General features: G+C 31.9%; 6 protein-coding genes across 7 annotated transcripts in view; 5 read left to right on the forward strand and 1 right to left on the reverse strand.

The window, feature by feature from the left end:
- Positions 1-1,057, forward strand: part of LOC139523698 (uncharacterized) — a 20,007-nt gene extending 18,950 nt beyond the window's left edge. The window contains exon 12 of the mRNA XM_071317910.1: positions 479-1,057. Coding sequence (XP_071174011.1) covers positions 479-564 — 86 coding nt within the window. The 3' untranslated portion in view covers positions 565-1,057. The remainder of the gene's footprint in view (positions 1-478) is intronic.
- A 6,715-nt stretch (positions 1,058-7,772) lies between these two features.
- LOC139523699 (uncharacterized) lies at positions 7,773-26,734 on the forward strand. Its single transcript, XM_071317911.1, has 13 exons — positions 7,773-7,949; positions 8,604-8,936; positions 9,784-10,065; positions 10,846-11,118; positions 11,616-11,906; positions 12,242-12,532; positions 13,444-13,719; positions 16,135-16,422; positions 19,134-19,454; positions 20,990-21,085; positions 22,331-22,364; positions 25,052-25,128; positions 25,759-26,734. Exons 1-13 carry the CDS (start codon positions 7,913-7,915, stop codon positions 25,842-25,844), a joined length of 2,685 nt encoding a protein of 894 aa, XP_071174012.1. The 5' UTR covers positions 7,773-7,912; the 3' UTR covers positions 25,845-26,734.
- Positions 26,735-26,780: 46 nt separating this feature from the next.
- LOC139523700 (uncharacterized) lies at positions 26,781-36,999 on the forward strand. The gene is made up of 4 exons (XM_071317912.1): positions 26,781-27,070; positions 30,485-30,588; positions 34,998-35,052; positions 36,644-36,999. The coding sequence occupies exons 1-4, from the start codon at positions 26,860-26,862 to the stop codon at positions 36,865-36,867; spliced, it is 594 nt and encodes a 197-aa protein (XP_071174013.1). The 5' UTR covers positions 26,781-26,859; the 3' UTR covers positions 36,868-36,999.
- Positions 37,000-41,265: 4,266 nt separating this feature from the next.
- On the forward strand, positions 41,266-51,583 carry LOC139523702 (zinc finger protein 184-like). Its single transcript, XM_071317914.1, has 2 exons — positions 41,266-41,370; positions 46,604-51,583. The coding sequence occupies exon 2, from the start codon at positions 46,657-46,659 to the stop codon at positions 49,528-49,530; it is 2,874 nt and encodes a 957-aa protein (XP_071174015.1). The 5' UTR covers positions 41,266-41,370; positions 46,604-46,656; the 3' UTR covers positions 49,531-51,583.
- Positions 51,584-61,714: 10,131 nt separating this feature from the next.
- LOC139523704 (prefoldin subunit 2-like) lies at positions 61,715-68,313 on the reverse strand. Its single transcript, XM_071317917.1, has 3 exons — positions 68,155-68,313; positions 65,292-65,415; positions 61,715-62,946 (listed from the first exon to the last, which is right to left on the reverse strand). Exons 1-3 carry the CDS (start codon positions 68,277-68,279, stop codon positions 62,782-62,784), a joined length of 414 nt encoding a protein of 137 aa, XP_071174018.1. The 5' UTR covers positions 68,280-68,313; the 3' UTR covers positions 61,715-62,781.
- The window catches only part of LOC139523703 (RNA polymerase-associated protein LEO1-like), a 19,126-nt gene continuing 15,313 nt past the window's right edge, over positions 68,277-72,089 (forward strand). The window contains exons 1-2 of one of the 2 annotated variants that reach the window (XM_071317916.1): positions 68,277-68,344; positions 70,401-70,482. Coding sequence is in view for 1 of the 2 variants with exons in the window: in XM_071317915.1 (XP_071174016.1) it covers positions 68,545-68,576; positions 70,401-70,482 (114 nt within the window). In the remaining variant the exon portion in view is untranslated. Of the gene's footprint in view, positions 68,345-68,452; positions 68,577-70,400; positions 70,483-72,089 lie in introns of those variants that run through there. The other variant, XM_071317915.1, reaches the window with a different exon arrangement.

The raw sequence follows: 72,089 nt of genomic DNA on the forward strand, positions 1-72,089 counted from the left end.
GAAGCATTCAACTTTCCAATAAATAGCTTGAAGTTTACAATTTAACAATTTTGTAAATCTGCTATATTTTGGGGTCAAGAAGGGGTCTTACTGGAACAACTCTTTTGACTTTAATTGGTTAAGCAGAAGAATTAATTACACATATCGCACATACATGTTGTGTCTTATTCTGTATAGGGAAAGTAGCAAGTCCATAAAATTATATTTTTGTTGCTACGGCGGAAACTTTTTTTCAATTTTTGCTATTTAGGTATTGCACAGTTTGATAGTAATAACATGAAGGTATATACAAAAATCATGATAATGTCAACGAATGCGAAGTGAACACACTTCTAAACTCTTCACGAAGTTCAATTCAATATTTTGCTGGACAATTTAGCTTTTTAAATTTGTTTACTTAATAGAATCTTTTTGAGTGCGTTCAATTCTTTATTTGTCTTATAAACTTTTTCTATTTGTTTATGTGTTCCCGTTTCAGGACAGGCAGATGAGGAAACCACAGGGCATAATAGATATACAATGTCAGAAAATGAATATGAGCAGATACCATTTGATAGAGAATGAAAATTAAACGATGTGAATAATTGCTACTGTATACAATCGTTAAACTTAAAGTTATTCTTATTGCATATCTAAGCCATTTATAGTAAACTTACATAAGTTTTTTCATCATCTTGTTATTATTATAAGATAAAGCTTAGCCTAAAACTGCATTTTAGTGCTGAGTATTGAGATTGTAGTTATTATAAAGTATAACGAAATTACCAAACTTTGGTTCAAATTCATGCGATCCATGAACACTGACATATAAAGCATTATCAATAACTAAACAAGTGAAAAACCATTGCGATATTCCTGACTTGTTACAGACATTTCCCCAAAGGAATAATGGTTAATCCTGGATTATACCTAGCTTAACCTCCTACTTGTATGACAGTTCCGTTAAATTTACAAAATTGGGAGAGCAACCTATAATAACCAAATTTAGTTAAAATGACATTAATTGGGATCCAGAAGCCAAAACTGTGTTAATGTACGTCGCAACTGATTAAAAAAATTAAAACATACTTTCATATCAATTTAAAAAAGACGCCAACAAAAATGTTGTAGATAGTACTTACTGATCATCAAAGATGATCGGATTGAAAGTGTGTACGCCAGACGAGCTTTTCGTCTAAAACATACCTTTTACTGACATAATTTTGACAATGACGTTTTCAACTTCATATTCAACTTTGAAAAGACCCTATCTTAAAATATAATAATATAGGAATTTTTCCTTTCAAAGTGTTTAAGCAAAGAGAGATAACACTAACTTATTTTCTTAATATCTAATCAAATAGACATCATAAATTCAATATACCTCCATCCTACCCATCTACCTCTCTCTTAACAAAATAAATAGCACATACTCTCATACTTCCATCCGACTCCCAATCCCTCAAGAAAACTATTGTACCAATTGACCTCAGCAAATGACCTCAGACTATGATATCAAGGAAGATAACTACTGATATGTTTTTGAAAGGATCCTTTTTGGAGAAAATTAGGCATAAGATACCATTTTCCTTTCATATGAAATGCTGTAAATGTCTTTGACGAACGTCGATACTTAAATAAACAACTTGCCTATATTATTTAATAACTTCATCATTGTTTCATTTCGAAATAAATTTAAAATAACACTTTAATAGTTTGTTAAAAACAACCCTATTTAGATCGTTAATATTTTGCTTAAAATCTGTTATCAATGAATAATTTTGATGAATTATTACTTGTTTACCTCGATTTTTTCTGGAATAAAATAACCCGTTGCAGTAAAAGATGTGTTTGATACGTTTATTATTTGGCTTTAAAAACAAACTATCACAAGTATATCTGAATTAGGATATTATAGAAATACGTGATGCGTGAAAGGAAATCATATATTTGTTTCATGTAGCCAACATCTGATGTCAAATGTTTATAATGTACTCTCACAACAGTATGATCGTTTAAAGCATCCTATCACATATACAACTTCCATTTCCCTTGGACACAATTTGATATTATTGCTTCAATTTTTTGGCTGTTTATAGATTAATAAAAATATAATATATTAGATGTTTAATGTACATCCCATCGTTATTATTACGCGACAACAATCACAATCATAATATCTCATAAAAACGTTACGCACATAATTACACATGTTCTGCTAAAAAGCTGAATTTAAAAACAGCAATGTCCACAAAAACTGCCAAAATCTATGATCAATAGAAAACAACTATCATATTTCGATGATAATGCTGGTTTATACCTGGTTGATATATAGCTAAACCTTCCACTTGTATGACATTTGTTTAGAATCACGTCATGTAGATAGAACTAGGTGAGAAACTCAACCAGATATTCATATCAGATATATTCTGTGTTATATGTTTTTCGTTAAGCCGTTACATTTCTCAATTGAATTGTTTCATATTTTTCATTCTTGGTTTTTTATGCCCCATTTTTTGGCATTATGTTTTCTGGTTCGTCCGTCCGTTCGTTCGTTCGTTCGTTCGTTCGTTCGTTCGTTCGTTCGTTCGTTTGTTTGTTTGTTCGTTCGTTCGTTTCTTCGTTCGTTCGTTCGTCCATCCGTACGTCCGTCTGTCCCGCTTCAGATTAAAGTTTTTGGTCGAAGTAGTTTTTGATGAATTTGAATTCCAATCAACTAGAAACTTAGTACACATGTTCCCTATGATATGATCTTTTTAATTTTGATGCCAAATTTTGCCAAATAGAGATTATATCCCATTTTCACGGTCAACTGAATATACAAAAAATAATAGTTCGGACGGGACATTCGAGTACTATGGACACATTCTTGTTTTTTAGCCGACAATACTGTAAATAAAGGCAACAGTAGTATACCGCTGTTCAAAATTCATAAATCGATGGAGAAAAAACAAATCTGGGTTACCAACTAAAACTGAGGGAAACGTATCAAATATAAGAGAACTACGACACAACAGGGACACAACATCGAAACGTAACACACACAGAAACGAACTTTAATGTAAAAATGGCCATTTTCCCGACTTGGTACAGGGCATTTTATGAAAAAATTGTGGTTTAAAACTGGTTTTGTGGCATGCCAAACCTCCCTCTTTAATGGCAGTGTTAATTACACATTAAAATGACAACATTACACGACATGGTAACAATAAATAAACAGATAAATGGAAGAAAATATAGGACAGAGAAACAAACGAATAATAGCCATCAAAAGGTAACAGGTTAAAAAATATTTTTATACGCCAGACGCGCGCTACGTCCACACAAAACTATGCTCAGATGTAAAAAGTTGAAGGTCGCCGAGGACCAAAAGTTCCAAAAAGTTGTGAGGCCAGGGTTTTCTGCCTGGGACAAAAACATTATTATTATCAAGAATAATACATAGTTTTGCAAACAGTAAATTTTATAAAATGACTATATAATAGAAATACATGATTCAACTGAAGTGGTGACTAGCTATAGAATAAAAACAAATACATTACAAAATCACAGCCCTGTTAGCCATAGTCAATGCAACGCCTAATGTGACGTCACATTTAAATTTCTAAAACGTGTTCCGAAAATTAAGAAAGAATTTGGATGAAATTCAAGATTAGATTTGTATGACTTATTCAACTTATATTAATAACAGTGAAAATTATAATACTTATTAATATTTAATTGTAGTAGTAATTAGATAATTAATTGTATTATCTAGCTTTTTGTTTCTTCTGATCAAACTGCAAACCAAATATATAGTTTAAACTTCGTTGATCCAAAATTAAATCTACCAAATGAACTGGATGAGTAGTTATCCCTAACACAACACAATAATACAACAGAACAATATACGATTCACAACTACAAAGGTTAAAACATTTGACAAAATCCAATGACAACAACAAACACAACATCAAATCCCAACAAATTAATTTGGTATGGAAAAGTACCGTGCCACGTCTTAAAGCAATACGAATTCACAATCAGCAAAACATTCACATTCGGGAATAAGTCACGTTCGGTAATACAAAGATCAGACGACGTAATGACAAATCATAATCTAACACGTGGTAAAAATGTCCACAGTTAGTTTGGACAAAGATACATCATATGGATCATCCAATTCGTGATGGTGTTCGTAAAATTCACGGAGTGTCATTTTTAATCTGTCCTCCTCATAACTTTGTTAGAGTTATTTAAAAAATGACAAGTCATTAGTTACATGCATACAACACATCCGACTTGAAATGCCAATCAACATATTAATAAATCTAATAAAGACGTCAATTAAAGGTTTGCAGTTCGTAGCGCATACACTTTATAGTATACACTTTCTTGTAAAAGGGTAATTATTGTTTCTTTGTGTAACTGTGAATGGTTGTGAAAGCGTTCTTTTATCTTGCGCATATTTTAGCATTCCCGCTTCATAATTCATTGCAAATACTTTGGCTTTGATAATCACCAAAGTGACGTTAACTGTACAAGACGCGCAAATGGTGCACAATACTAAGATTTTGTAATTCCAATCTCCAATCTTTAAAATGCTGTTACTTTCTTACGACTGCAAATAAATAAATGAAAGAAGTATATATAGATAGATAAAAGATTAATCTTTTTAAATGAATGCAATATTTTTGTTATGCAATCATTATGTAATCAATTATTATGCAATTAATGGCAATATCTTGGTCAGTTCACTTAAATGAATTTAGCTCCGACATCTCTATAACCATGATAACTACACAATAACGTTATCTTAAACAACACAGCAAAGCTACAAAAGGGTGTCTCAAATTATCGCAATCGTATTCCATTCTCTCATAAATCTGTAATAAGTGTAATATCCTTACCACATAAAAGAAGATAATGTTTGATTAGGTGTAAATTTTTATCTCTAGGGATAATCCATGAAGAATCTTAATTTAATTGAAAGTTAGAATTTCTTGTAAAATTTTGTAGACACAGTTAGAATTATATTTGATACATAATTGTTGTATAATACTAACATTGCATTAATATGAAAGAGTAATCCGTTAGCTATCCATAAATACCACTTTTATAAATTTTCCAGCATTATAAAAAAGTTACAGCATTTTTAAACTGGGGAATTGCAGGTATAACATTTTTGTATTGTGCTGTCTTAAAATGATACCATTAAAAAGTCATTTATATGCTTTTCTCAACGCTTTTGTTTCCATATAAAACTTCAAAAAGAAGCATTAAATTCTTAAATATATGTATCAAATTTGAGCTGATTTAAATATACTACTTTTATGTTCATTATTTCTTATTTTCTTGATTCCGATTATTCTCTAGCTTCAGTTAAATTAATTGGTGTACGACAGCATTTGATTAAGTATTTAAAACTTTGAAAATAGTTCATGAAAATTGAAGATTTAGGTTTAGGGAAATGAGACGTTATCACAACAACTTAACAGCACAGAAAAACATCAAATGGTCAATATTTTAATATATTATAGGATTAAACGCCTTCTTAAAGGAATTGATTGGTGTATAAAGACACTCACAAACTAATAAATTTTATGATATATTTGTGAGTGGCTTTGTCCGGTTTGTACACTAATAAATTTATTTAAAAAGGCGTTTAATCCTTATAATGCTTTGAAATTGGAAATGTGGAATTTATTACTAGTAAAAATCAACATCTATCAAACCAAAGTTATATGTGTGTCATTGAATTGAACAGGCGCATGCATATATTTGTTGGCAAAAATATTACTCCATGAAATTTGCTATCCAATAAAAAATATACAACAAAAACTTCTTAGTATTCAAATGAATGTTTTGTGTTAATTATTTAATCTACCTATAAACGAGAATTGAAACTACTTAACACATGACATGGGTAAAATCTCTTTGTTCTTGCTGTGCTATAATTTGGATAATGCACAGCAAATGTGTGCATTAACTACCTCAGAAATACTGCACAGTTCAAATATATTTTTACCTTTAGGGGCGGTACCTGGATTTTGAAAGGGGCGTTATTCTACAAAATTGATAAATAATATCACCGAGGGAGACTATAAACAATATTGACGAGTGTATGCTAAAACTCGATACTTGGTCCAATCCAAGAGTAAACGACCTATTTGCCCCACCCCCGAATCCGCTGTCTGCCTTAAAATTACGACAAAGTTGAACTTTGTACAAACATTGTAAAAGAGAAATTTGTGGGTTTGGGGAGTAAAAGATTGGAAAGAGAAACGTATTTTCTGTTTATTAAACATTTTAAATTTAGGTAATATACATCTTTCTCTACGCATATCATTGAGGGAAAGATATTCAAACGCAATTAATCCAAACTCAATAACCCTTTCAATTTTGATTTTTTTTTCATACACCGATTTGAAAGTATATACAATTTGCAAAGGCGGATTCGGGTGGGGGTCGGAGGGTTGGAACCTCCCCCTCTTTTTTGGACGATCGATGCATTTGAATTGAAGCATATAGTTGAAACCCCCCTTTACTCTTGGTTGGGACCCCATTTTAAAATGGCTGGATCCGCCACTGTAATAAATTTTGTCAAAGTCTTAATCGTCACTAATTAAATAACATTTGGAATAAATTTAACAGAAACGATAAGAAAATCTACCATTTAATCGCAATTTCAAATTAAGTCTAAATAAAAAAAAAATATTATTTCAAAACTTACCAAAGTCGTATTTTCCGCTTTCTTTACCCTACAAGAAACTTTCCTAGGATCCGTGGATTGCGGAATATCGTCCCCCTTTCTAAAACGTTGAACGTAAATTGATTGTGTCATGTGTTAAAACAGTTATTGGCCAATCAAGTCGGTATATTGGATTTAATGTACACTGCTCGTGTGACCCTTTCACGAGAACTCGTACGTCGTTCTGGTTAATTAGGGTCACACGAGCCGTGCAGATTAAATCCCATATACCGACTTGCTTGGTCAATACTATAACATATTTGCAACGTTGAGACGGATATGCGTTACTGTCGTCGCCATCTTGTTTAAATTGTTTTAAAAAAAAGTAGTTCGTACAACGTTGTCTAGCGAAAACTAAACAACGTCAAGAGTCATTTCCGGAAGTTCTTTTGACGAATCATATAAACTTATTCCATAATATACAAATGACATAAGAATTATTATACAAGATGCTAAGGTCCCAAAAAAAGGTTATTTTTCGAAGTTACTCCCTTTACTTTAAATTGCCCTTAATGACAAAACACATTCAACCAAAGATATAAACCGACGATATATTTCTGTCTTGGTACATTTGACTGGGTTAAACAAGCTCTTCAAGGCAAGTTTCAAAATCAATAGAAAAAGTAACGTAAGGTACAAGTCAGAGCGTAATATACTTGGATGCACTAATAAATATAAGAGACTATAGGACCCAATACGAAAAGAGACTTGTCAATAGATCATTCAAGTTTCTTATGACAAACTCGATCAATTTCATTCGCATACATACTTAAAGCCTTCGCTTAAATAATGCAAATGACAAAATAATATCCAAAGGTTTCAAATAAATAATATTGAGGTGTTTGATGGGATGTTAAATGTTCCATTAAAATGTAACATATAGAATAAACATTTTATTTTCTTCATAAAAAAAAATTAAAATACATTTTAGTATAAATCTGTTTAAATAAAAATAAAAATAAAAACATGAAGTACAAAATTGAATTAAGGAAATAAAAGCAAATATCATATTGGTGCTTGTTGAGTTCCGTTTGACCCCGTATCCTTACGTATTTTGGTCGGACATAGTTTCCTCATTTGGTAATAGAAACATGCTATAATTTCCGGGATGTTAACATTCACATGGAAATGTACATGTAAAACCAAAACCGCTGACTATAACTGATCCGACAAAGTTTTTCTTTACACAAAAAAAAACCGATTATGAAGCTAATTATACTAACAGCTATCCTTATCATTGGTAAGTTTGTAATTACTTGTGGTTGGTGCATTTATATATTTTCAGAGTGAATAGGGTCAACAGGGTCAGCAGTTGTTATTTTGATAAATCTAGGTGTTTTTAAATGAGTATTTGAAGATATTCTATATGTAACAGCGATAGCATATAGTTCCTATAATTGTAAATCTGATTTCATATATTCATAGCTATGTGTGGTGAGGAAAATTAACAAAGATACAACTAGTACAGATATTTCAATGGTTTTTTTCTGTGGCTGTTAAATTTTGCGTTTTCGAAGATTAAATCTCTCCACTATGTCTTATTTTCACATTTTTTCCTTTAAGTATTATCATTCTAAAATAGTATTTAGGAATTTTATCGATATCGTGAAATTAGCAAAGGTAATCTCAATGAGAACATTTCCTATAATTCAGTATTAGGAATACAGCTCTTTTAGAATTATCAAATCTCATGTTGATAAATAGTACTATCATCGTTCTTTTAGTTAAGGGTTTTCAGTTAAAAGTTTTAAAAAGCGTTGATTATTGTCTTGTTTAAGTCTCACATACGCCACTTATAATATTGTTAAGTCAATAATACCAGAAATGTATTTGCGTGGGAACAAATACAACTTATTGTTTAATACTTTCTTATAACCTTATTGTACTGTTTTAGGCATGGAACAGCATGAACTACATTTATCACCAACAAATGGCACCTTAGTTCATACTGGAAGTAACCTTACATTTATCTGTTCTGTTAGACCATGCAATGAGACTGGCAGTGTTCTGCTATCTTTTGGGAATTCTGGAAAATTATTTAGTGGAATATGCAATGAAACATTTGTACACGGAATAACAGGATATGTGTTTTCATGTAATTCGAATCAGTGCTTGTATACCCTGAATGTGTATAATGTTCATGTTACTGATCAGCAACAAATGATCTGTACATATCGGTCGTCTTCAGAAAATGTCATCAATAAAACCACCACGATCAGAGTCTCAGGTAAGAAAATGTATAACGTCGTCAAATAATGGTCAATATATGAACTTCTTAAATATTGGTCATTACCAGGAACGCTTTAACTAAAACAACTTAGAAACCAATTTTTTTTTAGTTGTTTTCCTTTATGGTAAATAAGCTTTTAGTGTCATCAATAAGATTTGGTTTTAAAATATTTTGGCTTCGTCACATTTTTTCAATAACTGATAATATGATACAATATACTTAAGGTGAAAACATGCATAAGAGGTAAAATTATAAAAAAAATACCGTACTAAAAATTTATTCAAATGGGAAAGTCTCTTTTCATATGGCAAAGTCAAAAGCTCAAACACATCAAACGAATTAAAAATAACTGTTTTATTGCTGACTTTTTACGTGCATTTCCGTATGTATGAAATGGTGGATAATAACTGGTTTCATAGCTAGCTAAACCTCTCATTTATATGACAGTCGCATAAAACTCTATTATATTGACAAAATTATGTGAACAGACATATTTGTTAAAGATGTCAAAAATGTGGATACAGCATGCAACATTGCAATAAATATGTCAACAAAGAAATCGAAATGGCGTATATTTAGTCTGTGTTTCAAATAAAAATCGAAGATCAATTGAATCAGATCAATGAACAGACGTTGAAGTAGGCAAGTCCCTAAATGATCAATATCATATTTCAATGGTTCGCAATAATTGCTTTGCTGTTACGTTTAAGATCGGACTTCTGATCAAATATACAATATTTTGAAAGTATGACTTCAAGATAATGCATCTATACTCGCTAAGACTTAATTCTGTACAACGAAGTGTATGAATGTTAAATTCATTTTATAGCTTATTAATTTACAGATTTACCTACTAAACCCACAATTAAACCAGAAGGTCCATTCTACCTTACACAGGAGGTTAACCTTACATGTATATCGATTGGGGGAAATCCAGTTCCAAAAATGATATTTTCTTGCAATGATAACAACGGAACAGAGGAAATGGAGGTAGACAGAGTTGTGAAATCTACCCTTTCCTTGAGAATGGACTCACACATGGTGAATTCACTTTGTACATGTGTAGTTATTCAATCACAAAACAACTATGAACAGGAAACAACATACTATCCCGTTATATACTCAGGTTTGCGCTATTCATTGAATAAATAAAGTGTTTTGCATTAGATATACATGTTTGCATTACGTAAACTTGCGTCTTTTAAACAAACTATCAATTGAAAACTATCATCGTAACAATGACGTATCGTGGTTGGACGCTCATAAACTTGTAAAAAATACCAATGGAAATTGATAACCATAAGCCGAACAAACACTATTGACGAGTAGTAATTGTTCGGAAGAAACACTTTTTAATTGGCTTCAAGTTGAGATAATAAAAAAAGAAACGATTATAAAGTGAAGAAAAGTTGAACGACTCGATATTATTTTTCAAGAGTTTAGATATTTCGTTTTAAAATATTCTAGTGAATCGTCTAAATATCTAATAACTTTGACTGCCATCGCAAGTAGGAACCTTCTTTGAACTGTGGTAATAGGAGAATTTAAGATTCTATAAAAGGGTGATCTGTATTTCAGGAAGAACTATTTGAGTGTTCTTTTTAGAGATGGCTATTGTGTCTGTACTATTATGATGAACTTTCAATGGTTATTTTAAATGTGTTGTAAATGGGATATGAAACATACCCTTTTTATGAATTTCTTGAAATTTGCTATTTGGAATATAAATGTTTCGTTAAACAGTAAATTCCCAATTCAAGTTAAGTAAAAAGCCAATTTTATGAAAGAGAGTCTGAGCGAAGATAACAAAAATATGACGTTAAATATTGAATTAAAATTGAATAAATTGAACCGATTAAAACAAGAATTAACATTATTATTTGTGGCTTTATTTCTTTTTATACAGACAATTTCACCACCATATCACCACCTGGGCCATATGTTGATGGTGAAAATATTGAATTTAAGTGTTGTATTGGAAAAGTAGACAGTCCTAGAACTAATCTATCCTTTCAGTGCCATGAAGAAAACGTATCACAACACATTGACAATGTTACTTGTCTTAATCTAATTGTTACAATTGACATAGACAAACATGGAACAAAATGCACGTGTACAGCTCAATCGACGGATATGAGCATCGATGTGAGCTCTAAGCTTCAACTGCTTATTGGCCGATGTGAGTATAACCAATACACACTATATTCATTTCGTGATACAATAAAAATGTATAGATATTGAATAAATTGTCTGGGAAGAAAATCTCTACAGTACGATTTTTTTTATATTCAACTACGTTTAAACTTATAAAGGAGCACAATGAAATTATCTTTAATATGCAAACTTGTTATGGTGAAGAATAAAACGTGAAGATAGTATCTTTAAAAAAAAACTACATTGAAACTTTAAGAAACTAAAGACAGATAACACTTTTTTACGTCACACAAACCTCACCGATAAAAACATTATTATATTCATCTATTTTCGATACATGCAAGCTATATTCAATTGTGCACGTGATAAACTTCTCGAAAAATCAAGCACCGTTCAAAATTGTTTGCATGTTGCAATCCGTAAGTAATGGAAAAAAATATCTGAAAAGATAGTTACTGCAGAAATATTGTGAATGAGTTACATTGAATGTCTGATTCACAACATGCCTTATGTTTTCCTTAGATGACCCAGCATTTGAGTTATTACCTATTTACAATGTTACGTTTGGCAACACAACAACACTGACATGCAATGCACCTGGTTTACAATATCCCTTTGCCTTTGGAAACTGGCAATTTATGAATGGAAAAGAAGAGAAAAAGCTTATAGGATCAATCCCCTCAAATATCACAAGCGTATTAACAGTCAGCAATAGCTCTTACGCAGACATGGGGTCATACTATTGCACCGTCGTTGATGAAAGGAAAGATGGTGTCATGGTAGCAAACGCATCGTCAGAGTTACAAGTAAAAGGCATGTAATAATGTGTTCTACAAACAGAAAACTTTTATTAAGTTTGAAAATAGAAATATGTACGTCCACAATTGGCCTTTATACATACTGTTTACACAATAGAAAGTACTGTGAATTTGTCTTAACAATAGACTTGACTAATTTCTAAACCAAGCACATGAAATGCAATGAATATTAAGGAAACATATATGTTGCTCCTTGGTAAAAAACAAATATCTCATTTGACAATCATACCACATTATTATAATGCTTTTTAACATTAAAACCAAAGCGCATTTTCATCTTCAATTTTTTATACATTTAATCCAATTATATTTACATTTATTTATTAACAGGACCAATCTCTCTGAAGACAATTCATAGTAAACAAATAAACAGTACACTGTGCATGCTTACTGCAACGTTCGAGAGTTTCCCAGAAATAAAAATAAAGTCTTTGTTGAAAAGCAACACAAAGATTGAATTTCTGCAAAGCATATTATATAGTAACGCTCCTGACAGGAAAGACAAACCAACCACTAAACAGCAAGTAAACATTCATCTTGTGGATTGTCTGCCAAGTACTATTTATGGAATGGTTGTTTCAAATGGTTTATTTACAGCAGAATTTTACTTTGAAATGCAAGGTATTTTAGGGGAAAACACTGATATGTATAATATAAAAAAGAAGATGTGGTATGATTGCCAATGAGACAACTATCCACAAAATACCAAAATGACACAGACATTAGCAACTATAGGTCACCGTACGGCCTTCAACAATGAGAATCGCCCATACTGCATAGTCAGCTATAAAAGGCCCCGATAAGACAATGTAAAACAATTCAAACGAGAAAACTAACGGCCTTATTTATGTAAAAAAAATGACGTATAGATAAATTTAAAAGGAGAAATACTGTTCATGTATATCTTCCTCTTGTATTCCAAATTTTGACAGTATGGATAAAATTCAGCAATGCCACGAACGGAATGAAAAAATGATGGCTATGCCGTTTTCTTTTCCTGAGCACTTTCTTTATTATTTGACACAACGCCATTGGCATGGACACTAATGTTGATCATTATTTTGTAAGATGGACCGAGGTTCAATTTTGACATTGTCCGTTTTTGAATTGACAAATATTACTTTTGCAGATGTTACAGTTTTGTGTCTTTCTCATTCATTTAAAATCGAAAAGACCTTTTATATTTTGCAAATTCCATGAATGTGAACTACCGAATTAGACTATTTACTCTATTTGTAATCACATAAGCAACACGACGGGTGCCACATATGGAGCAGGATCTGCTTACACTTCCGGAGTACCTGAGATCACCCCTAGTTTTTGGTGGGGTTCGTGTTGTTTATTCTTTAGTTTTCTATGTTGTGTCATGTGTACTATTGTTTGTCTGTTTGTCTTTTTTTCATTTTTAGCCATGGCGTTGTCATTTTATTTTCGATTTATAAGTTTGACTGTCCCTCTGGTATCTTTCGTCCCTCTTTTAGCATTTATATTCTTATTTTTGTTTTTCAATTTTATTGAAATTTTTTTTGTAGGGTTCATTTTCAACATGTCACCAATGTTGAAAATGGATGATCAGTTTATAGATGGTAAACTGGCATCTTTGACATGTTACGATATCACCGAATCAGAACGAAATAATCTGGACTTATCATGTGATAATATAACAAGTATGAAATCGGATGTTGTAAACGATGCTGCTTTTATTAAAACCGAATTTATTGCCGACATAAAGGATGATGGCACTAAATGCAGATGTGTTGCTAATCAATCTGAAAAAGAGTCAATAGTACAGATTCACATAGCCCCTTGTAAGTTGTTACTAATTATTAAGTATAACAGGTAATTATCCAAGCATTGAGAAGAAAACGTTAACAAAGAATCATCCAATAGTAGACATAGGACTTAGGTTTTTGCTTTCTTGTAGGTCTTTCAACATAGACTATTTTAGATTAACTTAACGGAAACCAAAAACAACAGAACATCTTCTTTAAATTGACGCTTTTTAGTTTTAAATAGTTATAAGAAGATGTGGTATGGGAGCCAATAAGACAACTGTCTCATCCAAGTCAAAATTTGTAAAAGTAAACCATTAAAGGTCAAAGTACGATCTTCAACATGGAGCCTTATGATATAAGTAACCTATTACAATAAATTTCGTAAAACCATGACAATACAGGGAAATTGTTATTCAGTCATTGCATTGAAAATGCACATAAAACAATAATTACCAACAATATTGAATGTCTGGTACTAGTATATGGTGTGTTCTTACTCTAGACGAAGTCTAAACAAAAATATGTATCCAAATTGGTTTCAATAATTGCAGGCGGCAACTCCTTATTCTATATAGAGAAACAGGACTCCTCCAATATTTATAGTGATTAAGATGATAACACAATGTTGACGGCTGTATCCATACTACTGACATTTTAACTCTATTGTGTCTATTTGTTATTTTCACACATCTTTGTCATATATGGACTGTTATGCGCTGTCATACAAGTGAGAGGTTTTTCTAGCTATAAAACCAGCTTTAACCGACCATTTTTTACATAGGAAATGCCTGTACCGAGTCAGGATTATGACAGTTGTTATCCTTTACTTGGTATTCATTCGTTTGATTTGTTTGAGCTTTTGATTCTGCAATTTGAGAAGTGATTTACATTTTTTTTTCGATAATGTTATATTACTCGATTTATTTCACTTGACTGGGCGGAGTTTAAACGGTTCGCTCATCATAGACCAGTCCATCTATATATAGGTGTTTCGGGATAAACTCATCAATGTGTCCAGTTATGGTCATTGATCCGGTAAAAAAATGTAAACACTATACGTGTATTCGCAAAGTAAATAGTGAGACACAGCTGTTCATTTAATTGTTTAAAGGAGTTTTAAAACATGTTTTAATTGTCACATTTCGGAAATTATGGATATTAAAGTATTACTATGACGACGGCAGTTGCAAAATATGCATATTTCGTAATTCTATAACGTTTTGATATACTTTTTTTATTTTTTTTTAAATTAATGTCACATTTAAGCGATTGATAAAGTCTAACAATGATTGGTGACTGACTGTGGACTGTATAAAATTCATGAATCTTCTGTCTTATGGCACATTTATCGAAATCATCAACAGGTTTATATGGACCTCTTATTGTCTGCCTTTCTGGTGAAAAAAGTCTGTCTTTTTCGTTTTTCTTTCATCGAATTCTCCGTACAGTATCACGACTAACCAGGGTAGATTCTGCTGTTCTTTCTGTAAAGGCTTTTACTGGATTGGCCGTCGGTTGCTGATTTTCTGACTCAAAAAAATTTGATACGTTGTAGACTTTTTCTTTTGAATGTTAGGAAAGTATTTTGCTTGCGTTCGGCCATGATTCGTAATACAGAATGATTTACAAGAACTAGAAGAAGTGCTTAAATAGTAAATCTAAGAAGCGGCAAAAGATTCACGCGTAAAACGATAATTTCTTTTTTTAAAAGCTAATATTATGATTATATTTAAGGAAGGAGAAAATAGGGTGTAAATATCTGATTTTTAATATATATATTTTTATAATATTAGTCTTACAATTAGAAATATTTTAACCGAATAATACAATAGCCGACACTGTAAAATACTTAGCTATAGCACTTAATATAAATATTTTTTTATTTTGAAATTATTATATTCCTCCCATATCATACACTCATTCTTTTGTAAATTCGTTTGATGACACTGATATGTGATTAGAAATCAATAATAATTATACGGCAACCATCCTTGTCACACACATATTCAAATAGACTGTCCGTATTCAAATTAAAACGTAAGCTCCGCCCGATCAATTAAAATTACCTTGGCAAAAACAAAAGAAAAAATTTCGCCCAGATGTTTAAAATTATTCACGGCTGCTAATGTGTTAATCTCATACGAATATTGATAACTTAACAAGATAAAAAAAAGCAATGTTTTTGATAGAAAACAAAATGTGTTCAAAAGCAAATAAAAAGATAATATTGATGGGTTTTTTTTATTACATAATTTGGTTGGTGACTGGGTTTTCATCAATTGAATATTAGTCTGATCAGCTTCCTGTTTGGTTTTTTTAATTACTTTTATGAGCTCAATTCCGAATTGCTCCATTTACCATTGATATTTGTACATAAAAATTATATTTTGAAGTGGGCTCTGGATTGTTCATCTACCAATTTTGTTTTGTCATTCTTTGTAATTTCAGACAAAAGACATAATGTATCACATAGTAAGAACGTGTGTGAAAGTAATTCAGAGATAAAACTCACATGTGAAGACGATAACTTACCAGACGTGTTTCACTTTGGAAAGTGGATTCACCATTATAATGATGTAGAAATATCTCAATTAGATGGAGTTTCATCAGGGAAACAGACTTCTATTCATATACCATTCTGTACATATGAAGATATAGGAAACTACTCATGCATCGTTACTGATTCAAGGAAGAACACAACCGTTTTTAATTCAACCGTCTTTCTTAGTGTGCCAGGTTATCGAAGATATCTTATATACAAATTGGTAGATAGGGAGGGGAAGGGGGGTCTCAAGTAAATAATAAATGAAGTTTATATCGACATGATAATGTTAAGAATTTGTCGAAAAATATATTGATCATGGCGCTTTTGTTATCAAAAGGTTGTGCAATACTGTCAGAATTTGTAACGATTATACAAGGAAAAACAGTTTTGGGTTAATAAAAAAGAATAAGACTGTTAAGAAAAGAATATAAAATATTGACCTTATAATATGTTTTAAGAAAATAAAAATAAAACAAATGTAGGGAAGTCACAGAATTCGTTTTGTAGTTACAAAATGAAATAGGTCGTATAGTTTTCTCCCCGTATTTGGCCTAGTTGAAAAAAACTATCTACTAGTATTATACACCTATTGACTGGGTGTGAGGGTACTAGCAAGTTTGATATCCCTGAGATACCAACTTTTGCTCGAGGCGAAGCCGAGGGCAATAGTTGGTATGCGAAGGGACAACAAACTTGTTATTACCCGCACAACCAGTCATTATGTGTTTTAATATACTGAACAAATCAACTTTATAAAAATTTACATAAATCACCTGAAAGAAAAAGAAATGTCAAATAAACATGCACATGATGAACTATATTTTTTTTTATAGTTTTGGTTGTGTTTATAAATATTTCATTTACTGTAATCAAGAGTCAAGACTAATAAAAACTCCCATGTATAAAATAAATTCTACTAGACTTGATAAAGTACTGTACACAGACCCATACAATACAATTTATTATATTTAGATCTTTTAAAAATTAACGAAGATTTTCTTATTATTGTTTTTTTTATTATTGCTTCTGGTAAGTGATATATTAAGTTTAAACTAAAACAGACACAAACAGATTTAAAATAATTATGATATCATATTGACGTTGCTAAGCGCAAACATTCAAGTGAAAAAGTTTGAAACGTCATTACTGTCCAATGAAAAATAAGTATGAAAAAGTACGGGAAATATGTTGATGAAACTATTAACCGGGGTAATATTCTTTGAACCTCTTTACTGGCATATAGTCTGTGGAATGAAATAGCACAATTATTTCATTACTTTTTGTATAGACAAAACATACTGAGGTATTATAACAAAGACTATTCTTTTCCGATAAGACATAGTCAATGGTAAAACATGTGACTTTCTCAATTTAGCTGAAAAATCGTTCAGATGATTTGCATTCTTCTTTATAGTATTGTAAAAATATATGTCAGTGATCCTAAAATATAAGTTCTCTCCAAGTTTTTTTTTTAAACTAATCACTAATGGGAAGTTGTCATTGCAGTTACAAATCTATTTACGCCCTCTGTTGTTAACAAGTAAGGTAAAGACTATCAAATCTTTTACATTTCCAGTTGTAATACTTGCTGCACGTTTAAAGTTTGTTATCTAAAATTGTAGTAAACTTAATATTTGCAACTTCACTAGGATGTTGGGTTTTTTTTAAATCCAACCAATCTGTGAATTGATTGAAAATATATATATATTTATCATTGATATTATCATTATATGATTTAAATCATTTTTCACTTTAAATTTGTTACAAGATCTACACGTTATCGGCAAATAAGTGGCGAAAAAAATATACATATCAAAAACTATGTGGATTGATTGATTATAGTAGACTGTTCAAGACTCGGATATATGTGGAAAAACATACGGTTAATTCAGAAAGAACTACGAATATGTTATGTATGCGAATACTGCGACTGGTTCAGTATCGCAATAATAATAACTGGCGTTTTGATATCCCTGTAATCCTGTATGTAGATTTTCCTGAAATCCCAATTATTATGTATGCATTTTTGTCCTTTCTATTCGCAATAATAAGAACTGGCGTTTTGATATCAAGTTTGTAACCCTGTATGAAGATTTTCTTGAAATCAAAATTATTATTTATGCATTTTTGTCCTTTCTTTAAAACTTGTTATAATAAATGCATAATAAATTATGATTTCCGAATTTACAGTAGTAATTCAGCAAATGCTGTGGATTCATTATTATTCGTAAAATACAAATATTCGTGGATTTTGAAACAGTAGTTTATCGAAGTTCAAATCTTGTAACTCGATTACCAAGAGGAAAAGCAAGGTAACAAACAAAAATGAGGAAATCATATGAACTTCAAAAAGAGCAAGACTGTGTAGGTCAACAGAGGAAGCACCTCCTGCTATACATGTCATTCGGACTCATACTCAGTAAAAAATCACGATCGGGAATATGAAAAATTCGGTAAAATTGCACATCAGACGATTATATCGGTATATAAAATTCTTAGTCCACGAAAGCCACTTATTCAAATGTTAAACTCAGTACACATTTTATTTAGGGTAATAGTCAAGGTTTTGTAAATCCGTGAAATCAGATATTCAAGAAATTTTATTTTTGTCATTACACAAATAAATATGTACTGACGAAAATAAGCGATTCCATAGTATACATAATTATTCACATATAATATTTGAACATTAAAATTATATATTACCAAGAAAGTATATTTAAACAAATGAGTGATTTTTTACTAAAGAGAAATAACTTTTTAAGACCAGTACATTCCAGAATGGACCTTTTCGTCTTTTTTTCTTTTTTTTTTTTATTTCTGTTTTTGTGTCAGATGTCAATAATTGAACAAATTATGCATCCTGACAACTTTAATGCATTAACCAACTTATTTGTTTCAGGGCCACCCGTTATTGTAAACAGCTCTATTATAAAAGATCATTCAGAGGCAGAATGTGTACTAAGTGTCCAATTCTATTCTTTTGATGAAAAAACAAGACTTATTTGGTATAAAAATGGAAGATTGTTGCATTCATCAGAACGTCAGAGACAAAATGTCGGTCCAGCTACTAATTATGTAAATATGCATGACATTGCAGTTCCTGTGAGAGCAAAGGTTGCAACACTTCATCTGAAACCAGTATGTGATGTGGATACGTCTGTATATCGCCTTACTGTGAAAACTACCCATTTCTCAACATCTCATACTTTTGAAGAGAATGGTGAGTATATGAGTGATGATTTGTTTTTCGACCCTCCGTTTTTACTTTTTTGTCATGTATCTATATTCAACGTATTATTTGCTAGTGCTCTTTTTCGTTCTTTGTGGTTCTTTGGTTTTCTTTTGTAATTATTTTTTTTTTGTAATATTACACACAAGAACAATTTGTCATTGTATGTATTACAAGAAAAGATTAGTATTGCCTATGTTCACACAGACACTAAAACCAAGTCCACACATCCCCTTACAGAAATCTAGATTCGACAACACAAACCTCTTCAAATACCGGAATGAACTCAAGTGATATGAAACAAAAAGTAGAAGAAGAGGGCAAATCATTTTCATTTATTGCACAGATAATGAACAACGTTCCATATATTAAACAAGGTGTGCATGAGGAATTGCATACGATTCATTTTTAGTTTATTTTAAAAGAAGGGTAGGTCAATTATCAATTACATCAAACACGTTAGTATAAAGTGATTTTGAATAGTGCAAATTTAGTATCATTTATGAAAAAGGGAAATGGGAATAGTGTATGATGTAATTGTGTATGGTACACTGGTACATGGTGAAGTTGTGTAATATTGTATAGTGTAAGTAAAGGGTAAGTTTGCGCCATTCAAAGACTACAGCTTTCTATGTCGTAAACCTCTGTATACATAATCGTCACTGGGAATGTTAGAAAAGCAAACAACAGAATACTAAAACAACCTAGAGATAATCGTTAATATTCCATATCAACGTGTCGATTCCATGCTACATTAAAATTAAAAGTTCTCAGTTCAAAACCTAAACGCGACAGTGTTCTTGTAAAAAAATCTCACCCGAACAGAACTATCAACTTTTTAATGCAAATCAATGTATTATATAGGCTTATTTACATCTGTGCATTATGAAATTAAGAATGGAAATGGATAATATGTCAAAGAGACAACAACCCGGCTAAAGAGCAGATAACAACAGAATGCCACCAATGGGTCTTCAAGGCAGGGAGAGAATGTAACACCCGAAGGTGGGCCTCAGCTGGACAACACATAAAAATGTGTACTAATTCAGTGAAATGGACGTCACACTAAACTACATAACATATAAATAATCTAAAACGAAATAAAATTTTAAAAAACATACAAGACTAATAAAGGCCAGAGGTTATAGCTTAGTTAAAAAGTTAATATAGTAACTTACTTTAAAGTAGTTTTTGGTACATTGATTGTTAAATAGTAGTTTATGCAATATTTCTGTCGTAAACATTTACTCCTCATTATTTCTTTTACATTACTGGTAACTTAAATCATTTTTGGGGGTAATTCTTGTTCGGTCTACACTTTCAGAGATACTTTAATGTGTTCAATATATCAAGTATAAACTTTCTAGTTAGTTTTGAAGAGTTCGAATATGAATATACTAATAAATGTATTCTTGAGAACATCTCTCGATTTCTTTAAAAGTTTTTTTTATTTTTCCTTTTGATATGCGATGAATTCAAATTTGGTTATCCTTCGATAACTTCAACATACCTTATCTCTTTATTAGATAACACAGTCCGCAAAGTGTTAATAATCTCACTGATAATAGCATCAGGAATTTTCATAGCAGGATTGATCATAACAATATGCAGAGCAACCAAGGGTATGTAAACTGATTTATGAAATATACAAGGCTTATAATTTAGTACGCTAAAAAATAAAATCACAAAAATACTGAACTCCGAGGAACATTCAAAACGGAAAGTCCCTAATCAAATGACAAAAGCAAATGATACAAACACATCAAACGAATGAACAACAACTGCCATATTTCTGACTTTGTACAGGCATTCGTATGCATACAAGATCACAATTCATGTTGTATGCTGAAAGTCTCAAAATAATTTCCAGATGGTCATATGCTATTGGTATTTTACATCGTTGAAACCTTTTTACTTACATGGTGAAATTGCCATCTTAAATCTAAACCAAATTCATGTTAAGTTTACAATAGCAAATGATTGACATTTTCATATATTGCAAGTTTGATGAGCAAAATCGTTTCAGTGGTCATACTCGTCTTAGAGTTAGGAATTTTTACTAAAAAATCTTATAATATCTAAGTTTTGAGAGCATGGTTAATGTTTCAGTGATAATATTTTTTAGGTATGAGACCAGAAGTAATATGTTATATCTGCTTTTTCTTCAATTCTTATATAAATCCTTTTTCTTTATGAATATAACTACGAATGACTTTCATTAGATGTCTGATTTTTTTTAATTCGTCAGAAACTGTTAAATGCGACATTTCAACAAAACTCATGTGCACCCTGAGATATAATATCGATAAAGAAATATTGTCTACCAACAGTCTTATCGATTGATAGCATCAAACTAAATGTTGAGAATATGCATACTGTTATAGAATAGAAAAGAGAAATATCTTGATTATGGTTAAAGTCTCATTTCTAAATACTATACAGTACAACATTACATGTTATGGAAATAAAAAGAGAACTTTTACATAATATGAGAAACTGAAACATTGTATCAATATATCAAATATTATGAGAACGAATTTTTAAAAGAATTTGAAAAATCATTCAAATGAATTTTGTTCTATAAACATTAACATAACAATCGCAAATGGAATTCTAAGAATATCAAGAAAGGGTCATTTCTGATCATACTGAAAAACGTTCATTGAATAAAAGTAAATCGTTTTATGAATAGAAAATTCGTTACCAATATTTCTCTTTGCAGAGATATAATTGCTTTTTTTTTTATTTTATTCTGTAATTACCTGCTCTGTGGACATTAATCAAATTGCAGTGCATAGCAAAATATTTATTTGTGACTTTTCTGCATTGTACACAAGTGTTTAAAAAATATTGTATTTCATATATAGGTAAAAAAGACAAATTCTGGCAAATAAGAAAGAGGTAACTATATGTTATAGATAATTTATAAAACAAATATTTATTTGGAAGCAATATGAGTAAAGAAGATATATGTATATGTCAGCAGCACCATCCCAATGACATAACAAAGCATCAAGTGATGATCGTACTGTGTCAAATAAAGGCAACAGTAGTATACCGCTGTTCAAAACTCATAAATCCATGGACAAAAAACAAAATCGGGGTAACAAACTAAAACCGAGGGAAACGCATTAAATATAAGAGGAGAACAACGACATAACACCGAAACGTAACACACAGAGAAACGGACCAAGCATCAGACAAAACACCACGAGAATAACAAATATAACATGAAAACCAAATACATGAATTTGGGATAGACAAGTACCGTGCCACGTCTTATCTCAATTTCTCAAAAATAAGAGAAAACACAAACGACTCAACGTTAAAATGCAACACACACAGAAACGAACAATAATATAACAATGGCCATCTTCCTGACTTGGTACAGGACACTTTTAAAGGGGAATAAAAGTGGTGGGTTGAACCTGGTTTTGTGGTATGCCAAACCTCGCACTTTAATGGCAAAGTTAAATATAACATTGAAATGACAACATAATATTACAGGACTACAATACAAATTAATAGAACATATTAGACAAAGAAAAACATGATTAATAGATAACAAAAAGCATCAGGTTTAAAATTCAATACGCCAAAAACGCGCCTTGTCCACACAAGACTTACAAGTGACGCCCAGATATAAAAGATCGAAAGTGAAAAAAGTACAAAGTTGTACAACACTGAAGATCAAAAGTTGAAAAGGTTTCGCCAAATACGGCATTGTTTTTATGCCCGGGATAAGAACATTCTTATTATCAAAACAATATTATGAAATTTAACAGAAACTATCAAACATTTGGCATTATAGCCAATTTTCTAAATGAAGGTATAGCTTCAATTGAATTTTCAATATTTAGCGATCGTCCCTGGAGAGACGTTAATTCTCAGAATACACATCACATGCAATAAAACTGATACCGTTAATGATATTAAGACAACCACTGAAGAATATTCGGACTTGAAACAAGCACATGAACATGATCTCTATCCGCTCCCTTTCAGTCTCGTTTAGTATAACTAAAGTCAGTATAGAAAAATCAAATAACCCTATAATGTCGTTATAATAGAAAACTGATAAAAATGATAAATAATATATATCAAACCATGCTCACAGTTTTTGAACGCGAGATCTGAAAATTAATAAACCAATTGAAAGAGGAAGAAGACAATAATGGGATAATCAAACACACAAATCAAAAGAAAAACCATGACAAATGGCAAAATAGGATAAAACTATTGCCATCTACAAACAAACAACCAGAAAACTAAGTATTTTGGGTTTTTTTTTCACATATAGTTGTAAGTATAAAGGAATTTGTTGCGACTGTTATACACGTGGGAGGTTTAGCTAGCTATTCAACTTGGTCAACTTTGTTAAATCCTCCATTTTCTAGATAGGAAAATGCCAGTAACAAGTCAGGAATATGACAGTTGTTATCCATTCTTTTGATGTGTTTGAGCTTTTGATTTTGATATTTGATTATCCGTTTTGAAATTTCTCAGAGTTTGGTATTTTTGTGATTTTACTTTTCACGTCTTTTATAATAAGCAGTTCATGCACCGAAAGTGTCATCTGCTGTGTCGCTTACCTTGTTAATTTTGTAGTATCAACTCTGAAGTATCAGTAAGTCAAACAGTTTAGTATTGTTCATCGTTTATAAATTATACCATTATACAAAGAATAAATCTGAAGTCAAATATAAAGGGAATAACTCTGGAGAATTGTTGATAGTCATTTTCATGAGATCTAATGCATTTGTCGCACTGTCATGAAAACTAAAATGGTGAAAAAAAAGATAGTAAAACAAACTGAACATCATTTACCAAAAAGTTATCAAAGGTACCAGGATTATAATTTAATACGCCAGACGCTACATAAGACTCATCAGTGACGCTCAGATCAAAATAGTTGTGACATGTGTGTTTTGTTGTAATAAATCTAGATGTAACAAATAAAGAAGGAAAATCCACCTAAAGAAATAATCAAAAGAATATAATAAATTGACCGAATGTTCAAGAAAAGGATACAACAATGCCATCCCTAAAAAGAGTAAAGATTGATTATCAATATGTAACAGTAACACTTTGTTTTGATGGTGTCTTAAAAGATGTTTTTGTGATTTTTCTTGATCAAGAATGCTCAAACTTAAAACAAAAGAATTGAAGTCAAGTGTGTGTAAAAACTTGCTTACTTGATAAGCTGAATTACCGAAAAGGGCCAAACGTAAAACAAAATAGAGCCATGTCGTAAAGGTATTAGAAGATATCAAATGGTAATCAGCTGTCATGGGTCGAACATAAAACACGATATCCAACTGCAAAATGAATGACGCAACAACGAAATAGAAAATTCAATTCAGAAGTAAACTTTTGAACAAAATTATAGGTTGAATTACTCGCATGCACAATAAAAAACGGATGTTAGTTCAAATGCTTCAGAAAGTAATTAAATCTCAGGATTTTCCAGTTAGGTACGGCTTCTACATTGAAATCATCATCCCACTTGTTGTATGGATTTGATCCTGTAAGATATCAATGTCATTGAAAATATGTTTATGTTAATATGTTTTGATATATTATTTTAGTCTGTATAGTACCGTATCCAGACGACGAATTGATACCCAGTTCTATGAAGAAGTTGGAATGGTCATTGCGAATATAAGTATGAACTATCTTATTTACATGTTGAATAGAATATCTGTTTTATTTACAGTTCAAAAATACATAGAGGTAAAAGATCTGAAATAATGGCTCAACAAATTGAAATGCAAACGGGCAGTAAACCTTAATGTTATTTGGTATTCTGCAACACTTGACCCGAGATTTTTAAATGCTTGAACTATTGACGTCATACAACAATCACTTTTGCATTGCATTAGACACTTTCTGATGCGACATCCAAATTGTACGTGTACGGATGTAATATCCTGTAATGGTGGACATACAGCGATGAGGTGTATCTAATTAGTTATCAAAGGTACCAGGATTATAATTTAATACGCCAGACGCGCGTTTCGTCTACATAAGACTCATCAGTGACGCTCAGATCAAAATAGTTGTAAAGCCATACAAGTAAAAAGTTGATAAAATAGTCCCGTTATAAATGTAGGCCTTTCAAAATTGAAAAGATGTCTTAAGAAAACGTCAATTTGAATGTTTTGTTCGAGTTAGTTATTACTTTTGGAATGTATGCAATTATATATATGTTTCTGCTTTGGTTGGATTGTTGTCTTTTTGACACATTTTCCATTTCCTTTTTTTTTCCAATCTCAATTTTATGATGTTGTTTCAGGGCAGGCAGATGAAGGAAACACAGGACATAATAGAGATACATTGACAGACAGTAAATATGAGCAGATTCCCTTTGACAGAAATTGATGATCTTGAACAAAAGTGACTTATATCGTTGTTGTATATAATTGTAAAAACAAAGGAAGCTAGTTATCAAAATTAAACTTATAATCATTGTATCATTTACATTCATTCTAGATTCAACTAGAGACTTTTTTTACATTGCATCGGTATTAATTTTTATGAATTAAATCCTGTGTTTAATATATGCTATGAATATACATTTATTTTTTATTGTTCAGTTTTCATGAACGCAAAAATTTAAAGACCCAATATCTGAAACCAAGACTTTTTTAATGTATTAATTCAAATATGGTATATTATATTCATTACAAATGTAAGATGGTAAAAAAAAAGAAAAAGGAAACTTTTAGTAAATGGCAAAATCAAAAGCTGAAACTCATCTAACAAATCCTGACAATTTCCTTATGTAGAAAATGGTAGTTTAAACTAGTTGTATGAAATTATATAATACATGCATCTAATGATCTATGAAGTTTATTCTTATTCAGTAATAATAATACCTTTTTCAAAAGCAATGCAACACAGCTTATAGAATATAAGTATCATTCGATTGTGCATTGTCTCTCAGTACAAATATACGTGAACACATTACTAAAAAAGTGTTTGTCCCTTCAAGTCAACTATCATACTGATCAGTGTCAATATCGATAGGATCGATTATGAAGTTTTTACAAACAATATTTGCTAATTTGTAGTAGATTTTTTATTTGTTTACGGAAGCGTCTTATGTTGTATAATTGTTGTGTTCGTTTCCAGTATGTAAAACTAAAGATGTTTGTGCATTTGTGTTAATTTTTTGGTTAACTAATAGAATATGTTAGTATACAGAATTTCATGTGTTTTGAAATGTTATTACACTCTACATATTTTTTAATAAATCTTTTAAAAGACAAGATTCTAATTCCTGGTAAGAAATCGATTGTGTAATGTAACACTTCTATTTATTATTGATTTCTTTGAATAATTCATTATTTGAAAAGAAAAATTTTAGAACATTCCTCAAAAGTTTTAAAGGAGAATGATGGGGACTAACAAAGTTGGAGAAACGTCTCATTCTTTGGAAGATCCAAGCAAAACAGAAGATCCCAAGAAGAAGAGCATACGACAAAGAGATGTCCTTGCTGCGATGCTGGTCGGATATATAGTGGGAATATTGTTAATGATGATTATTCATTTTGTAATTCAGAATAAATGTACAGAAAATTGCACAACAAGCTCTGTTGGTAGAAGTAAGTTCTATAGAATTTTTAATGCGTTTATTCTTCAAAGGCAAATTTCTCCCACAAAAATAATCAAAAGATACTAAAAGATATACATTTAGAATAAATCTTAATGTGTATCGTATATAAAAAGTAAGACGTATTAGTACTGTTGTGATTTTCAAATATAATTGAATGTACGCTGTAATAATACTTTATTTTTGCTTTTCAAGTTAAACTTAAAAACATGACAGGCGTGCACAGAACAAGTTTTTCTGTGTGAAACCTCTGCAGCGCCGCTTTATGTAAACTACTAAAGACTAAATGCCTTATGGTTATTTGAGATTAATATCCTTACGATTTTGCTCCAGAATATAGCAACTCTAAAGGCAGACAATGATTGTCGATAAATTTGATTATCGGTAATTTGTACATTTTTCCTTTGATGTGTACTCGCTGATAATGTCAGTATCAGTGGACTGGCCGTGATATAAAAATTATTGGGTTAGTACGCAAATGACATGCGCGAATGCAACGCGTAAGGATCTACTTTCCCCTTTCATTCACAAAATTGCGCATGATTTTTTTCGCAGAAACGCACGAGATTTTTGGCGAATGTAACACTTGACATTGTTTGAAACTTTCAAGTCAGTTTAGCCTTTTTGAGCTATTGCTGTGAAAATGTGAACAGAAAATGCATGAACAAGTTTTCTTTTTCTGTTTCTTGAGGTAGCACTCCACAGTTAGAAAATACAATTAAAAATGAGCCACAAAATGTTTTATCATCTCCTATTCCTGGATTTCTAAAGTATGAGTATGGCACCAGATTCTTCATGAATTCAATTTTTTTTCCAAAAAATAATTTAAAAAATCGGAAAACAAATCCTATTTTTTTTTAATAATAAAAGTATAAATATTATTCAAGTATACTTGAAATGTCTTAGAATTGGTTTCATTAAACTTGAGATATATTGTCTCAGGAAACCTTACCATACTTTTATTTTAACAGGGGCGTATTTACATTGATGCAACTGCCTCATGTAGGAAATTTCAAAACCAAACGCTTGTCTCCATATTAAATTGTGTTCACAGTGAGTGCCTTGCAAGAAGCAAGTTATATTTTCCCTCAGATGTAGCCCTGTTTTTCAGGATCAATGTTTCTTATTTATTTGTCTTTTGTTCATTGATTGTCTTTTTGTAGTCTGTTAGTCATGCATTCCTTTTGTAATCTAGTAATTTTGTTATGAACTTGATCATGGGTTTAAAAAAAAACAGCAGCCACAGACTTAACTATGTGAATTTCCTTTTTTGCTTTATCATGCACATTGGTCTTTTGATGTTGTCCCTAGAAACTAAAGTCTTATGCTGAATTTATACATTTTGCTTTGAGACCAAAATATTGTCAAAAAATGATTAAAACAAAACTTGCATTTTCAAAGTTATGAATATGTCTTCTGAACACCCAGAAAGCATGATTTTGTATCATTTGTTCTATAGCTTCTTGGGCCTTCAGTGACTCCAAAACCCTAAAAAAATTTCCTCTCTCTGCTCGGCGAAATATGTTTTCCAAGACTTTTATAAGAGGCTAGTTACAACCAAACTTGAATACTATGTATGTATGCAATACATGTATATGCAGTTGGGAATATAAAAGATTCATTTCTGCAGAGGATGATGATTAATTCTGATTAAATTGTACATAATGACTTGACTATACATGTATTATTTATATAATTATTATAAATATAAAAGTTGTATGTTTTTGCATATCATAAATATAGTTGTGAAAATGAACAATCAGTCCCTTGCTTTAATGAAAATGAAAAATCTTTCTTCAATAGTGCAGAAATGAATAATCTGTCCTCTCAGTTTACAAAAATAAATAACCGATCAAAAACAAATCCTCCTGGCTTATTCAGATAATTCACAGTCAGCTTATATTGCCTCCTGTATAAATGTCTCCTCACATAGTCCAAATGATTATGACGTCTTGGAATGCTATTCTAATTTTTCGCTTTGACGCCTTTCTGCGTTGTAATGCGTCAAAGAAAAAAAAATATAATAGCCTTTCAAGATGTCATAATTATTTGGACTACTCCTTACAGTGCTTTCTTAAAATTATTTGAAATCAATGTGATCGTTTTCATGATGAACACTGCGCGAATAATGACAGCATAAATGTAATTTTATCCACTAAACTAAGTAAAATATAAATATAACTTGTCGTTGAACTCAAATGATCGATGAAAACATGAAAACTCTGCTGATTCATATCGAATCATTCTTATTTCTTACTATCACTATGCTGATGCTTTGTAAACAATAAAGAAATTGTGATACATACATAGTATTAAAGTTTGGTTACTAGCCTCTTATAAAAGTCTTGGAAAACATATTTCGCCGAGCGGAGAGAGGAATTGTTTTTTTAATGGTTTTGGAGTCACTGAAGGCCCAAAAAGCTATAGAACAAATGATGCAAAATCATGCTTTCTGGGTGTTCAGAAGACATATTCATAACTTTGAAAATGCAAGTTTTGTTTTAATCAGTTTTTGACAATGTTTTGGTCTCAAAGCAAAATGTATAAATTCAGCGTAAGACTTTAGTTTCTAGGAACAACATCAAAAGACCAATGTGCATGATAAAGCAAAAAAAGGAAATTCATATAGTTAAGCTCACAGGGCTCACCTGATATTTTACTTTGATGAAGTCAGTATCAAAAACAAAAAGTACTTTATCTATATATATGTTGAAGATCACTTGCACAGATCTGGAGAAATTATGGTTATCGCATAAATATAGGAACCCCCCCCCCCCCCCCCCCAAAAAAAAACCCACTCAAAACAACCGATCACATAATTATATAAGTATATGTATATTTTCTACATAAGAAAATGCCTGTACCAAGTCAGAAATATAAGAGTTGTTATCCATTCGTTTGATGGGTTTGAACTTTTGATTTTGCCATTTGATTGAGGACTTTCCTTTTTGAATTTTCCTCGGAGTTCAGTATTGTTGTGATTTTACTTTTTCAAATATTAAAATCTTGAAGTAAACTTTACAAACAATAGAAAGTAAATTTACAAAAAATTATTAAGTGTTATGCATCTGGTATGGGCTTGCAGACACACATAACGACAAAACGGAGTGAAACATTGTGTGTTGTCAAGAGAAGCATCCTATGAATCAAAGAGTCATCCTATTACGGTGTGTAATGCAATTTAACACATACGTACGAACTCTGATACTTGGAGAAAACTCGTAACATGGGTTTAAAGAATGCTACGATATACATGATCATACATGTTAACTTAGAATATCGAAATAAAGGCAAACGAATAACAATATTTCGATATAAAAGCTTGGGTATCTCCTACTTTCATATTCTAATATATGTCCTTTTGAATCGATAAAACAACAGTTTGTTGAATAAGCTTCTATTTCAGATGAACTGCAGGACACATGTTTTGAAGGATGGATTATATTAGCTGGAGAGAAGACTTGTTTCTTCCATAGCTTTTTCAATGTAAATTGGACAGTTGTGGAGCCAGTAAGTTCGTTATTTGTAATCTTAGTCATGCAAATATCACCTGAAAACTTATTATCAGATAATCTGACATAATTTTTCTATGTGGCAAAATCTAGGTTTCGATTCACAACTTATATAGAAGATGTGGTATTGGTGCCAATGAGACAACTCTCCATTCAAGTCACAATGTATAAAAAGTTAACAATTACAGGTCAAAGTACGGTCTATGACACGGAGACTTGGCTCACACCGAAAGACTAATTTCTGGTCCACATTGGTGGTCATATCTAAAGTTGTTTGTCTTATATGTTTATTATATTATCCCTTTCCACCTTACTTGTTTGAAGCCGTAGCATCTATTGTTTTCTGCGTCCGCTCGTCCGTGCTTTTGAAATTAAGAAGTTGTCTGGACTTTTTTTTTTATTTTGCCTTGATCATTAGTGTATAATGATGGATAACTTATAGATCAATTTTAGCTCTAGTTAACCTACTTTTCATAAAAAAAAACAGCCCTTGGAAAATTTCCCTGGGATATCTAAATATATATGAATTAGTTGTCTGTTCAAAAACATTAACAGAACAATTATAAGCTGACACAGTGTGGTTGATCTTTTAAACAAATTGATGTGTAGATGTTTACATTAAAGCTTAGGCAGATCGGATGTTCGTTTGTCAAGTTTTGGATTTTCTGTCAGATTTTTGGAATCCTCTGGTTTTATCAAATAGAATCCCTTAAAAAATTGCCCATTGACACCCATTTTTCTTTTTATAAATCTTTTACATGTATAATTATAAGCCATCTAAAATTCTTATAAAATCTTTGTTATTTATTAATTGTTTTTTGAGAACTTAAACTTGTCAATGATAAAGCTATTAAAAAGCAAGGGGGACATTTCCCGTCAAAATTTCAATGGCTAATATCTTGAACAAGCACATTGACCTATTTATTTTGTTCTATTGTGATTCCTTTATTAATCTCCTATCAATATATACTAGTATTATGAAAAGCTTTTAATTTGAAAGTGGGTAGCGAACTTTCTTATCAAGGTATCAAGGATTAAATGATCATAGGACAAAACTCTTATTAAAATGCACCTATTAGATAGTCTTAGTTATCGACGACCATTACTTCTGACGCCGTTTCAATCTTCAACAACCTATACACTATTTCAGAATACCATACATGCAATATATTGATCGACTCTTTGGTCGAGTTGTTGTCTCTTGTACACATTTTCAATTTCCATCATCAGCATGGTTATACGCCATATTCTGTATGTGCCTGTTTCAAGTCAAGAATCTGTAGCTCAGTGGTTGTCATTGGTTCATGTCAGTGATATATGTTATTCGAAATTTGACTTTTCGAAAAATTAGTAAAATAATTGAGTTATCATTCAAACATTCCATAAATCTTGGACTACATCTGATTGTTTAATTTATTTATTTTTGCGAAGTTGGTACGTAGTATGTGCTTGTCAACAATGATGATTAACTCAAATATATTTGTCAATATCAAAAAAAAAAAATTGAAGTATTGCTGACATCAAAGGCTTGTGTTTTTATTTCATCAATTATTAAAAGTAATATTGATTTGAAATTTATAATGAAGTATTTGAAATTTGAAAACTAAATGTTTATGTGTGTTGCTAAGTTCTGCGAAAACTTGATAATACATTTCCTTCTTTGACATGTTGAATTAATAATGTAAACGCCTACAAAGATCTACTAACAATTTTCAAATTCCAAAAAAGCCTTACAAATAGACTTTCTTTTTTACATTTTCTCAGACATTCAAATTCTTTACCCTTTAAATTTTGCACCCACATTTAATTGACACTGTTTGGGGGTTTTAATTGGCACTTCGTTTGAAATCAAACAGAATATAGCGTTTTTTTCAATTTCTAGAATCGTTCGACTAGAAACGTGTATCATACTCCAAAATTAAGTGTTGATTCAGTATAAGCAGAGTAGGTTGGGTTAGACTTTCAACAAATCATTGGCATTTATACATTTCGTCGGTGAATCTTAAAGTGTTAGCTCTCTAAACAACTATAATACGAGATTTCTACACTCTAAAGTGTATTTCTCAGAACTACTCGGTATCTCCACGCTCCCATTGGATTACAATAGCTTATCCGGCTAGCAAGTTTAGAGAAAAAAATATTGTATAGTATAGTATCTGCGCTGCTGTTTCAAGATTTCAAGATTTTATTGTACACTCTGACAGTTTACACTGTTACAAGAGGCAGATATACATAATATACAGCTTGACAGAAGTGGTATAAGATTTGTATAATAACAGAATAAAATTGAAATAAACATATATACAGGTCAATTGAATATAGGTCATCAAACACACCGTAACATACGGTTGTTTGACACGTGATTTAAACGATCAAAACAAATACACATATCATGACATACATACATATATATATATTTAATATGATCAATTGGATTATAACACACAACTTGAATTAGGTAAGTACTAGACAGTTTCTTTGATCAAAAATACTTCATGATTTTTTGCAAAAATAATGCGACATTATTGAGTACTTTTATATTACAATAGTATAGCAAACCAAAGAGCTTGTCCTCTGTTGGATTAAAAAAATAATATCTTGGTATATGCATTTTTCTAATTCTTGCAATATTAGGGTTACAACATACTAGCAGATAATGAAATTCATTTCCTATCACCCCCATGTCACATAATGTGCATATTCTGTCCTCACGAGGTATATTTAACCATCTACCGGTTTCTATAGGGAATTTTAAATTTGAACATCGCAGTTTACTCAATTGTACTCTGCGTTGTTTATTTAGTTTTACCAAGTAGCCTTCAAGACAGAAATCCCTTTTAAATGATAAATAAAGTTCCCCTCTTGAGGCACTTTCAGCCATACTGTGCCATTTTTGTACAAATTGGTCTTGTAAGATTTGTTTAACATAATATTTTATACAATTTTTACTAAGAATTTCTTGGCTATCCCATACAAACGATAAGCCAACATCATTCAGTATAGATTTCACATTCAATAACCATTTTGATTGCATATTTGCTGAACAATGCATTTCATACAATAACTTATACATAATACTAGACAGTTTAGAATCATTCGAAAGTAGCTTTACCCAAAAATTAAGTATACGTAATTTTACATGTATGTCTAGTGGATATCTACCTGTTTCGCCGTACACCATGAAGTTTGGCGTTGATCTACGGACAGAGAGCACTTTTTTTAGAAATTGCAAGTGCACAGTTTCCAATATGTCTAATTTTTCATATCCCCAGATTTCACTCCCGTATAAAAGTATAGGATCAATCAAAGAATCAAATAGCTGAAGCTGTAGATCTACTGGAATAGATATATTCCTAATCTTTCTATATAGAGCATAAAGTGCTTTCTGTCCTTGTTCTGCTAACTTCTTTTTTGTTATAACAAATTTCCCGTTTTGGTTTAAAAGCAAACCAAGATACGGGTACGACTCCACTCTTTCAATAATTGAACCATATAGTTTAAAATTATCACGCATAGTGTACTTTCTTTTGGAGAATACCATTACTTTAGTTTTTTCAACATTTACTGACAGTTTCCATATATTACAATATTGTTCGAATACATTTAAACACTTTTGCAATGCAGCTGCTGATTCAGCTAAAATTATTGTATCATCAGCATACAATAGTATAAATAACAACAAAAACGTATTTAAGTGTTCAAGAGCTTTTTGTGATACGGTTTGGAGTCCAGATATACCATTTTCACTGAAAAAAGTCTCAAGGTCCGAGAGAAATACAGAAAATAAGAAAGGAGATAAATTTTCCCCTTGACGAACACCAACTTCACAAGGAAAAAATCCTGATAACTCACCCCCCTTTTTGATGCAAGACTTGATATTGCCATACATATTATAAATAACTTTAAATATCTTTCCCGTGATATTACAATTTATAAGTTTTTTCCAAAGCCCCACCCTCCAAACAGTATCAAAAGCTTTCTTGAAATCTACAAAAGTACAGAAAAGTTTCTTATTATTATAAAAGTATAATTCTATCAAAACATGTAGTATAAATATATTGTCATTTGTACTATATCCTTTTCTAAATCCGGCTTGTGCCTTTGGTATAGTTTCTATAAGTTCAGCATACTTTGTCAACCTACTATTAAGTACTGCTGTAAAAAGTTTACCAAGTGAGGACACTAATGTAATGCCTCTATACGAATCTGGGTTGTTCATATCGCCCTTGTTTTTGTATATAGCAATAATTATTCCAACCGTCCAGATTTGAGGAACTACACCAGTATTCAAAATCATATACCTGAGATTACACAGGTTTTTTACTTTCGGTGCCAACGATTCTTTGTTATATCTGAACATTTTCTTTGCCTTCTCATATAACTATCAATTTTACTTTATCATTTAAGGAGGCCGGTACCAGCGAAGTTGATGAGTATTTTCAGAAGATCGAACAAATTCAAAGTAAATATTATTGATACTGGACGGGAAATGAGACCCATTGTCAAAATATCTTTTGAAAACAAAATGTGTAATTTTAGATGCGAACGAATCTCAATTTAGTAAATGTCGCATTAAAATGCTCGTTAAATATTTCTGACATGATTACAAGTTTTCAATAGTATGAATTATATTTAATCGTTATTTTTTATGTATATTATTATTTGTGAAAATTAATAATACTTGGTGACTGAAACAGTGATTAAAACCTATTCATTCGAGGTGTGTTTTACGGATTTATAGCCCTTCCTTTTTATCAATTCAATTCAATGCAAATCGTTATTGCCATACAACTACATATTTATAATGTGTGACACATTTATCGAAATAGAAAAACAAACACATGACTTCGATCACAAAAATAACACTGGAACCCCCTTATTCCAAGTTGAACTACCTAGAACTCCCTTTTAGAAAATCTATATTATAGTCTGCATAAATCGCTCCAATGTGAATTATACAAATTAATTAACATACATATCTGTGTCCACACTTACAAATATCTGAAAACGCTCTGTTCTACATACGGGCGCCGAATGGGGCTTTTGTGGTTTTGTGCAAAATTCCGTTCTGTCATAACAAAATCATTTTTGTCTTACAAAACACAGGCACTTGTCTCAGAAAAAAATTCCTATATACCTTAATATAACAATGATAGTCGTGTCATATACCATCGTGTAGATAAATCAATTTAGATTTACGGCATATTAAGTTTAAGTAGGTTTGACAACCGAGAAATCGAAAAATAACGGGAATTCAGGACTGGGTGTCATTTTTCCAAAAAATTAGTTAAGTACCTTGTGTTATATTAAGGTATATAGGAAATTTTTTCTGAGACAAGTGCCTGTGTGTTATATTAAGGTATATAGGAAATTTTTTTCTGAGACTAGTGCCTGTGTGTTATATTAAGGTATATAGGAAATTTTTTTCTGAGACAAGTGCCTGTGTTACAAAACTATATGTGTTTTATGAGAACTTCATTTTTGTAGACAAAATTCATTTTTGTCATGAGAAAAGTCAATTTTGTCAAGACAAAAGTCAATTTTGTCAAAAAGGTATGCGAATATAAACTTATTTGCATACAAAATTGACTTTTGTTACCTGATAAGGAAATTAAAAAACACAAAAGTCAATTTTGTGAGACAAGATTCAATTTTTGCCTCACAAAAGTCGATGTTGTATGCAAATTAGTTCACAGAATCCAAACTAAACTAATTTGCATACAAAATTGACTTTTGTCGCTCAATTTTCAAATTAGCCGTAACAAAAGTAAAGTCTGTGTTACAAAAATGAATTTTGAAAATGACAAAAGTAACTTTTGTCCACTGAAAGATAATTTTGTACGACAAAATTTTAAATTTGTAGTATGCTACAAATTTTGTTAAACTGAACTCATTTTTGTTGAGCAAAACTCACTTTTGTCCGTACAAAATTGAATTTCGAGTGCAAAACCAAAAGAGTCCCATTCGGCGCCCAGCACTGGATATTTGTATTTTAATCAGACTGTGATATATATATATATGTATATATATGTATAATATTTGTCTGGTTTTAGATATCAATGATGATATTCTTATTGGTACTGTATTTAACAACGACAGAGGATTTTACCAATGGATAGGTGGATCTGGTTCCAACAATGTCCTACCTGCAGCTGACAATAATGTTGCCTCACCAAACGCTACAAACAACTGCGTGAGTGACCTTCAAGAAGCGCCTACTGAATGGGGATTGAATCTTTTGGCAGCAAAATCAAATGACACGTGCTTCATTTCGTGAAGTTTGATAATGGAAAACTTTAAACATTCTGTATATAGCATTAACTTTTTATATTTTTTGATTGCCTTTCTTTGGTGCATCATTAAAACTTTTGTGTTTATCATTTTTATTATAAGACGTAGTGATTTTTTAGACATTGTTCTATGAATAGATTGTTTCTATCAGTAATGGAACTGGGATTTTAAAAACATCCTATCTAGATCTACATTTGTATCTTTATTTTCAAATTGGTAAAAAACACAAATTGTTGAAAAAGATTTATTAATCCCCCACTACCACGAAAAATACGTTTCGAAACGTCCCAACCCCTAAAAGTGATTCGTGCCTTAAATCGGTTTTTTTTTCTATACTCTAAATATCTTGGACCATCAATCATTTTTTTCTTTAATTTCTGAACGTTCTCAAATCATTTCGGAGTAAAATAGTTATATATTTATGATGTTTTATTTTTTTAAATCACACTCCGTTTGCCAATACAATTATATCTTTATTCTCATAAAGCCAAGCATTACATCGGTACAGAGACAACACATACAACAATAATTATTTACAATATGTACAAAACAAACAAGAGAGGTTACAAAAGTTACAAGCCTGGAGTACAAACACAAGTATTTATATTTTTTTAGATGTATATAATGTTTCATTATAATACGTTATTCTGATTGGCTAACTAGCAATCTCGTGATATTCCTTAATCAATTGCATTACACAATGCAACTTTTCATTCATGATGACACGAGGTCCCACAATAAAGTGCACAGGTAAATGAAATAAAAACTTGATAAAAGGCGTGTTTTCATGATCCTATAGGTAAAAATGTAATTATAAGTATTGAATGATATTTTTTGTAACGTTATAGGGTTGTAAAAGCGTTGACCGTGCGCACATTATTAGTATGAAGCGCTTCCGCGCTTCATACAAAATGTACTTCGGTCAACGCTTTTACACCCCAATAAATTTACAAAAAGAGCATTCAATTCTTAAATAAAAGAACAAAGCATCTTCAGAACTGGTTTTCTTGTACTTGACATAAGGTCAGAGAATTTTACTGTATTTTGCTGTTTTGTAAAATATGCAGTTAAAAACTCTTTTCGTTTTTTATGGGGAAAAATGCATTCAAATATATGATGACAGGGGCGGATCCAGCCATTTTAAAAAGGGGGAATCCTAACCCAGGACAAAGGGGGGGTTCCAATTACATGTCCCCATTCAAATGCATTGATCGTCAAAAAAAAGGGGGGTTCCATGCCCCGGAACCCCCCCCCCCCCCCTCTGGATCCGCGCCTGGATGATATTCGTCACCTATCTGTCGATTGGAATGTTATTATCTTATCACGATAAATCAGTGTTTTATGATATTTTTTCAACATGCATTTTTTTGTTCCTCTTTTCATATTTTGGACAAGTATCTTGATGTTAATAGTTGATTTATCAACGATTTTACGTGATATGCGTATCCCAATGAACACAACTTAAAATCACTGAAACGTGTGTGTCTATCATTTCATACATAACTTATTCTAACCTTCTTAATGGGTAAAATCTACATCATAAGAATGCTTAAAAAGTATGTTTGCTACAGGCTATTACAAGCACTAACTGATTTTAAGAGCTATCGCCCTTAGTTCAGATCTATCGTCGGTCAATCAATTCTTTTGGTGCCAGATTATCGTAAAGTCATAATCTGTAAATAAGAAACCAAGTGTTATACAGCAATATTGGACTTCAATCGGATACTGAACTTAATGACATTGATTCACCCGGTGTAATACCAAAATTTGTGTAATGTACATTTTCTTTCTCTTTAATCAAACAATGTTTTGCATCATGTATTTATTTTCATCCCATGTTGATTTGTATTTTTTCAAACCATTTAAATTATTGTGATAAAATATATGTTTATTTATTTAAATACTGTGTATTTTTTAATTTATCTCAAACCTTCTTCTATGTTCTATATATAACACATCGGTAGTGTCGTTGTAGAGTGTTCGCCACCAGTGCAGGGGTCGATGATTCGAAACCCGGCCGGATCAATCCAAAGACTTTTAAATCGGTACAGTGTCAAAGGACAACAACTAGACCAAAGAGCTGGTTAAGATAAAATTGAGAATGGAAATAGGGAGGCAACAACCCGGCTAAAGATCAGACAACAGCTGAAGGCCAACAATGAGTCTTTGAACAACGCAGCGAGAAAATTTCCGCGGTAGATGGTCCTCAGCTGGTCCCTAAATAAAATTGTTCACTAGTTCAGTGAAGATGGTCGTCAAACTAAACTTCAAAACATATAAATGAACTAAGATTAGAAAGCATACAGACTAACAAAGGCCAGAGGCTCCTTACTTGGGACAGGTGCAAATATGACAAAACATGCTGCTTTAATTAACTGACAAAATGAACTTATAATGATAGAGCGAGCAATGTATATAAAACGTCACTAACTTGTAGATAATGTGCTAGTCTGTGACACTCAACTGTCGTCGATAACTAAGAAGACAGGGAGTTTCAACCCAGGATAAAGGGGTTTCAACCATATGTCCCCTTTTAAAAGCATTGATAGTAAAAATAAAAGGGGGTTTTATTCTTTTGGATCCAACACTAGAAGATTAATCAATAACTAAGGGCTATTTTCACTAATGTCTCCCAAGAGTAAAGTTTCACACCGCACTTTAAGTTCAGGATTACCAAATACTTCTGTTAGCTGTCTTTTGTAATGTTGGGTTGTTGTCTCATACACAACACAATTCCACTAATAAACTAAAGAACCGGTCTGGTCCTCTGAAAGGGGTATTAATTCTTGCTACAATAGTTACACCCATCGTGTTGTACACAAAGCAAATAAATCTTTTTTGTAGCACTTCGTGTGTCATCAACAACAAAAATAAAAGGATACAAAAAATGACATATCGTGTGTCCAAGGATATCATAAAAGATCCTAAAAGGTGAGAAAACTCGTGTTGAGAGTGATAAAACTTTGTAATATAAATTATGTCAATTTTATCATTGGTGAACCTATATCTAATCTTGCTACGAAGCACAAGCTCTGTTCTGTTCTATTTCTAAGTACTTCAGTGCCAATACTGAAACAGCCACTTCATCACACTTTTATTAAATAATACAACTTTTTCAGTACAGACTTGTTCTGAATGCTGTATCACATACATCAAATGTGAATAGAGGGCCAATATTTCCAATATGGACTGGCAATGCTGTGCAGAGAAGGCCAATATTTCCAATACGGACTGTCAATGAATTCTGAATTACATGCACAATATGATGTTTACAGGGCAAATTAATACTGACTTGCTTTGAATCCAGAGTTACATGTATGATATCATTAAGATGTGGTCAGCGGCAAATATTTCAAAAAAAATACGGCCTTTTTCAGTTTTGGACCGGGCCGAAAAGCAATATAGATCACGTGATTTATATGACCAGGACGAGGTCACCAGTATGACACATGCCGTTTTGGTAGTATTAGCTAGGGCTGTTTTAATCGTATTATTTAATAAATATTTGTATTTGTGTTCTGGCGACAGACTACAATTATAAAATTGTAACTTGTTGCAACTAAACATGGAGATTTATATAGGATTAATATTCACAATTTTTAACTTTTTTTCAGTTTTAGTCAAATTTGTGACTGACGGTGCGGAAATATAATTTTGAAAAGTCACGGAACTGAAGAAAATTCTCCTCTGCTCCTCCCCTCTTAACCCCAACATAAATTATTAAATCGTCTTTCTCTAAGAAGTGCAATGAAAATCAATTCCACCAAAAAAAAAATCGGCGACGTTTAACACGTCTTTTATAAGGCAAAAAATCAGTATTATATGCATTTTTAAATTTCCGCGGGAAGAAGTCAAGGGAATGTAACTCCATAGAATCCATGACAAATTGCCCCACTGGATAAATCGCCCCACACCTAATCGCCCCACTTTTTCACAAACTCGCCCCACTATCTAAAAAAATCGCCCAACTCTTGTTAGTCAACTCGCCCAAGATATGAAAAAGGATAAAATCCCGCTGAATTAAGGTCTGCCAACTCGCCCCACTCAAGACAAATAGATAAACCATGATGAATTTATTAGTGTCAACTCGTCCCACTTATGAAAAAGGGTAAAATCCCGCTGAATTAAGGTCTGCCAACTCGCCCCACTCAACACAAATAAATAAACCATGATGAATTTATTAGTGCCAACTCGCCCCACTTATGAAAAAAGATGCAATCCCGTTGTATATCTATGTCCCTGTTACACTTCAATATCTATAAAAAGTGGGGCGAGTTGGTAAACCTGTTAGGGGCGAACTTTTTTTTTTAATAGGTGGGTTGGTGAAAAAGTGGGGCAATTTGGTGTGGGGCGTTTTGCCAGTGGGGCGATTTGCTTCAACTCCATTGATTCAAACGCACAGATGATCTTACCTCGTTTTGATTTTGGGAAGGACGCAGTAGATGTCGCCTAAGAAAATACTGAACTCATTATACAGCTTTCATTTATGGTAAATTGAATCATTCTGTTGATTAATAATTTTATTTAAAATCTTAGGATGACTACATACGAAAAAAACAGACAAAACAGTTGCTGGAGGTAAACAACTTGGGCGCGTCGGTCATTGTCCATTTGTCTCTGTCATGGCGGCGTTTGGCATGAGACGTCAAAAAACCATTCAGTTCACAAACTAAAAATCAACTTTCCTTCGGCTGTTATAAAAATTGTTACATAGCTTTTGATATTTTAGCAATTTTTAAAGCATTAAATACACAAAACGCAGCATTTATAATATTGGCTAGAAGTTTTTAACAATTTCTTCGGTTCTTCCTCTTTGGGTCATCAACGACTCGGTGCATGACCAAAAACCAGTGATTACACTTTGAAATAAGGACAAGTACCTAAGTACTCAAATGGGAAATATTACTTTACCTCAAGAATGCACATAATTGACTATTCATGTCTATTTCCTTGTTATTCTTAACATTAAAATTTTTGATTTTAAAAGCCTATCTTGAAATGTAAATAAATGATTTATAGTAACTGATATTTTGATTTGTTTTTCAAAGTCATATGATCCTTGAAATAGAAAAAAAGATAAAAATGATGTTTATTTGCCTCTTCTTACTTCAAACTTACATACCCATTATAAAATTGATTAGTTTGTTTTGTTTGCAATTTTGTGGACAAAATTGCTCTTTCAAAATATCCGGTACATGTACCTCAAATTACCTAATAAACTTGTAATGATTATGACCTAATAACACTTTGATATTTTGATATTATGATATATTTAAGTGACTTTTAAACAATTATAATAATAGAGGGGGTGGGGGTCTGGGGTCCTGATCCCGTATTCCCAGGCTTAAAAACATGATATCCTGAGGGAATTATAGTTATCCCGTACCATTGTAAACTTGTACCAACATCAACTCGTACCACTAAAAAAAAACTTGTACCAATGCAAACTCGTACCACTGCTAACTCTACCAACTTATTTAAATGGGGTTTAATGATGAATATATACTTTACTTTCACTCAATACCTCTTAAGTCTGTAAAATGTATATAATTTGAAAGTACAATGACCAATTTGTAGCTAATGTTCCTTGTCTATTGCAGGGTTCTCACTAAGGCAAGTCCATGAGTCCTGGACTCATCAAAATCTGTCTGGACTCACCATTTTCAAAACTGGTGAGTCCACAAATGCATCAAGATTGAAATATTTTGTATAAACTGAACACAGTTAAACATAAATGTCATCATTTTATAGCAATTTTAGTTTAAAAGTGATCTGAATTTAATGTTATTTCATTGCTCTGTTAGGCCATGGAGACTAAAATATTACATTACATTGCAATAAAATATTATCTTCTTGCTGTTGGACTAATCATGGACAAAAATGATGAGTCCCTGAACTCGCCTTCAAAAACCCTTAGCGAGAACCCTGCTATTGGATAGAAAATACCATGGCAGATGTAGATTATTAAAGTATTATCAGTTTCACCCCAAGAAAATATTAATTTTTCATGAATAAATCCTAGCAGTTACTCAAAATGATTTTAAAAATTAAATTCTTACTGTCTATATAATGAAATGCACATATGCAACTGTTTCCTGTTAAGGGGTTCCCGAATTTTCCCACCAAAAAGCACATGGCTTTCAACAATTGTAAACATAGCATTCAATTTGTGATCATGGATTACAACTAATTTAATCAATTTAATTTGGATATAGATACTCAACTTAAGGTACAGTTACAGCAATGTTTTAACTTTCTTTTGGATTAAGCTCTAGTTTGAAAGATCAGTTTAAAAAATAAAGCTTAAAAAACATTCGCTTTTTTTTAATGTACAGTGGTACGAGTTCTGAATGGTACGACTTCCCAGTGGTACGAGTTAACTTTTTTGGTACGAGTTAACGTGGTATGAGTTAATTTGCTTCCTCCTGAAGTCCCAAATTAAAAAAAAAATCCTGAAATTTGAAAAATGGAATCCTGAATCCTGAAAAGGTCAATTCTGAAATCCCTAGCTTAAAAACACCTGATCCTGACGTCCCAAAAAAGGTTCTGACCGCCCTCATTAAATAATTGTATATTATAAAGGTTTTTATAACTTTCAAATGCTATATAAAAAGCAGGTTAGTTCATAAAGATTGTTATAAATATAGTGTTTACATCCAACATGGCGACCAATGATAATGCATATATACATGATATATATTATTACTTACACAGTGTGTAATTGTCCTAATACGAGAATTTATCGGGTCAATAAAATTCATATCGGGTGAGGCGACACATGAATTCTTGTTATGTTATCAAATACTCTTATACATGTTATAATTAATATTATTTAATAACCAATGTTTAAATATCACCAAAATGTGCTAATATTAAAATTCAAGTGTTACATGTATTTGGTCATTACAAGTGACGTGTTAATGGATAAAAAGGTGTTATTTGGTCATTCATGTTACCCCAAAATTTCCAATTGGGAGCCTCCATGGAAGGAAACCCCCGCAAATAGTGTTAGTTTGCAGGTATGGGTGAATACACGTTAATATTGAATTGTAATCCAAATATTTAGGAAGATATAAACATGTTGAAAGGTTACATCTTTGTAATGAATATTTTTGTTGTGACACCTACAAATACGTTATAAGTATATGGATTTTTTTACGTTGCCAAATTACACTGCAGTTATTTCCTAGTGTGCATTTCTTTAAAACAAAATAAATTCAAATTTAAAAATTTGCCACTGCACTACATGTATCTCATATTGAGTTTTACAGTGAGGTGTACTACTTTTAGGACAAATTATATCAAAATTTGAAAATAATTATAAAAAAAAGTCTGCCAGTTCTCATTCAAATTAAAAATTCATTTTTGACATCTTCAACCATACTGGTTTTTGACATTTTTCAACCTGGGCAGGGCCAAATCACTCTTTTGAATACCAAAAAAATCATCACCCCAATTATTTTTAATGTGAGATTTCATTCCCCTACTTTAACTTACTATTTTACTCTTAAAATATAAAGAAATATAATGTATTTTGGAGGTGTGAGATTAAAAAAGTTGTACTTTCCACACATTCACACTATTTGTCCCGACTATATTTGTAGAGAAAAAAAATAAAAGACAATAATTACTGTGTCCTGCCTGGACCATATTACTGTGAATAACTAACTTTTAATATGAAACATTGGAAAAAGGGGGGGGGGGGGGCTATAAATACTGTACATGTATAGTAATACAATTCGTTTTAAAAGAAAATAATTTGTAAGGTTATATGAAGATGATGAAGACCTATATAGCTAAGGTTCTGAAAAAAAAGAAAAAAATTAGTCCAAACTTTTTTTGCTAAAAAACAAAACGGTAAGCTCACTGTACATCTGTACATTTGATTTTAAAAGTTTAATTACTGTGATACATTTTACATGTATCTCCACTTCAATGGCAGTCAAAGGTACATTGTAATATATGTACTTGAACAACTGTCTTTTATTCATGTTATTTAATACTTGTACATTTGTACATAAATAAAAAGGATATGTGATCATGATATGATTGCCAATGAGACAACTAACCATCTATAATACAGAATTGACACGTTTGTTAAAAAAAAAGAACATATTTTGATGCATTATCCATTTCTAGCTAAAGGATTAAATTGAGGTAAACATAAAATTATACAGATTCAATGAGGTCGATTATTCACTTGCAAGTGAATTATTCATCATCAATGTTTCTTAGCTTATTTTAACAAAATTGAACCATACTGACAACTAAAAGAGAATTAGTACAGTCAAGGGTCTAACTTAAATAAGTTATCAGAGAAAAATAACATGCATGTGTTATTACAGACACTTTCAATGTTTCATGAGTTGTCTACTCTTTTTTCCTTAATCTGTAATAACATATGTTTGTTATCAGTTAAATATATCATAAATATTTTATCTTTAATGGGCACTTGGGAATTCTTAAAACTTTGCGCAGTACAATGTAGCTTAATATATTTCCTTGATAACTAATTTTCTAATTCCATTAATACAATTTTTATCAACCATGATAAATCAATGAGACAAGGCCTTTAAGGAAAAACTAAGCTGTAATAACCATTAAGGGAAAACTAAGCTGTAATAACCAGGCTTAGTTATTACAAGCATGAAACTTGCTATATGAGAGTAAATGAGACACTTGGAATCTTACGCAGTGCCTCATTACAAGCTCTGATCATCATTTCTTACAATGAATTGGAATACATTGTTATGCAAGTCAGAGCAAAACCTTTAAACAGATATAGAGAAGCTGTAATAACACCCTTTGGTTATTGCAGGAACATATTTTCTGTAATAACATAGGTGTACTATGCATGATTGCTAAACTATGAGCTGTTATATCATGGCAAAGATTAGTATACATAAAGAAAGTTATAATATCAATAGAACTTTTTCCCTTTAAAACATGTAACCTCCATTTTTTTTTTTTTTTGCATACTTGATTCGCATAGGATTTTTCAATAAAATTCTGAAAATATGCTTTCAAGTATTAATGCATTGCGAAAAACAAATATTTTATAAAATAAATTTAAGTCGGATATTCCTATGATATTCATGATATTCCTTTTCATATTGGATACAAATTTTATTAAGTCTACTGCAGACACTTTGTAGTCAAAGCATTTCAACTGAGGTACTACATAGGCGTCAAAAGGCGTCATTATGGAGTAAAGGGGATGGCGTCAAAAGGTGTCACTATGGAGGAAAGAGATTTAACACAGTTTTTTGATATTTTAGCTCACAATAACAACATGTATGTTATTTTTCTCTAATAACGTATTTAAGTTTAGACTCTTGACTGTACATGTAGTATTTATTACTTCACTTTCATTAATGTTTGAACAAAAATAAATCAAATTCTATTTTAAGCTCATCTTGCCCAAAGGCCCATTGAAGTTAGCTTTTCTCATCACTTGGTGTCTGTTGTCATTCTTTAACTTTTACAAAAATCTTCTCCTCTGAAACTACTGGACCAAATTAAACCAAACTTTTCCACAATCATCATTGCGGTATGTTGTTTAAAAAATATGTCTGATGACCCGGTCTGCCAACCAAGGTTAGATGTTAGACAATTTCAGAAAAACAACCATATAATTCTTGAACAAAATGCCGCCAAATAGAGTAACAGGTATTATTTTGATCACTTAACATGCTTAAACTGTTATTTTTTTATATTTGCAGAGAGGATACTAATTTAGAGGCAAGGTTCCTGTTGATGCTGAAGAGCAGTCATAATGTCTGTACAGAATTCTTATCTGCTAAAGTACACCAGAAGATCCCCGAAAATAGATAAACATGCATGTCCTGTTTGTAAGAAAATATTTTCTCTACCAGCAATTCTGTCAAAACATTTAAAAACACAGCATGATTTACATATGTTATCAAGCAAGACAGAAACGAAACTTGAAACAAAAGATGTACAATCGCCAAAATCTCTCCCTGGAAGAAGACCACAAAGGAGTGCTGGAAAGCCTATAGATGTCATTGAAAGTGAAGAGAAAAAAAGCAAAAAAGGTCAGAAAGTAAATGGAGAGAAAAATGTAGGTAGTGATGAAGTGGATAAAACAAAAGAGAACAAATCAGAGATGTCTGCTGGAGGGGATGGGCAGAGAAAAAGGGGTAGACCTAGGAAAAGTCTTGCCACAAATGTGGAAAGCAGTGAAAATAAAGTGAGCAAGCCTGTTAATAATGTCCCTACCGATATGAAGGAGGCAAGGAAAAAATTGTTTGCTGAGAGAAAGGTGAATACAATCATTGAAAAGAAAGGGGTCAAGCAGACACCTGGGTCAGTGAAGAATAAAAAGTCTGTTCAAAAGAAAATACATGAACAGAGTGCAGATTCCGTTTCTGACAGTCAGACTGAAACTGATGAAAGAGGAAGACCGAGAAGAAACAGAAGGGAGAAAAGAGCATGGTCTCCATCTAATGATAATAGTATTATATTAGAAGCTAGTATTAAACAGGAACCAATAGATTATGAAGACATGGAAGAGGAGAATATACAGATTATGCCAAATGTAAAAAAGGAAATAGAACTCGCTGTTTATGAAGAAATGTCAAAGTCTTCAGTCAGCACTAAAGTTGGATTAAATAAGCCAGCTAAGATTTGTAAGGTGGAGGTGAGTGACTTGGAACCAGGAGAAACAGTAGGTCCAGTGACCATAGACGAAGGAATCACTGGATCATTAACAGAAGAAGATACTCCAGAGACACCAGAAGATATGGATATAACCCCTGAAGTAGTACATGTAGGGGAAGTAAATACTCCAGCAACTAAAGCAATTTATAATGAAGAATCTGAAGATGATGATGACCTAGATGAAGATTATAAACCCAATGATAGGGATGAAGATATAGATATAATAAAGCCTGCAGTTAAAAGAGGACGTAAAAAAGTTGGAAGGACATACCCTTGTGGGGATTGTCAAAAGGTCTTCACCAAACCTAGTCACTTGCTACGACACCAGGTCAAACATACTGGAGAAAGACCTTTTCCTTGTGATGTATGTGGCAAAGGATTTGTCTCTAAATCCAACATGGAAAAACATAGAGTATTACATTCTGGAGTGAAGGCCAAGATTTGTGATGAATGTGGTAAAGCCTTTGCCCTCAGTTCTTATCTCGTCAGACATAAAATGTTACATGAAAAAGAAAGAAATGAGAAAATGGGGATATTTCCAGAACCTGAACACCACCTTTGCAGTCAATGTGGAAAAGTATTCTCCAAACGTCTCTACCTTCAGAAACATATGGAACGTCATGTTAAAGGAAAGTGTTATGAATGCAGAATTTGTGGGAAGAAATTCTCGCAACGAATGAACAGGATAAACCATGAATTTCTTCATACTAAGACAAAAGATTATGAGTGTCATGTTTGTCACAAAAAATTTGCTTTGAAGTGCTACCTGAAGATACACGTGCAGCGCCATCAGAATACACCTATCCCAAAACCTGGGAAGAAACAGCGAGAAAATATTGGATTGAAACCTTTTAAATGTTTGCAGTGTGGAAAATGTTACTCTTCAGTTAAATACCTAAATGCACATGAAAGACTGCACTCAAATCCAAAAAAGTTTGTTTGTGAAACATGCGGAAGAAATTTTCATCAGAAAATTAACTTGCAGCGCCACATTCTGACCCACACTGATCCTGCAACATCAAGGAATCATGAATGCAAGACATGCGGTAAGAAATACTCCCGTGACATATACCTGTCTCGTCACATCAAAGAAAATCACACTGCCGAGGGCTTAGCCAAACCCAGACATCATTGTAGTTATTGTGATAAGAAATTCACCAAGCCATGCTTACTACGTATCCATGAGAGAACACACACTAAGGAAAAGCCATTTGTATGTAGCACATGTGGAAAAGGGTTTGCTCAAGAAGGTTACATGAAGATCCATGAAGAGATCCATTCATCAATTAAAAAGCATGAATGCACATTTTGTGGGAAATCCTTTGCTTTGCTGTACTATTTAACACGTCACTTAGCAAGACATGAACAAGTCAAATCTATACCATGCGATCAATGCTCTAAAATGTTTGCCACTCAAAAGGCTCTTCATGATCACATGCGCATGCATACTGGTGATATGCCTTATCAGTGTGATTTATGTCAGAAGTGTTTCCCAAGACTAAATTCTCTCCAGCGCCACAGGAAACTGAATGCCTGCCAAATTAAGCCAAATGTGTATTACACCAAGCAAGTCATGCCTACTGTGAAGACTGTTGAAAGCCTGGATGAATTAATGGATAAAAGGGAGTTTAGCTGCTTGTATATTTGTAGCATCTGTCGTCAAGTTTTTACGAGTCAAACCAAACTAGATGCTCATGCTGTTGAGCATGAAGGAGACATGATAGCTGAGGTAATAACCGAAGAGCATGTCGAGCAGGAACATATCTCAGCTGAGAACATTCCTGTCTCCAAAGAAGAAGAAACTATTATTGCTGAAGTAGTAAATGTTGAAGAAAGTATTTTAGGAGGTGAAGAAATAACAACAGAAGAAACAATTGTAGATGCTGACTGGTTAAATAGGTTATTTTCAAATGCTCATGTAGAATCAGGAACAGATGGAAAGATTATTATTGTTGTAAATAGAGATTAGTAAGCATTAAGGTATTATACGATAACATTTGAAGTGATTCAGTTGTTTGGTTTTTTTTACAGGGAATACTGGTGCTTCGATTAAATATATCTCTATCTGAACATTCACATGTATTAATCCAAGTGTTTACAGTTAAATTTGATACGTGAAAAAGGCAGGGGGAGGCAACAAATCCAAATTTTTAGCAAATTATTAATCACTATACCAGTAGCCTGATTCACAGTGTTTCACTAAACACCAGCAAGATTTACTTACTGAATTACATTGTGTGAACTGTATTATTTATTTTCAAAGTCACAAGATTCACTCCTTCATGCAAATTATGTTTATCAACTTTGGTCCCTTTTTTTCAAGGATTTCATTAAATTTTAAAAATGTATGATCATGGTACAATTTGACATTTCAAAATTGAATATAATTAAAATTGGTATGTATTCAGTCACATTTATTTATTAATGTTGCTCTATTAATTTTTTTCACAGTTCTACATTTTTGTGTATTTTTTTTATTGTCTTTATGTGTGAATCTTGTCAAGTTGTGTATTGTTCGTGTGAAATGAAAAAGTCAGAGGTGCTTTTTATGAGTGATTTCATAAGTGCACAAAATGTGCTAAAATTGGTATAAGTTATGATTGTACAAATGTACATCTCAGAAAAGAACAAAAGCATGTTTTTATTGACAATGAACTTGGATTTAAATAAGGTCAAACTTTTTAATTCATGTAATTTTTTCTCTGAAATATGTAGGTCTGATCTTTATATTAATTTATATTTTAAGGTTTGTACAGAGTTTTCTCCCTTTCTGGAATTATTTTTTTGTGCAAGGATAATTGGAGGGGGTTATTGATTCAACTGCACAGTTGTGTACATGTATAAAGAAAATAGTAAAAGTATAATTGGATATTGTAAATACCAAAATTAAATCTTAGAAACACAAATAAGAAAAAAAGATTGAAATGACCAAGTCCCATATATTGTTCTAAAATACTCATATAAAAGGGAAATAACTCTGATAAATTTGAAATACAGAACACTGATCAATTGACAAATGAATTAATATAAGATCTTTCTAAATGATGTAGATATTTTAATATTGTACATGCTTTGAATGCATAACTTATCAATCATTAATAATTATTATACCAAGGCTGTTTAAACTTCTGGATCAAGACATTGTTTTGTGAATTTGATTTGATAACTTCTCATTGGAATTTTTTACCTAACAAATATCTGATGTATATCAAAGATGATGATTGTGATGATGATTTTAATATTGTGACTTTAATTGTTGAAATTTTGTTATGTTTTTTGGGATTAAGAAAAACCTAAATTGGCTCTTTTCATATATAGAGAATGTCATATAGGATTCATAAAAGAAGAAAAAAAAGGATTCCTTTCTCCCAATGGTTTCCATTCTCTAACTTTAGTTTGCCTCAACCAAAAGTTATGAGACTTATAATACACAATGCTTATTACCACAAAACACAGATCAAGTACAAATTTGGGTAAGGTAACTTTTACCATTCTTTAATTATGTCCCTGTCTAACGTTATATGCATGCTGGGGTATCATCTGTGTCAAATGGACATATTCCCCATTTCTTTATTTTTATTTTAAAAAGGCAAGGAAAATATATAAGTTTTCTTCACTAATTCCAATTAAATGAGAAGGGGGTAATTTTTGTACACCTCTTTCAGAAGTACAACAAATGTACGCCAGTTATAGAAAATCTACTCTCTCGGATATAGCCTTTCTGCACTCATGAGGCATAAAACAAACACCAATCAATATAGCAAATCTATTTTGTCACACAAGTTGATTGGGAATGCATATTTCTGATGAAAAGTTTATTATTATCATGCTAATGTGGTATACAATAAATAATGCTTGAAAATCCAAAGTACAAAATCCAGTTAGTGTACTGTGGCCTTCTATTGTCTATGTTGGCTTTTTATTGTTTGTTTAATTATATCTATGATGTGTTGATACTGTATTGAAATTCACTGTTTACAAGTTGAAGTTTCTGTAAATAAAAAAATGTTATCATTCTCGTACCATATTTTGCCTTTTTAAGAACACATTTAATATGTCCAAATATAATTTGCCAAGAACTGTTGACCTGTCAAACAAAACTGAAGATAAAAAAATTTGACATGATAAATTTCAAAAACTTTTATTATATTGTTATGAAACTCTTTGACAGAACTTTTTCAAGTTCAAGTAAAAGCTTATGAAATAAGATTGATTTAAAAAAAAAAACAATACATGTATATGGACTACGTTATACAATCAACATGACAATTTTACAATGGCAGCATGCTAGACAGTAATATAGGGTGTTAAGGACAGATCTGGAAAAAAAAAACACAATAACATCTCATCACTGTTGAGCCTTTGATCTGTCAGGAGCTTAACAATGATGAGATGTTTTTGTAGGGTGTTTTTTTCAGATCTGTCCAAGGGAACTCTTATAGAATATTTAACAGAATGACTTTATATTTGGTCAGCAGCTTGACAGTGATTAGGTGTAATTGTAAGAGCTTTTAAGGTGGTACCCAACACTTTAACTAAAATTAATTTGGCTCGTTTAATTTTCTTGAAATTTTGACAAAGTATTTACTTTGATCCAATGACAAAAATATAAAAATTCTAAAAAATTTGAACCAACCGTTTTATCAGAACAATTACACTGGTTATATAGCAGTTTGGCAAACACTTATTTTGATGATTGAGAAGCTTAATATTCCCTTTACAACACAACATAATTAAAACGTTTAGCTGATTTTACAGAGTTATCTCCCTGTAGTGTTAGGTACCAGTCCACCTTAAGATCTTACCGACTCCTATTTCCTGTTCCTGTTCAATTTAAGAATTGAACAATATCTGCCTTGACATCTAAAAAGACATAGTTTCAGTACACTTTATACATTTGTAAAAACAGTTTTATATCATGAATTGCCAAAAAAATGCCTTCAAGACAATCAACAAACAACTTGTTCAATATACAAAATATACTATTAAAGACTAAAAATTATCACAGAATATGGGCTTAATACATGTATCAAGACTTTTTCCAACACCAAATGTTAAGAAGTGTCCAGACCTCTCACTTTTGCATTAATCAAGTTGGAAAAACCAAGAATAAAGCCTGCTGTTTCCATTGTTGGTAGCCTCAACAATGAATTGAATTAGTGATAAGGTCAAGTTTATGGGAACCACTCGTGAATTTAGACAATGATATTTGGCATACAGTTGTAAAAGCAGTGACACAACAGACACATCCATGGAGATTGTTTCTTCCCATCCCTTCAGTCATGGCCCATTTATTCAACGATTTCTTAGATTACATGTATAAGTTTGCGGTTAGGTCCTTCAGGGGAGATACAAGTGGTAGGTCAATGATATTTCGTATGCAGATTGCTTTATTAGCATTGGCACATCTCATTTCTGTGGAAATATTATGCTCTCCATATACACGCACCCACATTTCAGTCATGTGTTGTATTAATTACATTAATGTTTATAAGGTTAAGTGTTTAGTGCTCTCTCTCAATGTATACACATACCCCCATGTCAGTCATGTTTTGTATTATTCACATGTTGGTGATTGATCAGATCAGTTTAAAATAAGACTTCCGCCAGGTCAATAATATAGGGTATGTCTTATTGGCATTTGCAATTTTGCAAGTCTCATTTCCATAGAGATTGTATAGCCTCACCCCATCATTATGGTTCACTGACTTTTACATAGTTAATAAGTAAAATTTTGTGTTCAGGTTAGTTTGGAAACATGCACTTATGAAAGGCCTATGGTATTTTTGCAGTTTCATAATCATTAGCATTTCTCATATTACAAATGAAGGATACTAAGCTCTGCATCTTCAGTCGTGATTCTTTGACCTTGAATGGTTTGCAGTTTACATTTGCCAGCAGTAGATCAAGTATAATAGATTGATGAAATGACAACTAGAGGAATATGTTTGTCTTATAGGGTTCATTTGACCTTGACTTCATTGTTCTAGTTTTTAGCTCACCTGGCCCAAATGGCCAAGTGAGCTTTTTCTCATCACTTGGCGTCCGTCGTCGATAACTTTTACAAAAATCTTCTCATTTGATACTACTGGGCCAAATTTAACCAAACTTGGCCACAATCATCATTGGGGTATCTAGTTTAAAAATCTGTCCGATGACCCGGCCAACCAACCAAGATGGTCACCTTGGCTTAAAATAGAACATAGGGGTAAAATGTAGGTTTTGGCTTATAACTCTGAAACCGAAGCATTTAGAGCAAATCTGACATGCGGTTATTTGTTTATCAAGTCAACATCTATCTGCCTTAAAATTTTCAGACAAATCGGACAACTGGTTGTTGGGTTGCTGCCCCTGAATTGATATTTTATGGAAATCTTGCCATTTTTGGTTATTATTTTGAATATTATTATAGATAGAGATAAACTGTAAATTAGCATCTAATATACGTCCTTGACATGACCAAAATGGTCAGTTGACTCCTTAACAACTTTCATAAATTTTGTAAATTTTTGTAAATTTTAACAAAATATTTTCCTCTGTTACTAATAGGCCAACACATCACCCTCACCAAAACACAATTTTGTCATTAATCCATCTGTGTCCTTTGTTTAATATACACATATACAAAGGTGAGCGACACAGGCTCTTAAGAGCCTCGAGATCTAGTTATGGTTATTTCCACTTCTCATATACGATAAGCAACCAGAAACATATATAGATATACTGTTCCAAGAAGCAACTTAATTCGATGTATGGAATGCCTGCATGGTGTACATCTTGTCTAGCAGGAATCGTATGTAATTAAATCTGTTTCTAAGTATCTTAAATCTGAGACTACTATAACTATGAGTTATAGTTGTCTCAGCTTTAAGCAATAGTATAAAGGACGCAAGGACCCTTGCAGTTGGCCTTAGTTATGGTTTAATGATAACAGCCATCAAACAAAAAGAGCCTTATTTCACAGGCACTCGTCTCAGAATATTTTTTTTATATATACCGTTATATAAAGGTATATAGGAAAAAAAAATTCTGAGACGAGTGCCCGTGCCTTAATTATATTAATTATTGCTCTGGCCTTGACTTGACCTTGTGACCTCAAAATCAAATTTAGACTACTTGCGGGCAATCTAATTAAAAACCGATCTCTCATCGCTCCTGTTTCTGATATGTCGCGTGGGAGATCTAACGAAACCCGCTTTGAGGTCACATGTGAGTGACCTCGTAGGTGTGTCTTTTTCGACCAATGAAATTGAGTCTTCCACGATCTTGGAAGTTTAACGTAAGGCAAAGGGATGTAACTCATTTTATTTACGAAGAAATCGTCAGTCATAATAATTCATAAACTTTTTTGATTGGCTTATAAATAGGTCGTCAAGTCATTTGCATATCTTTATAAATTCATGACTTTTAGTTCACTCACATGTGACCTCAAAGCCGGTTTCGTTAGATCTCCCACGCGACATATCAGAAACAGGAGCGATGAGAGATCGGTTTTTAATTAGATTGACTTGCGGGCCAATTAGATCAAGCTCACAGTCGCGGGTGTCATTTTTTTTAACAATTCGTTTAATTCATTTACCACACTTGGTTTGATTATACACCATGATAGGAAGAAAACCTTGTTAATTTTAAAGTCGTCAAGTTCATAGGAGCAAACGAACAGTTCATCGGAGCTTTTTTTTTAATGAAATTTGGGTCAAATTCAGAATATCTTGAATCATATGCAAAAACGAAAAGTTTTGTTTCCAAACTTATTTTAAGAAAACAATACCCAGTTTTAGAATGTCCCAATGAAGTGAATATAATTGATCATAATTAAGCCTCTATAAATTTGGATCTCAATTTCTCAATCGACACGAAATCTATCATGCAGAGTTATCGCTCCTTGCTCTTTTTAGAGAAAGCTAGGACTAATAAATCTGTATGGGAGATTGAATCGACAAGAAGACTGACGAGTGCTGTCCCCTGGTTTGATATGTATACCTACTCTCGATCAGATTTGAGAATATTTATCAGTCTAGATAAACATGAGACTCCAATTTTAGTTAATGTTTTATAATAGGGTTTTAAAGTCTGTCTTCAAGCTATCATTACTAAATACTAAAATTAGTTTGATAACATCCCTTGATAAGAGAAAAATATTGGATTTTAGTGTAATACTCTTTTACAACAAATTCATATATATGGAGCTACATTCTGTTCTTGCACCAATTGTGCGTCTGCAATTTTTCAAGATATTATAATTGTAACAAACATGAAATGATAGCCAAAGCGTAAGTAGAGCAGTCCAAAGTCAAATCGAGGCCCTTGACACAAAACATAAAATTGAGAATAGAAATAGGGAATGTATCAAAGAGACAACAACCCGACCATAAAGCAGACAAGAGCCGAAACTGTTCATCAATAGTTCAAGAGGAAATCTTGTTATGAGCTGGTGTTAAATCTTCTATTCCGATTGTCCTCCTTTTAAGAATTGTCTACCTGTTCATAGAATTTATCTATAGATCAATGTAGTATTTTCTTAGCTTCTACAAAAAAAAATGAAACGATTATTCACCATCTGACACGGGTGTCATTCGGTTTATCAAAAAAAATCATCATGAAAATAACTAACGGTGGCCAAGCCAGAGGCGGATTTAGGGGGGGGGCAGGGGGCCCGGGCCCCACTTTTTTGGGAAAACAATTGGTTGCTTATATAGGGAATCATTGAAGCGTGACTGGAACGGGTCCCCTCTTAAGGTCAGTCAGTGGGCCCCCACTTGAAAATTTCTGGATCCGCCACTGCAAGCATAGCGATTGGATCGTAAAAGATCTAGTATAGGACCGTGAATGCAATTGAGTGCAATCTGACTTCAAAATCTGTGGAAAATCTATGTTTCTATAGATGGATTTATACTTTCGTCCTCGTGGAAACATGATAACCTAAAAACAATATCAAGCGGCAGTTGCAAAGTGGTGACTTGATGCCTACATGGACGTGTAAGCACATTGGAGACGATAGATATTGAAGCTCTTGACAAATACCATATGAATGTGATCCTATGTATGACTGGTGCTTATAATGAGGGGGGCAAGGGGGGTCCCAATAACAGCAAAACAGCAAATTGATTTGGCTCATAACAGATAACAAGGAATTAAAATGGACAAAAACAGATAACAGTAAATGAAATATTAAAATAATTCGGTCTTTGACAAATCAGTATTTCTTATTACGGATATAATCCTGTGTAATGCATTCCATTTTTTATGACTATGTTTTTAGTATTAATTTATGTATCTAGAATGTGTTTAAATTACTACTCAATATATTATAATATTTTTTATACGCTCGTTTACGGAACGTATTATCATATACTGTTGTCCGTCTGTTGTCAACATGTCGGACATTAACTCAAAAACCTCTTTAACCATTTGCATTAAACTTTGGGAAATTGTTTATATCTATTGACGTGAGCTCTCTTTCTTTTTTTTGGTTGTTTTTTTTTATAAATTTTAGATTTTAAGTTTCTGGGTAATGGGTTTTTATTCAATAAAATTGGTGGGTTTTTTTCAGTTTTCTGATAATATCTCAAAAATGCTTTCACAAAGCAAGGAATTTTGGTGGATTGTTTATATCTATTAACATGAGGTAACTTTCAATTTTTATAAATTTTAGATTTTACGTTTCCGAGTTAACGGGTTTTATTAATTAAAAAGGGGTGATTTTCCAGTTTTCAGACATTAACACAAAAATGTTTTCAGCAGTTCTCATGAAACGTTGGTGTATTGTTTATATATATTGACTGAAGCTCCCTTTGTTGCTAATCAAAAAAGTGACCTAAAAGAGTTTGAATATTCTGACTTTTTCTAAATGACCATTTAATGAGGTGTGTGAATTTTTCTTAATAAAACTATGAGGCAAAGTGGTATATATGGTAGAAAAATCAAAAGCACCAATTATAAGCATGCAATTTATCAAGTACATGTACTTCGAACGAATTTTGACACTCTAAAAGCAATTTATTCAACTATTTTCAAAGGCCTTATTTGAACAATTTTTTATCAGCTGAGGTTTTTGATTGTACCAAGTGTACTAGTAAGTAGAATACATAGTTTAGTAGGGAAACAATGGCTTGAAACGAAATAAATCTTTGTTTGTAATGAGTTATGTGCAGCTTCGGACCCAAGTACATGCTGGAACTTTCATTGTACATTAATGCATTTGGTTCTGCTTTGAAAAGAATTACAGAGCTGAGTATATGTACCATATTATATAAAAATAGTTTAGTGGTTGTTAGTGTCTAGTCATTAATTGAGATCCTTGTCAGATATTCCTGGCCATATGTTTTCCTTTTTGTCATATTAAGAATTGTTTTAATTTAATATGTTCGTACGGAAAACAAGGAACATTATTCTCATACAAAAAATTAAGATAATTCTAAATACACATTCATGAAAAAAATGGAATTTATTACAAAGGACAATCATAAGATATACTTGAATTGTCCTGGACCTCACTTCTGTGATGGGTATATGTTAATGGAATCCTTCTCTGAATACGGGACAAACATATTAGTAGTGGTAGACCCCAATGGCCAATGATCTTCAATTTATACCTAATATTGACTGTCAACAAAAAATGCTAACATTCCAATTTTCAATAACAGTTAACAGCAAAGTACATTATCACAATAACAGATAACAAAAAAACTAAAAGCCCAATAACAGCTAACAAAGAATAAGACAATAACAGCTAACAGCAAATATATTTTCAAAATAACAGATAACAAAGAATTAAATTGCCCCATAACAGCATAACAGTTAAAACCCTTGCCCCCCCCCCCCTCTATAATTGGTGACATCAAGACCTATAAATACCGCGGCTTTTAAGGGGTTGGGACCGTGTGAATAAACGGAAATGTGCGTTATACGTCAATGTGGCAACAACCTAACGACATAAGCAAATGCCATACTAGTATATAGATCGACGTACATACTTAATCTTCATCAACAGGCTTGTTCCTATTCCACACAATATGTTTCAAGTTATTTTAATAACATGAATGTTGGGAATATAAATCAATATAAAAAAAATCGGTAGCCATAGCCAGATTTTACTAAAGACAAAAAAAACGTAAGCTACATGTACTAGACTAATTAGTATGCCATACGCTTAGTTAAAGGCAACAAGTGATAAGGTTCCTGTCACATAACTAGAGGTCATTAAGAGCCTGTGTTGCAAACCGTGAGCATCTCCATCATTTAATGACTAAAATCTGTTGATTTTGTATTGATGATGGCTTTATTTTTGTTTCTTCTATAGTTTTTTGCCCAACCGAAATCACCTGATCATTTCACCTAAGCTATCTTGCCTTGTCGATCACTTTTACTATTTAAAGTTTCTCCTGATCTATTTCATCTATCATTGTTTCAAGATAACAGGCAAACACGCACATATTTGATAAATATAGTCATTAACGGGCAATAATTCCTATAAAAGGATAAATGACGAATTTGGTCATGTTATTTGTTGATCTTGCCTTGATGACCATTTTCGCTACTCAGGCTTCTATCAATATATTATTGGTATCAAGATTTTAGTCAATAACGCATACAAATCGTTATTACAAGGCGAATACTAAAAAAGTCGAAACATGATTTAGGCCATTTTGACTTATTTCTAGATCTCGTCTTTGTGTTGTTTGCTTTTATAGTATCTCCATATGTCATAGCTTTCAAGATGATAGGCAACTAAGATTTGTTCTTAAATCGTTTTTAAAGGGTAATAACTTCTATCGATTGTGATGTAAAAAGACAGTAGATAGGTCACTCACATATTGAACATTTATGTCCCTTTCATATTTTATCTATATATACATATTTATCGATTTTCTAGAATAGACATCTTAAAATGTCTGGCCTCGGTGTTTTACTCATCATTGAATTCATGAAATTGTTGAAAGTTGTATGAAGGTTTATTATAGGTATCACACATACAACATAATCAATGCTAAATAAACAAGTTCGTGGTCACACGTAGCATGCTAGACAGACATGTACGTTTTATCATTCTATACATCAACTATAGTCGTCCTATTACTAATAGTACCCAAGACACATTTCAAATAAAATAATCTAGTTTAACGTTAACCTCTAAACCATGAAAATGAGTTCAAGGTCATATGCATCCTGCTAGACAGACATGTACACATAACAGTCATTTTATACACCAAACATAATTGAACTATTGCTTCTTGTATCTGATTTACTGACAAAATCACCGTGGCGAAAATCATCGATCAATGAACCATGAAAAAGAGGTCATGGTCATGCAAACACTACCAGACAGACATGAACGTCTTACAATTGATCCATACCCTTATAATATAATTGACCTATCACGTAAAATATCCGAGAAAAAGAACAAACTAAATATTCTCCTATGAACCATGCTTAAAGTATCGATATATGAGAAATAGACTAAACCACAAAAACTTAAAATTGTCCAATGAACAGTCATGCCATACACCAAATATAATTGACCTATTGCTTATACTATCTCACATGTGGACTTGACCACATAACTTTAATCTTCCAATTATAAGGGCAAGCAGACTTTGCAAGAAACCATTATAAGTTATATGGTTCGCTACTGACCCCATACGGATCCATAGAGGGTTAGTAAAATCCATAGGGGGTGAGGCCGGAGGCCGAGTCCCCTATGCATTTTATTCACCCTCTATGGATCTGTAGGGTGTCAGTTGTTAACCGTATAACGAATTTATCGGACGCTAGACTTTTTCTGCGGCGTTTTGTTGAAAAATAAACAATGAAACACAACAACATTAATAGATGACGTCGCCATTAACGCATCATGAACCCCATATGAAACTTACTAACCCCATACGGTCTCATAGGGGGTCACCACGTGACAGCGTTTAACCAATCACAACTTGATAATTCATCTGTGGTCCGATAAATACCAATATAGTAATTACTCATAACAAGAAAGTATTATACTCAACCTTTTTTTTCTTTTTCAAGCACTGAACCATGAAAATGAGGTCAAGGACAATGGCAGACAAAAATTTCATGACATAAGGTATGTAGCATCCAGGTCTTCTATCTTCTGAAACAAACTAACCTTTACACAAATAATTTATGCTGCTGCCACCAGATTGTTATAACTATGTCTTGCATGCTGCAACTTCTAGCGCAGGTGCAACAAAATTGTATTCGACCCATTGTTCTATTTTTAACCATATTGGTCGTGTTGGTTGGCAGACTTGGTCATGGAACAGATAATTGGCTAGGTTGGAAGAAATTCAATACCAATTTATATGTTGTTGTAGCACAATTGTGGGGTGGGGTAACTAATTTGTATAATCAACACATACAGTTTTTCAACCTAGATCCATGAATCTTCTTAGGAAGATTGCATATATAAGTTATGCACCTGCTATTGTGATATTGTTTTAAGATTTTTTTCACACGTTTCTAGGCTCGGGAACTAAGCTTAACTAAAGCAAAATTTACGTTTTATAGTTGCAACTATATTGTTAAGTAAACGCATTATTTATTGATTAAATCACACAAATTGCAACACAGCCTTTACCCTCAGTTTCCTGTGACAGTATAATTTCCCCACCATCTACCATGTCAACCATCTTTGTAGAACATACATATTGTATTGAATGATAATTTGATCTCTCTCCAGCCGTTACATGAAATACTTGTCACTGGACATAAAACAAGTAACAACAAATCAATAAAGAATGAACTAATACAGCCGATTTCATTGAGTGTGTTGGGAAAGGTAAAATCCTTGGTTAGCTTGCTTGTTAGCTGAAGCATGAAGTCATTATTAGGTTAAGTAAACTACCCTCCTTTAAGAGTAGACCAGTCCGACAGACAACCAAACTATCTGTCTGTAGGACTAGACTTCTTCGAAAGGAGGGTAGTATATCTTACATTATAATGAATTCACGGTTCAGCTAACAAGTAAGCCAACCAAGGATTCTACCTTTCCCAACACACTCAATGTAATCAGCTGTAACTATATTGAACTTAAACCCTAAGATTACTCATCCTCTGATTTATGATGTACTTTTTAAATGTTTGTCAATACAAATCATTGCAATTTGCAAGTGGTTATGAATGCACACAAAAATAACTAAAAAATGATATAGATTTATTAATGTTTCATACAAAACATATTCACAATACATTGTATTTCAAAATAACAAAATAGCATAGGTACAAAATGAAACAAATGCAAGCTTTGTAATAGAGTAAGAACATTGTATGACAGATTTTTTTGGATAATGTATATTTTTACTTTTTTTTTTTACATTAATCAGTTATGAATGTTACTTATGGGAGATAAAAGACTTTCTATTGCATTTGTGATCAAGATCTTGTTCATCTGGTTAATGATGAGATCTCAAGGATAAACGTTTTTTTTTTATTCTTACAAAACCAAAATAACAAGATTATGAAAGTATTCATTGCAGTGACACTTAAATTTCATATCTCTCTTATAATTCCAATGTAGAAATATGACAATATCAAATAAGTCAATAAAAAAAATACTCATCTGTCAAAATTTAGTCAACATCTTTCTATGTAAAAGCACAACTTTTATTATTACATTTCTGATCTTTCAATAAACATTATACTTTTCAAAGTCTTAAATTTGCAAAACTATGCAAGCTATGAAGAAGTTCCAAGGAAATATTTTATAAAGCTTCTAATAAAATTGTTCTTGATTGATTGACAGAATTTATGTCAAGATCATGGTACCAAATTCACCAAAATCTGGTATCAGTATAATGCAGATATATAATAAAATTTGAACCCTGTTTAAAAAGTAAAGGCCAAGAAGAATATTTTATTTATAGTTTTCATAAATTGTGTAATTAACTTTCAATAGTGTCTTTAAATGCATTGTTGATTGTAATACTCAGATGAACAATTTAATTCTGGGAGACACACATGATAAAATGAATTTGTTCTTTGATAAAAAAATGAAAATTTCAAGTAAAGAAGATATTTTTTGTTCTGACAAAAGAAAAATAAAAGATGTGAGAAAAATAGCTACATCAATTATGTTTTTAACACATTTTTACCTCAAAATTCACTAATCTGTTAAGAATATTTAGCACTGTCTTAGATCTTTTGTACAAACATAAGAAAATGTCTCAATAAATAGAACAATCAAATGAATAGTTGGCTATGTCTTCTATGCCACTAACACACCTCCTGTAGTCTTTACATCTTTTTCTTGCTTATCTTGTCCCCTAGAATCTTCTCCTTTTATTTGTAAATTATATTCTTCTCTATATTTATTTATTTCTATCCCTTTTGTCTCCAACTGTTTCGTTAAAGTTTCTACCATCTTATTTAACTGCAAAGAAATAAAATTATTAGAGTTGGAAATTGGAACTGTTCTTTAAAATAAGTGATGTATGTAATTTTATTGCGCAATACACTCAATTTGCATATATATATATATCCAGATATATATATGACGCCTGACAAGTAAAAACGACCCTTACGACAAACATTTTGTATTTTCAGATTTTAATACGACCCCAAAAATTTTTGCGATTATATATTGGTATCACGTCATCGTCTTCGTCATCGTAGGCTGAAGACGGATGGTTTCCGGATAATAACTTTAGTATAAGTAAAAAGAAATCAATAAAATTTTAAAACAATGTTTATAACTACAAAAGGAAGCTTGGGATTGATTTTGGGGGTTATATATGGTCCCTAAGGTTAGGAATTAGGGGCCCAAAAGGGGTCCAAAACAAGCATTTATCTGGTGTCAGTACAAAAAGTTGTGTAGAAGTAATTCAATTGTTCTGAAATTGTACCACAATGTTTAATACCATAAGTAGAAGGTTGGGATATATTTTGTGGGTAATGGGGCAAACAGTCTAGGAATAAAGGGCCAAAAAAGGGGCCAAAAACAAGCATTTTTGTAGTGTCAAGACAATTAATTGGAGTTATCTTTCTTTGTCCAGAATAGTAGTTGAATCAACTTAAATCAATGCTATATAGTATATACATATACAATGCAATATTCACTTTACTACCAACTGATAAATTAAAGCAGTCTTTACCATTCATTGATTACAAGCACTTAGATTACCATTCGAGGGTTATGCCCCTTTACAAATGGAAAAATTGAAGAATTTTTTAGTTTCTGTTCTCTTAACTTAAGTTTGTCTCAACTAAATTTAATGAAATGTGTATATAATGCTTATTACCTCTAAACTCAGTTAAAGTTCCATTTTTGGCAGCTTCACCTTTACAGTTCTCGAGTTGTGTCCTTTTATAACGTTATATGCTAGTGGGGGCATACATTCCCCATCTATTTTTTTAGAAGTTACTATTAATTAATATTTATTTTAACCATGACTGTATGACATTTTACATTTTGATATTTTATGATATATTTAAATGGGTGGTTATTGTTGCAAACTCCATAAGAAATTTGAATTCAGATCTTTTTTTGAATAAGGGAAAGGGGGAGGTGAAGAAAAAAATGGGGGGGGGGGGTTCAATTTTTCTCATTTCAGATTTCAGAAAATAATAAGAAAACTTCTCCAAATTTTTTTTTTTTTGAGAGGATTAATATTCAATAGCATAGTGAATTGCTCAAAAGCAAAAATTATTTATAAGTTCATTAGACCACATTCATTCTGTGTCAGAAACCTATGCTGTGTCAACTATTTGATCACATTCCAAATTCAGAGCTGTATCCAGCTTGAATGTTGTGTCCATACTAGCCCCAACGGTTCAGGGTTCAACCATTGCGGTTCTATAAATCTCACCCTGCGGAGCATCTGGTTTATTAATTAAATAGAAAATACTAATGCCAACTCAATGTAAACAAACATTTTCTCAATATCTGACATTCTGATATTTACATCATTTGTCAATATTAAAGAAAGGAAATGAAACTTTTTAACACATCATGCTCATTCGAACTGGGTTTTTTGGGGGAAATTAAAACATTAAAATCTGCTGGCAATGTGAAAACATCTTAAAAGTGCTTGTGCTGAAAGTTGCTTTCTTTTTACCATAATTGAACCATGAAAAAACTAGCTTGATTGAGTGTGGATCATCAAATTAGTACCCCTTAAATGTCAATTATTTACAATAGACTCCATCTAATTGAATATCAGCTAAACAAATATATATGCGTGTATAGCAATATTATTTCAAAACACCAAACCCTTTCCTATATCATGTATATATTAATGTAAACTTTATCATGTAATCAATCATCAGATATAAGTATATATCGGCAAATCAGATAGGAATATTCACAAAAATAAGATATTTTCAATGTTTTTTTTTATTCAGGAAATACATGTAGACCCTGAAGTCTGGCTATTACAATCTTGAGAAGAAAGTTTTGTTTTTCTTAATACAATTTCTGAATGATCTGATGTTGTTTTCAAGATCTTCTTTTGTTATGAGAATTATATACCTGTACAGTTTAAATGGTTTGAATTCATTTACAAATACAAGTGCAGTATGTTCAAAGAATTTTGAAAACATTGAGTGTTCACAGAATCAGAAATATAATTTGAACTGAATGTACCTCTTTCAAACCAGAGAAAAATGACTTTTTGCAGATAAGTGAGTTTCTGTATTTTGCTGATACATGTATACATGTTAAGTATCTGATTTACAGAAAGTTTAATGTACCCACTACATGTATATGTATACACTCACCTGTTCTTTATGATTAGTTAATGCAGGTAATACACCTTCTACTGTATGTTCTACTAACACACCTCCTACCATCCTAAAACATTTTCTACTAGATTCTGTTTCTTTTAATGTATCTATAACTATTCTGAAAAAAAAATATTAATAAATATTTAAATATTTTATTGAATAAATTCTAATCAAATTTTTGTTGTATTATTGTATTAAACATACATATATTACTTGAAGAATGTGCTTCAATCACAGAATATATTCACCTGCCAACTGTCACTATTTGCAGGGGATTTCCCCCATGGAGGCTTTGAATTGGAAATTTTGAAATAGCAATTTCTCCACAATTTCACACAAAACAATCATTTTTACCATTGGTATAGCATTTAAAAAGCATAAAGGAGCAAATTAACAACATTAAAATAAATTTGAAGGCCCCTTTAAGTGAGTCTCATTCGGGTCTAAGCATGACACAGGATTGGCTGATTTTTTCAAGCGTGATAAATGCAAGTTAAATAATCAAGTATAAAAACAGGAAATAGTCTGACAGGACATGGGAAATTACATGCGATATTATGGCAATGAGAAGCGGGATACTGGATTCTCACTAAACAATAAGCAGACCAAGATATCAGACCACCCTTAGGCCTTTAAAGTTTTTGTAGGACTATGACCTCCTTCTTGCACGTAAAACCCTGATGGGCATTTTGAAATGTTGGCAGGTTTGCTTGTCGCTAATTAGTGAGTCCCTTATAAGTATTAACTACTTTAAATGTACATTTGTAGGTGACCCAAATAATCAAGTCATTATTTCACTCTCTTCTCTGCAGTGCCAGTGGAGAACGAATTAGGGTCTGTTCCCCCTGATTCACATTCGCCATGATACCTGTTCGCCCAGGGTCCATTCACCCTGATTTTCATTTTTTTCTAATTTTTTCTCCTAAACCGAATAAACCAGTCATTATATTCCGACTCACTATCGATCGCTACATTGAAAGGACACTGACCGATAGAGGGCGCTGAATCATTCGAGTTAGTTGTCTACTCGCATAATTTTAAGTATTTGAACAAAATATGTTACATATTTTACCATTTATTATGTATAACAGCCAGTATTACGTTTACCCTGTTGTATTATGAGATTACTTTTCCTTGTGTTTTAGAACAATAATATATTTATCTTATAATTTGTTTTTTTAAAACTCTCTTTGTACAATATATTTTATTTAGTGTATTGCCTCACCTCTGCTGGTGGACTATTAGTCCTCGAGGGCATCACCAGCCCAGTAGCCAGTACTTCGGTACTGGCATGAAAATACTGATTTTTTGTGTTATTAAAATTTGCTGTTACAAAATGATAGAAATTATTATCAATTAAGGAATGTATCTCCCTCATGCAAAGCTCTGATTTCTTTCACAGATTTAGCTATAATTTTTGGACCTTTTGGATTATAGCTCTTCATCTTTTATATAAGCTTTGGATTTCAAATATTTTGGCCAAGAACATCACTGAAGAGACATGTATTGTCGAAATGCGCATCTGGTGCAAGAAAATTGGTACCGTTAATTTTATTAATGATATTTATCATGTTTATGCATACTAATTAAAGATTAAAATAAATTAATGACTATCTTGTGTTTTCAACAGGTGTTCACTATTTACAATGATTGTATATTCTGGCGCATGTCACTGTGATTGTATAGTACGTACGCAGAGCAAACATGTTATTAGGGCGAACAGACGAATTACAGTTATCCCGTACCATTGTAAACTCGTACCAACGTCAACTCGTACCACTTTAAAAAATCTCGTACCAATGCAAACTCGTACCACTGCTAACTCGTAACAACTTAAATGCATTTAAATGGGTTTTGATGATGTATATTATTTACTTTCACTCAATACCTCTCAGGAGGTCTGTAAAATGTATATAATTTGAAAGTACAATGACTAATTTGTAGCTAATCATGTCCCTGTCTATTAGATAGAAAATACCGTGGCAGATTTGCTTTGCTGTCGCCTTTGACTCTTTTTCAAAACTTTTACTGATAATTATTGAATTTACTTTTTAATCCTTCCAAATTAATTCTTCATGAAAAAATCCTAGCAGTTAATCAAAATGATTTCAAAAATGAAATTCTTACTATTTATAAATAACAAGTTACAATGAAATGTAACTGTTTCCTGTTCCCGAATTTTCCCGCCAAAAAGCACATGGCTTTCAACAATCGTAAACATAGCATTCGATTTGTGATCATGGATTACAGCATAAATTGATTTAATTTGGATAATTTGGATATAGATATTCAACTTAAGGTACAGTTAAAGCAATGTTTTACTTTTACTTTCTTCTGGATTATAACTACTTTGAAAGATCAGCTTAAAGCTGGGGCTTAAAAAATAAAGCTTTTTTATTCGTATTTTTGTCTATTAAAATCCAGTATAAAATTCAAGTAATTCAACATTATTTTTATAAAGTTTACAAAAAAATACCATAAAATATTCGTAATTTTTAATATATTTTTGATGGTACGAGTTTGCAGTGGTACGACTTCCCAGTGGTACGAGTTCACTTTTTTGGTACGAGTTAACATGGTACGAGTTAACTTGCTTCCGAACAGACCTGTTACCTGGGGAACAATGACCGAAAGGAGAGCTGTGATTATTTGAGTTATCGATTTTATTAGATCTTTGGACAAGAAACTTAGTTTTCATTTGATATCAGTAACTTGATAACACAAGATTTTGTGATGACAGTTACTACCAAGTGTAAACATCATCTCCATGCAGTTCTAAAAAAAAGTTGTCTCCCCCTTTTCATCTAAACACGTGGTTAAAATACAAGTTATATAGAAATAATTATGGAGAACTAACTCGTGTTCCTTTAAATCTCCATTAAGCTCTGATATTTTGCCAGCAACAGCTCTTTGTTGTTGTCTTAATTCCTGAAAACCAGCAACTATTTGCTCCTGTGTTTTGCCTTTTCCTTTCGCAGCCATTTTAATGCTCGTCGTCTAAGAAAACGAAAAGTGAACACATAAACCAATATTTGGAATTGAATTTGGTATTTTTTAATTAATTTGTATTGAAAAGCCAGGTTCAATATTATTTTAGAATTTTAATCACACCTATGAAGAACTGGCGAAAAGAATTACAAAAACATATTGTTCGTTTTACAATAAGATTTGGAATTTTTATAAATCCTCACTTTGTTTACAGATGGCGGCGAAGTAGAGAGATGTTCAAACTAGAAATCGACTTGTCATGATTTCTCAGCCGAGGCCAACTCCAAAAAGGTTTAGGCATACCATTTTGCATTGAATAACTTTTAAAAGCATCTCTCATCACAAGCACAACACTACTGTTTTTAAAATATTTCATTTTATAATCTTGTTGAAACTTGTCTTGTGTGTCACTTTTAGTTTCAGAGAAAATATTAAAGATTCTCAAAATGTCAAAAATAAATGTTAATGATTTAAGTATCCTGACAAGTCACGTTTTTCATTTTTTTTTTTAAGGAATTTATTCTACCATCTTTGTAATATGAATGCAATACACCTTAATGCTAATTGTCCACCATAATCACTGGACATCAAAAAAGTTCCCATAAAAATAATAGAAAATATCTGACGCCACAATGGAAAAGTGATTGTTGTATGACAACAAAAGTACAAGTGGGTCAGATCCTGGGGTCAACATGGTCAATGGCAGCCCTCAATTTAGTCTACTGAAGTGGTCGCCTGGGTGACTTTTTAAAAGCTGATTGGCGACCAAAAATTCATAACTTGTCGCCATACACCTAATCGCTATTTGTCAGCCATTACAGGATATCACTCAGGTCCCCAACTCCCCATAAAGTTTTGACACCATGAACGAAATGTCTGACGCCACAATAGAAAAGTGATTGTGTATGACGTCAAAAGTTCAAGCCCCCGGGTCAGCCAGGATTAGCGATATAAAGGTGTATTAAAGCTTTTAGAATATTGAAAATCTGTCAAATGGTAAATTTTCTGAAATTTTGCCTTGATCGGAGCTGAGTTTTAAAAACCGTCTGAGTGCTTGACATGTAACACAAATGAATACAATATTTCAAGTGCCTTTTAGAATTATGCTGGACATTGTCAGCGCTTTATTGCATCAGGTAATTGTAGATCATTTTCGTTGACTGAAAATGGCTCAGATCTATCTAATGATCTATCTTCATATTTCCACACTCAGTTACAACTTTGACAATTGCATGCCATTTAAAAGAAAACCATTGGCATTTTTAGATTGTGTTTATTGAAATTAAAGCACATGGTAGAGCAGTGTCTCGATTTCGTCAGTAAACATGGTAAATGGATTGAAACAATGTCCCCGACCAATGGGGAAATCAATAGTGCTTAGAAACTGCACAAGTCCAGTGAGATTTTTACTAGACTGGAGCTTCAGACTACCGGTTAACCTTGCAGACTGTTTTAAAACATGTACAACGAATATAAAATTAAATAAATCATGTAGTTAATGTACAGTTGATTTATATAAACTATTTTCTACACTAGAACGCAAAAATCACTGAACAGAAACTTAATCATGTTAATACTCTTATTTCACAAGCCTGGTTGTTTAGATAGAGAAAAATGCAAGCATTCTGAAATTATTGCCTTATCACTGAAATTTTGCATTTGCCACTAAATTTTCATGTCTGGTGACCATTTGGCAACTACATTTCAAAGGCTACTTTGAGGGCTGAATCAGAAAAGACTTAAAAATAGTGATAAGGTGTATTTGCCATTATTTGGGAACTGTGACGTTATGTTCTACATGTATTTTGCTAATTATCATGATTATAGGAGTAATGAAGACCATCTACAAAAACGACAACTCTTGTCAATTTGGACATTTTGATTCGCCTTCATAGCTAACTCTTACTCACAAAGTATATTATAGGGGCATTAGTTACCATTGGCAGGTCTAGATTTGTTTTATTGTTAAACCATACTACATAAAGAGTGGGTGTAACACCTTGTACAAATAGGGGTATTTTAGTCCAGTCATGCCAGTTATTAATTGTAATAGGAAGTATGCATTAATCAATGATAGTGTACTTACCGTTCTTTTATATTTTTTTTATTATACAGAGATCCTTTCTATGTAGATCCACCTCCTAAAGCACATTACCATCCATCAGAAAAGAAAAATCTCTCAGAAAAACAGAAAAAGGTAGGAATAATCATGTACTTGTATTCAGTTTTAATATTTAAAGGAAGAAAAGTCTAATGAACAAAAAGTGTGACCAAAATGATTAATGAAAATTTCAGTCTGCACCAAAAACTTCAACTACTGGGGTCTGAAGACCAATATTCTGACATTTTTCTTATTGAGCCAAACAAAGTTTTGCAAAAACTTACTAGTCCGAACAAAATTTTCGTAGTCTGGGGCATATGACTAGTGGAACCGTGCAGACTGAAACATAAGATTAAAGAATACTACAATAAATTTGGAAAAATGATAATTAGATGGAATAAATTTTTCCTAAACAGAAGATAAGTGGGTATAAGATTGGAGATTTTTGTCTGCCTCCATATAACATGTATAAGTATGTTTATGATTAAGCACTTAAGATTTTCTAATAATATTATGTAAATAATTTATCAATATTTGCATTTGTTAGAGAGCATTTATATGTAATGTTATAAGTGATTTAGGTTTTATATATTTTACAGGGAAAGACCTAAATCAGGGCAATGGATTTAAGTTCAGAGTTTTTGTCCTATTGTGTAATTTTCCATAACTTTAGTATTGTCTGTTACATGTAGATCAGTATATTATTATATATATTTATTTAGTATACCTTTTTACAATTTATAAATTCTATTACATGTATTTGTACAACTACATGTAAGTGATGCATGAGTGTGTATCATATTTGTATTTACTTGTAATATAAAGGGGTAATAAACACTTAAAGAATGAATACTTTGGGATATCATATTTGGAAATAAGGCAATGAACCAACAACACATAAAAAACAAAATACAATGTGAACCATTTGAGGTTAACTCATGGTTCATTAAGTTGCATGTGTCATGTGTCTGTAACAGGCTAAGATATATGATTGCATGACTAAAACTAAATGTGAATAAAACAGAGACAAGCAAAAATCTCCCACCAACTACACACTACCCTTATCACAAAGTGACATACATGTATTAAAGATATAACACGATTGATGGATGGATGAACATACATGTTGTTTTTAACATCCAGTTGCAAATATTACATGAATATCAGGACCAGAACATGTTTATGATTATAATTTGAATATGAAACCTTTGCACAAGACTGGCATACTGAGCTGCATTTTCAGATGCTAGTCTACAGAAAGAAATGTCTCCCATGACAACAGACACTTAAGGCAGGATATAGCCCTTTGCGGCGTTTAGACATAAGTTGACCAAATTCCTGATTAAGAACAGACAAAACTCATTTTCATACTCTTAATGATAAGTAAGAAAAATATGCAATTTGATGATTAGCACTTATTTTTCTAGGAATTGAAATTATATATTTTTAGTGATGCATGAATTTATATTCAGTTGTTTACATAAACATTTTGAGATAATACATTTTGATTAGGATATAGTGTTCTTATGTAACTTGTAAGGAGTAGTAATCAAAGGATTTTGGCAAACAAAATATGTGGGATTAATTTAGAGTTTAAAATAATAATCTTGACTTGAACTATAATGTATCTTTATTCTGTTGTTTACAAAAAATATCATTTAAGGATGGTTATTTTTTTAGAAAAGATATAAATTATATATGCA

Source organism: Mytilus edulis, chromosome 5 (assembly GCF_963676685.1).
Source record: "Mytilus edulis chromosome 5, xbMytEdul2.2, whole genome shotgun sequence".
NCBI lineage: Eukaryota > Metazoa > Mollusca > Bivalvia > Mytilida > Mytilidae > Mytilus > Mytilus edulis.

Bases quoted from the DNA above. Each gene is read 5' to 3' on its own strand.
- LOC139523699 (XM_071317911.1), top strand. From the start codon at position 7,913: ATGAAGCTAATTATACTAACAGCTATCCTTATCATTG. The intron at 7,950-8,603 runs GTAAGTTTGTAA...GTACTGTTTTAG, and splicing joins AACAGCTATCCTTATCATTG to GCATGGAACAGCATGAACTA. The intron at 10,066-10,845 runs GTTTGCGCTATT...CTTTTTATACAG, and splicing joins CTATCCCGTTATATACTCAG to ACAATTTCACCACCATATCA.
- LOC139523700 (XM_071317912.1), top strand. From the start codon at position 26,860: ATGATGGGGACTAACAAAGTTGGAGAAACGTCTCATTCTTTGGAAGAT. The intron at 30,589-34,997 runs GTAAGTTCGTTA...TTATCATTTAAG, and splicing joins ATTGGACAGTTGTGGAGCCA to GAGGCCGGTACCAGCGAAGT. The intron at 35,053-36,643 runs GTAAATATTATT...GTCTGGTTTTAG, and splicing joins GAAGATCGAACAAATTCAAA to ATATCAATGATGATATTCTT.
- LOC139523702 (XM_071317914.1), top strand. From the start codon at position 46,657: ATGTCTGTACAGAATTCTTATCTGCTAAAGTACACCAGAAGATCCCCG.
- LOC139523704 (XM_071317917.1), bottom strand. From the start codon at position 68,279: ATGGCTGCGAAAGGAAAAGGCAAAACACAGGAGCAAATAGTTGCTGGT. The intron at 65,416-68,154 runs GTTAGTTCTCCA...TTTTTTTTTCAG, and splicing joins GGAGATTTAAAGGAACACGA to AATAGTTATAGATACATTAA. The intron at 62,947-65,291 runs GTGAGTGTATAC...ATTTCTTTGCAG, and splicing joins TAACTAATCATAAAGAACAG to TTAAATAAGATGGTAGAAAC.